This window comes from Zingiber officinale, chromosome 3B (assembly GCF_018446385.1).
Source record: "Zingiber officinale cultivar Zhangliang chromosome 3B, Zo_v1.1, whole genome shotgun sequence".
NCBI lineage: Eukaryota > Viridiplantae > Streptophyta > Magnoliopsida > Zingiberales > Zingiberaceae > Zingiber > Zingiber officinale.
In genome coordinates, this window is record NC_055991.1 from 80,302,533 (window position 1) to 80,374,621 (window position 72,089).

Consider the following 72,089-nt stretch of genomic DNA (forward strand, 5'->3'; position numbering starts at 1 on the left):
TCTCCACCTCGATCGGATTGAAGTATCTTAATACTCTTGTCAAGCTGGTTCTGTACTTCATTCTTGAATTCTTTGAACTTTTCAAAGGATTCAGACTTATGTGTCATCAAGTACACATAACCATATCTACTGAAGTCATCAGTAAATGTGATGAAGTATCTATAACCGCCTCTAGCAGCAACATTGAAAGGGCCACATACATCACTATGTATGAGTCCTAACAAATCAGTTGCTCTCTCGCTGTGCCCACTAAAGGGAGTCTTGGTCATCTTGCCTCGTAGGCATGACTCACATACCTCATATGATTCAAAATCAAATGAGTCCAGCATACCATCCTTATGGAGCTGGGATAAGCGCTTGTCATTTATATGACCTAAGCGACAATGACAGAGGTAGGTTTGGTTCATGTCGTTTGACTTGAACCTCTTGGTATTTATGTTATAGATAGGGCTCTCAAGGTCTAGAATATAGAGTCCGTTTATCAGAGGTGCACTACAATAGAACATATCGTTTAAATAGACGGAACAACATTTGTTTTTTATTGTAAACGAGAAACCTTTCTTGTCTAAACAAGAAACTGATATAATGTTCTTAGTTAATGTAGGCACATAACAACAATCGACTAACTCTAGTACAAGTCCAGAGGGCAGAGATAGAAAGTAAGTCCCTACAGCAATAGCAGCAACCCGTGCTCCATTGCCTACTCGTAGGTCCACCTCGCCCTTTGTCAATGCCCTGCTATTTCTCAGCGCCTGCACATCAGTACAAATGTACGAAGCACATCCGGTATCTAATACCCACGATGAAGAAATAGAGAGGTTGACTTCTATAACATGTATACCTGAAGTAGAAATCTTATTTCTCTTCTTCTTAAGATCTTCTAGGTATTCTTTGGAGTTCCTCTTCCAGTGCCTTGCTTGTCCTTGATATAGGTGACAAAGATGTTCAACCATATCGTAAGCACCCATCAACTCATGTTGCTTCTGAAGCTCAGAGTTCATGGTCGCGAGCATAAGACAGGATACATCTAATGCATCATCTTGATGCTTCTTGTATGCATCTCGGTCTGCTCGCGTGGTAGTGGCAGGAGGAGCCTCCGGAATGGGCTGCTCCAGAACGTACAGTTTACGTTCTTGGGTGAGAACTATTCTCAGGTTCCTGTACCAGTCCAGGAAATTCGCTCCGTTGAGCTTGTCCTTCTTAAGGACAGAATGCAGAGAGGTGTTCGTATTCGACGTCATGGTAATCTACAACAAAAATAAATGCAGAAATAAATATCATATTCTTAATCATTTAATTAGGCCTTTAACTAAATGATGCTCCCATTGAATTCTATAATTTATGTGGGACAAGATCCACATCATACTAACCCTTGAGTTAGCTTTGGCTAATATGCCCAAGACTTAGTATGATCGGTAGGTAACGATTACCAATTACATCTCTATGAAACTCTTGTTTATAGGATAAAATCCGCATTTATATTAAAACTCGAGTTAGCTTTGGCTAATACGCCCGAGAGTTAATATATATGTGATTTTGACCTATCTTTCCAACCGTTGGAAGAATGCCTATAGTTATACTCGATCCAACCGAGTTAACTAGGAATACTCAATCTAATTGAGTTGTACTCACCCATGCGTTGATAGGCGGGACCAAGATTGTAACGACCCGGCCCTCTTGGCCCATTTGGCGACCTCTCATGTCGTCGACCGTCGGCCCTTATGTTGTCGGCCCATTTGGCGACCTCTAATGTCGTCGACCGACGACCCTTGGCCGTGTCGTTACTCACTAGGACTTTCCACCCCTGGCAGTGGATTTTTGCCTCCCCCAGGATTCGAACTCTAAACCTCCAGGCTTAAGTATTAGAGTTTATGAATCCTGGTAACCAAGTGAGATCAAATCACTTCTAAAGGAGGTAACATCGCTTAAAGAAGTGACTAACTTCGAATCCTTGACTGACCCAGTTTAGACTGGAACCTCAACTCAAGTCCAAAAGCTTGAGGAAGATAATTCTAGCCTGAAAACTCAAGTCAAAGATTTGAAGATAGCATTGGAACGGTTCACACTGGGTTCCAAGAATCTTGATTTGATTCTTGGAAAATAAAAAGTCGTATACAATCGATCCGGACTAGGGTTTAAAGCTAAAAGAAAATACTGGTCTTATTTATCACTTGTTAACAGACCGAATAGAAAGGTAGTCCAAGCATAGGTACCTAAGTCCAACTTGGTCAATCAAGTTGGACTTGGTCAATCAAGTTGGACTTGGTCAATCAAGTTGGACTTGGTCAATATTGGGTCCCCAAGGATCAAGTCCATTACCTTGATAGACCACATTGAGGCTATGATCCAGGGGGAGCCAATATAAAAATTATCTTAATAAATAGATAAATTTGCTTAATTGATTGTTTGTTTTCTTTCCTTATAATATGCATGTTTAGATTAGCATAGATTAAGGACCTAGGCATAATTTACACTTGTTAGTTAAACCTAGGGGTTTCAAAAAGAAAATTAAATATATAATTTCTTTGAAAGACTGTCTAGAAAGTGGTGGATGATCTCATACCCAAGAAAGTCTAGTGCCTCGCCACTGCCTGGGAGCCGATCTTTGAAATGTGTATTTAATTGACTGATTGGAAAACCTAAATTTAACTCAAATGTAAATTAATTCTTACACATAATCTAAATAAAAGATAACCATCTCACAAAACTGCTTAAGATTCCTTGATTGATAACTTAGAATTGGGTGAGATGGATCTAGGTTGAACTTAGTCAATTTGAACTAATTCAATTTCTAACCTAATTAAAAAAAACTTAATTAACTTAATAAATACACTTAATTAACTTAATTAACTTATAAATACACTTAATTAACTTAATAAATATACTTAATCAACTTAATTAATAAATAATCAATCTAAATCAATCAACTTAATAAAAATTAACTTAATCAATCTAAATTAATCAACTTAATAAATAAATCGACTTAATTAGTTTAACTTAATAATAAATCAATTTAATTAATCAACTTAATAAAAATTAGCTCAATTAACTTAATTAATCAAATAAATTAATCAATCTAATTAATTAACTTAACTATTTAATTAACTTAATCTAATTAATTAACTTAATCAAAATTAACACAAATTAAACTTATTTAATTTAATTAAATCTTATACTAATCTTAAACTCGGCAAGGCACCTCTTGAAGGCGTCGTAAAACACCTCTTGAAGGCGCCTCCAACGTAAAGAGGAGGCACCCTCGAGAGTGGCGGGAAACTTCCCGCCTAACCTGTTTAAGGCGCCTCCCACTGACTCTGAAGCACCTCCCACACCACATTCAGGGCACCTTCAAAGGCCTTGAAGGCGCCTTCAACCCAAAATTTTTCACCGATTAGAAACCCTTCTGTTCGCTATTTCCACGCCTTCCTCACCCAAAATCTCAGTGATCTCTCCCCATCAAGGCGCCTTCAACCCAAAGTCTCCTCTCTTTTAGCTTCAGAATGTCACCTAGGTATACCCCAATCCATCCTAAATAGTTTTATACATGTTTGGTGTGCTTGTTTTACTATTTTATGTGTATATGGTTAAAATTAGGAAATGACGCAATATTGCGTCCACTTCGGGCACTGCCCCCTCTGCCGATGCTAGATTCCCCACTGAGCAACATAGGCTTGATTTCATTGGGCATACATATTTTGTAATCAAATGTAGATATTTGAATAGACAATTTTTTTCTAGTTATTGTCAGCCTATGGTCCAAACAATTGAGCATTTTCAACTTGATAAGTTGGTTTACTGCAGTAATGCAGTAAACCAGACCTTATGTGCTCAATTCTATAACAACCTAGAAAGAGTTGATGACTTGACCTATTCCACTAGAGTTGGTGGAAAGGATTTTCAATTTACTCCCTCCTTATTACATACCAGTCCAGATCTTAGACCCTCTACATGTCCATTTTTGTGCTACCCTAGTAGGGATTTTCCATTTGATGAGCCCTACTCCCATATTACATTGGATACACTCCATATGTATTTTTTGGGGAGGAGAGACCACTTGGAGTTTTCGACTTCAGGTCACTCTCTCTTAGGGTTCAGGACTACATCATATATAGAGTCCTAACAACATGCATTTTGCCTATCTCATCTCGGGATGTCCCAAAGATGCATCCATCGCATTCCTTCTTTTTGTATGCATTGTGTCAGCACTTAGACATAGACATCGCATTACATTTTTTTTATAACATTATTCATGCGACCAGTCTCGTTATATCCCGAGTCGTCCATATGCCCTACTGCCATATCTTGACATACATCTTCTCAACTATAGATGGTATAGATATGACTCATTGGACGGTTACCCCCCTTACACCTTATGATGAGTTAGGTCAGTGTCATCTTAGATTAGCACATATAGATATCACTGCTCAGGGGGTTCTTGCTTGGAGAGGTAGGCCACCACTAGCCGATCTAGTTGGGGATGAGCCTGCTGCTCCAGCCGAGGAGTTCGACCTAGCCCTAGATGAGTACTTTCAGCTAGCCGAGGGACGGGAGGATTTATTCGAGTTCACTGATGCTCAGCTATTTGGGGAGCCTCTTGATCCATCACAACCTTCGACGTCAGCTCAGCCTTCCACCTCCTTATCCATTGAGGATAGACTCGCTCGTCTCAAGCGATCTTCCATGCAGACACAACAACTCGTCTCGAATGGTTTCCGTACCCTACGGTCCGAGATGATCACTTTCTGAGAGGAGGTTCTTCATGCACTACATGCACCCAAGCGATCACCTCCTCCAGCTTACTATCCTCCTAGTTGATCATACTTTGGACATGCAATGTATCTATTAGACATACACTTACTTCTTGTATTGATAACTTACTTTTAGATTGTTTAGTCTTGTGCTTAGTAGAATAGAATTTATTACTATACTTTTAATCAGCTTGTTTTTAAAATTGGTTTTAAAATCCTAGGAAAAATATTTTTCAAAATTCCAACTTTTGTTAGTTTTTCAAAAATTTGGTTTAGCCTAGGAATTGACTCCTAGAAATCATGTACCCTTAGTTTCAGCCAGAGCATCTTACAAGCACACTAGGATTAACTTGCATGTGTTTGAAAATACTTAGAATGGTGTGAGATGCATAGGGTACTGCCTGGACTTAAGAATACTTATGTTTGTGCATCGACATAAGTCTGGGCTATAAACACCTAACTTACATTAATCAAGTTAAGTTATCTTGTCTTAGTCAAATCTAACAGGATCACTAACTTAACTTGACTAACCAAGTGAAAACTGTTGCCCTCTAGGTAAACAACTAGTAGCTAATGGTTAGACATTTGGATAAGGAGGCTAAGTATTTTAGTTACTCATGCTTGGACTGTAGGACTTTTGAATTTTTTTAAGGGTGGCCTTAGCTAAAGATTATCAAGTTTTTCTTTAATTTAATTTTTAGCTAAATTTATTTTTTTTTATACCCTAAAAAGGTTCTTTTTAAAAAATTTTAAAATGTTTTATTCAAAAAATACTTTAAAGTGTTATCCATTTTTTTTCTAAAGTTTTTCTTAAAGTTTTATCATCTATTTTCTGTAAACTTTTAGCTAAGTTACTTTTCAAGTCAAAACTTTTCCTTAGCTAAAATTAATTTCTAACTTTACTCCCTTAAAACTTTTTAGCTAAAACTTTTTCTAAAACTAATTTTTAGCTATACGTTGAAAATTGAGATTGGAAAATTTTTAAAAGGTTTTCTCTTTTTCAAAAATAATTATAAAAGCTTAGCTAAATCTTTAATCTAAGGATCTTGAAATCAAAAAGTTAGCTAAGTTGTCAAAAGAGAGATTTAAAAATTTTATCAAAGTGTTTGCAATTTTAAAAGCTAAATCATTTCTCAAACAAAGTAATTCTTAACTAAGGCCAATAATAACTTTCTCAATTTTTCTTTACCCTCTTTTTGTTGATGATTTTGATATATTGCAAAGGGGGAGAGTATAAGAAAATTCAAAGGAACAGAAGAAATTCAAAATTCAAATTTTTTTAAGAAGAGCTTTTATTAAGGGGGAGTCTTTATACTTAGATTTTTCACTAAAGGGGAGCTCTGCACCTAATTTTGTATTATCATTATATTATCATACTTATGCTTGTATTATCATGCTTATCCTTTTATGGCATTATTTTTTCTTAACTTTGAATTTTTATTGTCATAATCAAAAAGGGAGAGATTGTTGGTGCAGGAAGCATCCGACGATCGAACCTAAGTTTTGATAATGGCAAAGGGATTCAAAGTTAAGATTCTTTGTTGTCTAACGTGTGTGAATAAGTTTGTAGGAAAGTCCTAATTTCGGTTAGGTAGGTGAAACCCCCTAGGGGGTGGTAATCCTAGGTCCTAGGGGATGGTAATCCTAGGTCCTAGGGGGTGGTAACCATAGGTGGAGGAAAAATCTAAGGGATGGCAACCTTAGGTCCTAGGGGATGGTAAGCCTAGGTGGAGGAAAACTCTAAGGGGCGGCAACCTTAGGCTCTAGGGGGTGGAAACCCTAGGTGGAGGAAATCCTAGGGGGGGACCTTAGGTCCTAGAGGGAGGTAACCCTATGTGGTGGAAAAACCCTAGGGGGTGGTAACCCTAGGCAGAAAGTCCAGTCAGTCTGGAGGACCGAACTGGCATCAGGTATGCTCTCCTGAGTGGAGTAGGTAAGGACGCGTTCTCCGCGGAGGGAACAATAGGCGTCGGTTCGACCTAGGGTTTCTGGTCGGAAATTCAAAGTCAGAACCGGACAGCCCGGAGATTGTCAAAATATTTCTGTTGCTATATTTATTATGTGCTAACTTTGTTTTGCAGGATATATTATTGTCTTATGGACTAACCTATCTTGCAGGGACAAAATAGCACTTTATGCCTCGGATGAATAGTACTCGAGGCGCCCTCATGGAGCTTGGAGGTGCCTCGGGTGCAAAAGATGGAGTGTGCGCGTTACGGAGCTGGAGGCGCCCTCATAGAGGCTTGAGGCACCTCGGATAGCCTTGAAGGCGCCCTTAAGGAGCATGGAGGCGCCTTCAACTGGATGAGCAACGACGGGGTCTAGGATTATCCGTGCAGCTGACTCGGTTGTGATGGAGGCGCCCTCAAGGGGCTTTGAGGCGCCTTCAACAGCTCTTTTATAGAGGTCTCGACTAGCAACTCAAAACAACGACTTCTAAATGATCCTTCTTCCGTGTGTTGCAAACGAGACGATCCAAAACAGCTATAGTAACACCCCGATGACCAGGAGCTTTAAACTTAATATTTCTGTTGTCGATATAACTTATTTATTGCATTACTTGTACTTCATCATTGTATATTTGCAAACTTATAGTGATTTCCCAAAATAACACTCAAGGAGTGTGGGCCTTGGAGTAGGAGTCACCCAAGGCTCCGAACCAAGTAAAAATACTTGGGTCTTTCTGTGTGTTTGCTTTATTTATTTCCACTGCATTACTCGAACATTTTCGATTATGATAAGTGAAAGCCACGAGCGCTATTCCCCCCCCCCCCCCCCCCCCCCTCTAGCGCATCTCGATCCAATAGACTGTAGCGTAAGGAGTGGCACGGAGTGATACTTATAGATTGATGATTTGCAGTTGGTGATCATATTATAAACTTGTTGCCAATGATATTACGCTCAAGTGTACCTGAGTGCGAATTTGATGAACTTTGGATAGAATATCTTCAATACATGCTTATGTTATTTACTCTAGTTGATCGGATGATTGACTCTATGTACTGTGTTGGATTAAGAGAAGAAGAAGGATGCATGGTTGAAATGGTCTAGCAGGTCCAGATGACTTAATACAAAGACCATCGAGAGTAAATATCCCTAGTGATAATAGAGGATTTATCCTTTCCAGTGTCACTCGTTGGGGAGCTTCGATCTTCTTTGTTGAGAAGAAGGATGAATTGTTGATAATGTCTAGCAAGTTGAGACGACTTAGTATAAAGACCATCTAGAGGATTGTTTGATCAACTCAAGGGCACATAGGTATACTCTAAGATTACATTAAGATTTGGCTGACATCAGCGTAGAGTAAAAGCTGTAGACATATAGAAGATGATGTTCCGCATTCATTTTAGTGAGGTTGTTTGGGCTTACCAATTCTCTAGCCACTTTTATGGATTTGATGAATATGGTGTCCTTAGGATATTTGGATTGACTTATTTTCATTTATAAGGGAGAGTTGGTATGTGAAGTCCAGCAAATACGCATTTTGGTTATCCTTCATAGAGTTTTACATTCCTTATATCTCAAATGTAGGGTGCTAGCAAATATATTTTCGTGTATCCTCAAAATGGTAGAAGACCATTACCAACTAGAAAGTTAGATCACTTATGGATGCCTAAGGTTGTTTAGCCACCTTTTTGTTGCACGCAACAAGGAAGCCCAAGTTGGTAAACAACATCTCATGTTCTAAAATGATGAACGGTATTCAGGACAGTGGATAGATTTTCACACGATAAAAAGGAGACTCTCAATTTTGAGGAAGATGGTGTATTCCTGAGACAGATATGATTATAGAAGACCTACATCGAGATACACGTCGATCATGATTTATGGGTCTTTGGGGTATACTCTTGTGTATCGTGAACTAGTGGAATGGTAGGAAGGAAGATATTGTGGACTTTGAAGTCCCATGCCGGTGTGTCAACAAATAAAAGTAGAGTATCAGAGTGGTGTAGTGGAAGCATGGTGGACCCATAACCCACGAGGCGTCAAAGACTAGCAAGCTTACTTTAGAAGACTTTTGTACCTAAATAGAAAAGAGAGCATAGTACAATGATCTTTGGAGGATGTATGATTCGATTTGGGTGATCATTGATCAATTAACCAAGTTCATCCATTTTTCTACTGACATGTTAGATAACTCTTTGGATCACTGGGCAGAGTTTCCAATGAGTGATGTGTACAGAATTTTATTTTATGTAGGATGTTAGACAGATAGATAAACGGAGCATACCATTCACTAACTGGAGGACTTACTTCGAACACGCAAGATGGACATCGAAGGATGCAAAAAGATTATTCATACCTAGTGGATTTTAATTTATCCACAATGGTTAGCTTGACGGTAATGTGAGTTAGCTACAGCAGATGTGCTCATAACCCATAAAGTAGTGACTTCCACCTAGGAGAAGATCATCTACTAGTTATAAGGAACCCTTATTCTCTAATAGTTAAGACCTCCCATGCTATTAGAATGAACAAGTATAAGGGTGTATTGCATAGTTATCACCTTAGGTGAGAGTATCGTTGGATTACAATCTAAGTGATAAATTTGGAGAGGGTTGGAGCGGTAGCTTACCGTCTGGCGCTACCACCGGCTTTGGCAGGCATTCACGATGTATTTCATGTGTCCATGATGAGGAGATACGTACCTGACCCAGCACATGTTCTGTCAGATATATCAGTTCCTATTCAGCCTGACGTTACATACGAGGAGGTTCCGATACGGATTCTAGACCACAGAGAGCGTCAATTGCGAAATAAAATTATCCGGCTGGTTAAAGTCAGATGGCAGTATCATTCTGACGAGAAGGCTATCTAAGAGTTCAAGGATATGATCCAAGCTCGATACACCTACCTTTTCACTTGAGGTATGTGTGTCAGATTTGCGTTCAACATTTATACTATTTATCTATTGTTACAATTTGCTGATGGTAATAACGAAATTTAAAAACCAAATTTTTATTAGTGAGGGAGAATGTAAAATACGATACCCAAATAATCACTAAATAATAGGACTATTTTAGAAAGAATCTTATTGGAATTTTTAGGATTTTTCTGAGAATTTTTCGGAGCTCGTATGACGTAGGTTAAGGGGATCAATAATTTGGCTACGGGAAAGCCTGTTTAAGTTACCCTATTTGAACAAGGAAATGTTTATTTATTTTATTTCTTTTCTTTATTTTCCCCTTCCAAGTCGTCGTGCCCTAGCTTCCTCGCGTTGAATTCCTCCTCTTCCTTTCCTCCCTCTCTCTCTCGCGACACCGGTCGATTCACCCTTGCTCCCGACGCCGCTCTCTCATCTCTTCTCCTCAGCCGACGGCGCCTCACAACCTTGAAGTCGCACCGCCATCTCTCTACCCTAGCGTCGGCAGCCAACCACTCCTCCTCCTCCTCTTCATTACTGGCACAAATCCACAGCCTCCCCTTCGCATGGGATCAAATCGGCAACACTGACGCAGCCTTCACCCGATCCCTCGCCCCGCCTTTCTCTCTTTGCGTCGTCTCTACCCAACATCGTCGACGTCGCCCGATCGCCAGCGAGCTCACTGCCGACAACGCACCCCCTCATTGAGCAGCACCGTCGTCTCCCTGTACGAGGGCCACTCGATGATGTGGCAGATCGGTCATTGACATTTCATCACCTTCTGTACTAGATCTTGGCTTGATGCCGCCACTCGATCGAGCCAACGCCACTCGATCGCCGGCGTGGATGTGCATTCAGAGTTTGAGGGTAAGATCTCTAGTTCAAGAGGTTATTAATCAGCAATTAGGTTTGACTTTGGATTGAGCGTATTCATTGAGGAATTGGGTATAATACTAAATTGTGGCTGTGATGATTGTGATGTAGGGCATTTGATTTGGTTGGATAGCAACTCCACCTTGCTTCGACCACGGTTTCCGGATGCAACCTCCTCCAGAATCAAGTGGTTGTGCTACATATTTAGGTGAGTTTGGAGTTGATTCATGATGATTATTTAGTGATTGATCGATATTGATGGAAGCATGATCATTATTAAAATTATTGGGTTGATATTGTAAATGGTTAGGGATGGAGTATTATACAATTGTAAATGGTTAGGGTTGATATTGTAAATAGATGATTGTCTATCAATCCTAGAAGGTTACCATGATTAAATTGATTAACTCATAAGTAGGGTTTATGTGGAAGAATCATGTATTGAGTTAAACTTACTTAGATTAACGAATTAGGTTAATTATATCGATTAGGATTTTCCTTAACTAGTTTTGAGGATTTTATTTAGCCATTTAATTCATAGGAAATTAGCTAAATAAAATACTTTGATGCAGGGCTCTGTTGAGACTGCATCATGACGTGGGATTTGTTTCGATACAAACTACTGATTGAGGCGGGTACCTCTGACTTATCTCCTTGATATGGTCATTTTTTATATGCATAGTAGTTTATAGCTAGTAGTAATGATTGTGTTTACTTTTACTTTGGTATCTCACTTCTTGGTTATTGTAGTCTGTCTATATTCCTATCTGTTATGCATTCATACTTATATTCTCTTGTTTGTTGCCATGTTTACTCCTGTTCATAGAAATAGAGATATACATTTCCCTACTGTGTAGTAGTCTAGTTATTTGACATGTCTGACTTGTGTACTTAGTTTATTGTTACCTAGATCATTGTATGGATTTATTTATTTTTTGGTACATTTTATACGGAGGTGTATACTGTCAGTATCTACATGTTTAGTGTCATGCACCATCTTGCATGATTGCATGCTGATCGATTGTTGGCTCGATTGTTGTTAAGCACATCGCCAGTTATATGGATCTGCACACATAACCACTCATGGATTAGTGGTATATCAGGCAGGGTGTGTTGTAGCAGGTTGCTCTGTCAAGGGCTCTATTGGCCCGCTCATGGGTAGTGGTGATGCAGCGTGGTAGCAGGATAAGAATCCCTCCTCTGGACCGTCTCAGGGAGATGAGAGCATTGAGCTCCCCCACTTATGATTTGGGGTAGGAGGATAGGTGTATTCCGACAGCATCTTATACACTCGGTGACTCAGGAGTAGTGATGCCAGAGTGCATAGTCTTCATAGCCTTACATACTCTGTCTCACCATCGTGTGTGAGATGGCTGACTGGCATCAGAGGTGACCATGTCATTTTTGCATCATATGCATGGATTGCATTTATTGTTTGTGCTTGCTGCATTATGTATGTTACATTTTGGTGGTTGCATATGATTGACATGCATACAGCTGTCATTTTGGACCTGGTCTGACGACCCTTATTTTCGGATAAGAGGTTCTGGTAAGTACAGTTTCTTCAGCCTTTTCAGTCTACATTTCCTACTTTTGTTCAAGAAATTATACCGCATGATTATTATTGTTAGTTATATCTTATTATGCATGTCTATCCAGTATCCGCTGAGTTGTTGAACTCACACCATTGATTTATTCCTATTTCAGGTTGAGGTCGTTTGGAGTATCCTGTCTGTCGGTCCTACGTCACATCTAAGAATGATTTTGGGTTCTACGTCATACCTTACTTGGTGTTGAATAAGTTCGACTTTGTTTTTGGTATTTACTATGTGGAGTTGTATTTTTTTTTTTTTTTGGTTGTGTAAGCCTAACTGGTTAACCGTCTTCGTCTTTGGTTATATGGGCTTTCCTTTTATTTTCCGTTGTGTGTTTTTAGTACAACCGAGTGAGCTGTTTAATATATATATATAACTGCGTGATTGTTATATTTTGTTCCAACCGAGTAGGCTGTGTATATAATTGTGTGGTTGTGTATATTCCAGCCGTGTGGGCTGATGTATTTCTTGTGGATGTATGTATATTTCAGATTGTCACCAGTACAGGGGAGATGTTGTCGGATTTTCGTCTGGCAGAGACTCCTTTGGGGCGTGACACATTCGTGTAGGTTTGGATGTACTGTATGTACTCCCGACTTGTTATTAATTATACTTTGGTTAGCTGAGAGTTATGTTGGGACACCTATATTGGTTAGTAAGTATTTTACCTAAGACTATATCTTTGATCTCCTGTCAGTATATTATTCATGCTCTATATTTTTTTTATCCACTGAGTATATTTTTATTATATACTCACTACCCGTTCTTCTTTGATCCTCCAGATTAGCAGATAGAGGATGTGTGTTGCTCAGAGGTCTTGGCTGCCAGTCCCACTCAAGTTGGATTTCTACATAAGTTGTTGGGTTTTCTTTCCGTTACTTATAGTTTTGGTTTCATTATGTATCGAATGTTTATGTCGTTGATTATGTTTTTGGTTAAATTAATATGTTCACATGTGCATGCACATATACGCATATGCCATTATGAGTTGTAATTTTATATTGCATCGATGCTTGTGTTTGTTTTATTGGTTTAATATCAGTTATATCATATATTGTCATTAGGGGGTACCGTCCACTTTCGAGGACAAGTATACCCTCGAGGCGTGACAGTAGCACTCAACATTTCATGAAATTGGAGATATGATTCATTATTCCCATTTTCATCAATATCTAGTAGCGTTACTTCCTCCAACGGTGATGCATAACTAATAAATATTTGTTCAAATGTTGGAGGAAAATTAGAACTTGCAACGCTCGGTTCGGGAATAAAATTTTCACCCCCCCCACATCAATTATCATTGTCTGATATAGAGATTTAATTGATCATAGTAACTCTGATCCCCACTAATTAAGACTTATATATTTCGTTGATAATCCTCATCAAATATGAATGATTCATCATATATCTAATTATAGTTATTTGGGATAAAATCAAATCTACAAAATGTTCTCCAACTTTATGAGACTATTTTTTTTATTATTATTATGACACTTCCTGCACATACCTTAACTTATTCATAGAAGCAAAATTTAAAAATTATTCCAACTCAATAATAAACTTATCAGTTAAATCCTGATTTTTAAGTTCTTTTTATACATCCAACTCTTTTTATTTTATATTTTTCTTTTTTTCCAAATTTAAATTATTAAAATATTAACTTTGATCTATTACAAATAAAAGCTAGTATCTCATCAAAAAAGTAACATAATTAATTGTTTCTAAATTAGTATAACAGCAACAAATATTAAAGTAGCCACGGTTGTAAATAAATTACATCCACTATCAATAACTATTATTATAGATATACCTAAAATAGGTAAATAAAGATGAGTATCTTCAGCTACTTGGAGTCACGCCAAATAGAAATATGCACAAATAATATTACGAAATCAATAATCGAATATAAAGGTGCACAAATTGAATTGAATTTCTTGGATCACAAGACTAGGGTCGTCCCCACAAGGTTGGTGAGACCTATCAAGTCAACTCAACATATTGATGTCACTAAATTGAATTGTCCATTAAGAATCAAATTGGTGGACTAATTGCTAAGTATAATGGAGCACATCATCTTGTACAACCTAAAAAAAAACAACTAATTAAGCATTACTAAATCTTCTCATCCTCATCAATCCTCCAATTTCCATATTCTTAAACCTAAAAAAATAGAGCAAGATCTACAAACACATCATCTTGTAATAGCCACTGTCATAGTCGTCATTGACATCATCTTGCACAACCGAGCAAGAAAGTCCAAACACGAGACAAATTCCACATTTCAAATATCAGAGGCATGAGTTCATATAACAAAAACTAAGGTGCGACCTTCTAGAGAGAATATTTAACAGTAAAAGAAACAACATTTATCTTATAGGATGCTAAATCCGAGCATCCGTTTAGCTAAAGCATCCCTACAGAGGTGCCGTAAAAAATGGAAACAAATGAGAGAATGGAAAATAGAATATGAATTTAGCGAAGGAAATAAAATTTATTACTAAATTTATGCATCAGGACCGATCCAAAATTTATTTTTTAATGAATCTAAATTTTTTCTTACAATTCTTCGCTAATTTATGATGAATTAAAAATTTGTTGCTAATTTGACAATAAATTTTTACCCACAAAATTTGGGACGATTTTTTTTACTAATTTTACGACAAAATTTTTTAATTTTGTTGTTGTTTTATGACGAATCTTTTTTCGTCGCTAAGTTTATTGTTGATTTGTGATAAATTATTTTTTCCACTAAAATTCATCCCGAAATCTATATTTTTTTTTCTGATCCTAGCAATAAGTTATCTAAAGTAAGCCCACCTTAGCAACAAATTAGTCTTCACCTTCCATTGTGTGAAGCACACGTCTTCATACTCTTCATTTACTTATTCATCAGTTCACCCCCGTTTGATTTGTCTTAACTATTAATTATATTAGACAAATATCATGCCTGGTTAATATGAAATTCTGACTGGAGAAGTGCCGTGTGGGAATCATTAATATATTGCACATAAGTCAACTGTAAATAATTATCTAATTTATTAATGACAAAGTAAAATAATCTATCAATTATACTCCTAAAATGTTTAAGATCTACTTGTTTACCCTCAGATACACAGCCATTAGAGGTAATAGCTCTTGGCCCTAGTCATTCCAAACCTCTTAATGATTTTCCTTAATATACTTAATTTGCTAACGTGGATTAGTTTATTTAGTTTAAAGCCCTAGAAAGAAATTTAATTTACCCATGAAACTCATTTCAGGCTCTATGAGAGGTATATCAGCACGTCCAAAAATTGATATAAAAAATATGAATATTTTTACCCTAGGTGCTTACTTTCAAAGGTAAATTATCCTAAATTCTCCGTACAAAATTTTAATTTTAACATCGGTCTCTATATCAGAAAATATTTATTTCAACTTTCTAAATCATACCAATTCACCTAATTGATTATCTGTGCACATATTTCAAGGAACTATTATAAAATATAAGTCTAAAAAGTCTAAAAATGAGGTATTATTCATTAAAAAAAAAGTATAATTCCTCCTAAATTTAGTATCATTTTAATTCAAATCTAGTACATTATCAATACACACAATTTTTAGGTACATGATAAAATATAGGTATAAGAAGTTCATAATGAGGTATAATTTCTTCTAAATTTAGCATCATTCTTGTGCACATATTTCTTAAGTATATGGAAAAAATATATGTACAAAAGTCTATAATGAGATATAACTCCTCTTAAATTTAACATCATTTAAATTAAAATCTAATATATTCTTTATTAAATTAAGCATTATTTATAATAGATTGATCAACATCATCTATGTAGGTACATAATCCACTTTATTAGATACAAAATATTTAAAATCAAATATATATGTACTTTAATTAAGTATAATTGTATAAGATTATGCATAGATAGTGAATTAGTATGGATTAGAAAGTTAAAATAAATATTTTCTGACATGAGGACTAATGGCAAAGTTAAAACTTTGCACAAAGATTTTAAGACAATTAACCATACTTTTTTCAGCCATATAAAATTTTCCTAAGCTTAAATACATTTTGAAAATTCAATTATTTAATCTCAGGTAATTATCCTAAAAAAAAAAAAAGTATGAAATCATTTAAAATCATCAGACATAACATCCATGTAATAATGTATAAAACACTTTTAGTCCTTTCAGATAGATAGTTGACTACTATATAATATTATTATCATTTTAAGGTCTAAGAATTAAATCTTGACTAGTAATCTCGATACTTATCTTCCTCCATATATTATTCAACTGTCCAAAATTAATAATTATTATGATTTATTTTTCCCGTATTGACTTCCGTTAGAAACAAGCCCATCATCTTTACCACTATATATAATAAAACACTTGTAAACCCTAAAAGCATCCGAATTAACTACATAGATCTCATCATAATTTAATCCTATAGCGTCTTCAACCTACTAATCTAATTTTGTTTTTAGTAACGGTTCTTTTTATTTAATTTATTCCTAAAAATCTAATGTTGTAAAACTAGAATATCTTTTGAATCTCCTAATTTAAATCTGGATCATAACCATAGAAAAAAAAAAACACAGTAGAAAAGGTTAAATAGAGCTAAAGCAGAAGCTTAGAAATTATAATCTAATGCAAGCATCATAAACTAAAGGAAAACATATCTACTTAACGTAAACTAAATAAAAACACTATAAAAACACCTACGTAAATTAAATAATGTTTAAATTATAAACTAATTAAAGCACTTCTATTAAAACACCGTATTAAACTAAATCAAGACACCTCTTCAGAATAGGTAGACACATAATTTCAGGAATTATACACCAAAATAAGAACACATTCAAACTAAACTACTAACACATAAAAGGGGATCGTTCTATCCAAAAACTAGGCCAAAGCTTCTGTTTACGCTTAGCTCACAGGTGGCGTCAATGACCATGCACTAAGGACTACATATTCAGCTTTAAACTTGGTAGAGCTAGGGCTCAACAGCATGCATGCTTTCCAACAAAATATCGTTGGCTCCAGTTATCCGTTTTTGAGAAAAATTTAAAAAAAAAAAAATCAGTAAGATGAATGAAATTAGTTCAGGAAAAACTAGAACAGACTGCACAGTAGTAGGAACAATAACTTAAGGGAACCAAAAGTACATTTAATATGTAAACTTCACGGCTGAGAAACCCATCAAGAACTTTTGCAAGTTGTGGGAACCAGAACAAAATATAAATTCCTAAAACATCACATTCTATTTCATTTGCACAATTCCAGCGCTAACAAGCTTTTGTATCTTGTGTGTCACCTGGGGATTCTTAAGGTGATCTTGTACTGCCTTTGGATTCTCCTGGAAGTCAATTAAGACCTACAAGGAATTCCAGAAGTCGATTGAAAAGCATCCTAACAGAAATGATTCAACATGGAATAAAAAATACAAATGGCTAGTTAAAGAAGGAAACTAAATGGAGGCATTCAAAAATTCCATATGAAAAGCATCCCAACAGAAATGATTCAACATGGAATAAGAAATACAAATGGTGAGTTCAAGAAGGGAAATAAATGGTACCTGTCGCATAAGAGGATCTGTAAAAATGCTTTGTATTTCTGGGTCCTGCATAGCCTTTGCCTGCAAAAAGATTCAAGTAAAGAGCATATACGAAAGTGATATATTTATGACTACAGATGGCGCACTAGCCTGTCTCTCTTTCAATTCCTCTGGACTAATTTCGCCTTTGTTGGTCTTATTGATATGCTCAACACACCTGAAACCAGATAACAGATGTTGCTAGTGTCAAACAGACCAAAGAAGTCATACTATAGAAACCATACAAATTTTCTTTTTTTATTAATGTATTTGCAAAAAATGCTACCTACCTCCTCACACCATCCATCAATTCCTGATTGTTTGGGTCATGTTTCAAGCCCTCCTGATATGTCTCTAAGGCTCTGTCATACTCTTTCATAAAGAATTGAATTGCACCTTTTCTTGTGTATCTTTTAGAAAATGATGGATCAAGCTCAATGCACTTCTCGGCATCTTTAAGAGCTTTAGGCAAAGCGCCCAACTTTGTATAACAAGCAGCCCGATTGCTATAAACCTTTGGAGCGCAAGTTATGAAAGGTCAAATTCCAAGAAAAAAATTGCATGGAATTAGAATCACTGATTGAATTCGTCATTTCTGATTGTACAAATCAGAATTTCCTGCGTATCTTTTAAGAAGCAAGTTGAGTAGGAAAAGTACCATTGGGTCCTTTGGGCCTCTTCTAGTGTAATGTTTCATAGCCTTTGGATTCTTTTGCTGCTTGAAAAGTTCATTGCCTAAACAGTAAAAATATCACACACTGTCACTCATGCAAATAAAAGTGACTTCAATGCAAAATGGTATGCAAGTCCATCAAAAATATGTTAGATAATTCTTGATTGAGCCCACATTATTTGTGAGCATTTTCTAAACACGGGTTAGACCTAAGTCTAGATGACATAAACATGGTAAGCCCAATAAAGTTGTGATCTATTATACATGGGCTAGTGTGCACCTATTAACAATGTGGGTTGACGGTAATTAGTGTGGGCCTAATTAGCCAATTGAGCCTTTTATGGAAGGGCCCAATGTGGCTAGGGTTTTCCTATATATAGAGGTTAGGCCCCCTCTTCCCATGATCATTAGATAGTTTTCCATAGAAAAACTGTCATAAAGTAGTGGGTGCAGAGAGGAAGACCAACCTTCAAGAAATCTTGTTCGAAATCAATCGCCGCCCCAAAGAGAGATTCGTGAAACCATGGAACAAACAGGTAAGTTTTTACATTTAGTTTTGTCTCCTGTTAAGTTCCTATTTTCGCATATAATCTAGGTCAATATTATGATCTATTTTTAAAATTACATTTGGTATCAGAGCCTAATATATGTGGATTAGGAACTTATTGTGTGATTTGAACTTGTTAAACTCGATTATGAGTTGTTAAAGCCGAATCTTAATCCGAACAAGAGATGACTTCTTTCAGAAAATTAATAAAGGGCTTTTGTTCCTCTCTGAACAATTAACGTTTTGATATAAAGATCGTCACATAACTCTAGTTGTAGAGAAAGTTGTGTTTTTTGAAATTTCTTGTAAATTTGAATATGTTGTTTTTCATGCATTTCCTTGTGATATATTACATATTCTTGTTACTGTATGGCATACGAATCTATTGGTAGTGTGTACTCTCCATAGTTAGGTCCTTAAAAATTATACTATTTCCCATAAGTCCTTTTAGGAGCCTAAAATTGTCATTTATATTGAAAATTGCAAAATATGATTTTATTACATGGCTTCAACAATACATATATGCTTGGACGTGATATATTATTTATTATTATTATTTTTTTTAACAAACAATATTGTCATGACAAGACATTTGGATTGAATTGGGTGCTACTGCCCAAAGGGGTACACTCATTAAATCTAATTTTCTTGCATATGGTGTATGACGGTGTCCATTGTGCTATTGCATACAATCACCTGCTCAAAGGGGGTTATTGTGTGCTTAATGACAGGGATGTGATTTAACAGTTGATCCGAGAGTGCCTAACTTTTGAAATACATGTCTGCCCAAAGGGGACTATTTTCAAGTGCTTGGGCAATCTCATATGGTGGCTGGCTGGGAGGGACCTCATAGCATGTTGCAGTCTCTGCCCAAAGGGGAGACAACAATGATGCACCGAGGCATCCCTAATATTTGTACTTGATATAATTCCTGCCCTTATTTTATTGATATGTTGCCTCTTTTGTTGCCAAACAGTTTCCTTTGCAATTAACAACAATAACACTACCATTGTGCTGTTGAATGGTTCAAACTTTAAGAAGTGGAAGCAGGATATAGAGTTTGCCTTGGGTATTGTTGATTTGGATTTGGCCTTGAGGGAACCTGAACCTGCTGCAATCACTGATACTAGTTCTGTTTTCGAGAAGGAGTTACATGCAAAATGGGATAGATCAAATCGACTCAGTCTCATAGCGATTAAGAGATCCATTCCTGAGCATCTATTAACTGGTCTGCCTGAGACCAACAATGCCAAAGTACTGTTTGAGGCTATAGGACAGAGATATCAAGTATCCAGTAAGGCTGAGACTGGAGCCTTGATGAATGAACTCATGAGTTTAAGGTATGACAGCCAGAGTGGGGTAAGGGAATATGTCTTGAAACTTATTTTTCTCCAATCCAAGCTTAGAGGTCTGAATGTTACTCTCCCTGTTGATTTCATTGTCCGTCATGCTCTTAATAGCCTTCCACCAGAATTTAGCCAGATAAAGACCGCATATAACACCCAGAGTGAGTCTTGGACCGTGAATGACCTCATTGCCAAATGTGTCTTAGAGGAGGATAAGCTTAAGAGAGAGAAAATTGAGTCTGCCTTGCTTGTTTCTCATTCCAAAGTCACTCCTGGGCAGGGTCATGGGAGCCGAAAGAACTATAAGAAACATAGTGTCAATCCTCCAATCCTTTATGTGGCCTGCTCAGGAAGGTCATCAAGTCTGGGGTTGTTCGGCAGAGGTTAGGATATATAACCCTTTTGGAAAAAAAAACGATCCTAAAACCACTCGTTGTTTCTTCATTGGGTATCCAGATCATTCTAAGGGATACAGGTTCTACTGTCCTACGCCTTGTCCTAGGATTGTTGAGTCTCAAAAAGCTAAGTTCTTAGAGCATGATACTGCTGATTTGGAGACCCCACAACAGCTTGATATTGATAAGCAAAGTGAGGTGGTGCCTATTGCCTTGCCTAATGTTCAGACTTTTGTTTTGCCTACACCTGTGAATGGAATTGATCAGGAGCAGTTGGGGATTAATGCACCCATTGTTGCTAATGCTCCTGATCCTGTTGATCCTATTCCAGAGGTACCTGTGAGGAGATCAGTGAGACAACGAAGACCTGCCATATCTGATGAGTTTATTGTTTATCTTGGTGAGAGTGACTATGATGTAGGTCCTGTGGTTGATCCAGTGACTTATGCTGGTGCAATTTCGAGTCCTCAGTCTGACATGTGGGTGGATGCTATGACGGATGAGATGCGTTCCATGACACATAATGGAGTTTGGGAGCTCATTGATCTTCCAGTTGGCCGTAAGGCTATTGGTTGCAAGTGGGTGTTTAAGACAAAGAAAGACTCTAAAGGGCAAGTTGAGCGTTTTAAAGCTAGACTGGTTGCAAAGGGGTTTACTCAGAGAGAAGAAATTGATTATAATGATACATTCTCTCCAGTTTCATCTAAGGATTCATTCAGGATTGTCATGGCTTTGGTGGCTCATTATGATTTAGAGCTTTATCAAATGGATGTCAAGACTGCTTTTTTGAATGGTAGCCTAAGTGAGGAGATTTATATGATGCAACCTAAAGGTTTCAAGGAAGAAGGCAGGGAGCACATGGTATGTAAGTTGAAGAAATCTATTAATGGTTTGAAGCAAGCCTCGCGTCAATGGTATTTGAAGTTTGATGAGATTGTCACTTCCTTGGGTTTTGTTGAAAACAAGGTTGATCAGTGTATATATCTCAAGGTCAGTGGGAGGAAATTTATTTTCCTTATTCTTTATGTTGATGATATTCTACTTGCTAGCAGTGACTTAAGTCTTTTGAATGAGACTAAGATTTTGTTGTCTAATTCTTTTGATATGAAAGATCTTGGAGAGGCCTCCTTTGTTTTGGGTATTGAAATCATTCGTGATAGATCTCGTGGTATGATGGGGCTTTCTCAGAAGGGGTACATCAATCGAGTACTTGAGAGGTTTAGTATGCAGAACTGTAGACCCGGTGATGTTCCTATTACCAAGGGTGACAAGTTCAGTAAGAGTCAATGCCCTAAGAATGATTTGGAAATAAAATCTATGCAGAACATTCCTTATTCTAGTGCAATTGGTAGTCTTATGTATGCTCAGGTTTGCACTAGGCCAGATATTGCTTTTGCTATAGGAGTTCTTGGAAGATATCTTTCTAACCCTGGCTTGGATCATTAGGTGGCTGCAAAGAAAGTAATGAGGTATTTGCAGAGAACGAAAGATTATATGCTGGTATACAGAAAAGTAGACAATCTTGAGGTAGTTGATTATTCATATTCAGATTTTGCTGGATGTGTGGATGACATGAAATCTACCTCTGGATATGTTTTTATGTTAGCTGGAGGAGCTATTTCATAGAAGAGTGTTAAGTAGACTCTTACAGCTTCTTCCACTATGCATGCTGAGTTTGTGGCTTGTTTTGGTGCTGCAACCCAAGCTGTTTGGCTATGAAATTTTATTACAAAACTTAAGGTGATTGATTCCATTGCTAGACCACTGAAGATCTTTTGTGATAATAGTGTAGCTGTATTCTTTTCTAAGAATAATAAGACTTCTAGTGGATCTAAGCATATTGAGATTAAGTATCTGTCTGTTAAGGATTTGGTAAGGAAAGGTGACATCATCATTGAGCACGTGGATACATAACAAATGATGGCAGATCCTTTGACCAAGGGACTCCGGCCTATTACTTTTAGGAGACATGTTTCCAACATGAGTGTAATTGGATCATTTGATGTGCTTGGTTAGTGGAAATTGTTTTCTTTACATTTTTTGGCAGATCTTATGTATTGAGACTTTTTATCCTTATGGTTGTGTTTGATGCCATTTATGCATGAATATATTTCTGATACTTGCATATCATATGGATTAATGTATTTATAATTCAGCTTTTTGATGGTTTTAAGTTTGGTGTGACTTAAGCAATTCAGGATATGTCTTGTGTTTGCACCATAAAGTTGTCTCGAGACAGTTTTGCAAGACATGGGTTTCATTAGAAACCATTGGAATTCTCTTGCTTGTTGAATGAGCATACAGTTAAGAGAATGTGCGAACTGATTGAGGATTAGCACTATTATTTGATCACATATGGAGTGCTTTTTCCCACCACACTGCCACATTTGATCCATGTTGATAGAGTTATTAGTATTTGTAATCATGAGTGGTCTTGCATAGACTAATAATGTAATGACTGCCTTGGTTCGATATTGATAATTTTGTTGGACCGGATTGTTTTAGGTGTTGTTTCTCATCCTTGTGGCCACATACAGTTATTTTTCATGTTCTAACCCGAGAGTTTCAAATTGTTTCTACAATTAATGTTGGCTCAAGTGGGAGAATGTTAGATAATTCTTGATTGAGCCCACATTATTTGTGAGCATTTTCTAAACACGGGTTAGACCTAAGTCTGGATGAGATAAACATGGTAAGCCCAATAAAGTTGTGATCTGTTATACATGGGCTAGTGTGCACCTATTAACAATGTGGGTTGACGGTAATTAGTGTGGGCCTAATTAGCCAATTGAGAATTTTATGGAAGGGCCCAATGTGGCTAGGGTTTTCCTATATATAAAGGCTAGGTCCCCTCTCTTCCCATGATCATCAGATAGTTTTCCATAGAAAAACTATCATAAAGTAGTGGGTGCAGAGAGGAAGACCAACCTTCAAGAAATCTTGTTCGAAATCAATCGCCGCCCCAAAGAGAGATTCGTGAAACCATGGAACAAACAGGTAAGTTTTTACATTTAGTTTTGTTTCATGTTAAGTTCCTATTTTCGCATATAATCTAGGTCAATATTATGATCTGTTTTTAAAATTACAAAATATTCAAATCAAACAGTAATTAAGTGCTCATAGAAGTGACAACTCAATGAAAGCCATCCTCATCTATATGTAACAAAATGAGACAATACAAAAAATCATGTGATACAACAATATATTGAACAACCAATGAATACAATTCATAAGCAATACAACAACTGTGTGATTGAGGCAACTGAGTTTAACTGGTGATGCATTTAAATAAGACAAGTGCATGGAACAAGATAAATGACAACAAATGGACCAAATATGCTGCAGAAGTTACTTTGAGTATCGTTTGTCAAAAAACCAATGATCATGTTAAGTCAAGATCTATCAAAATTTGTAGTGTTCCATAAGAGGTGGGAAAGATGATGGAATCTGTGAATGAAGTTATAAGATAACAATGCAACAGTCAACTAAAAGAAAAATGCACCTTAAGCTAACCAGGAAATTCATTAATGGAAGTGCACAAAAAAAAGGGATCAAAAAATAAAAAACAGTACCTTTCTCCCATTCCTCATCTGCTAATTTAGGATCAAAATATTCTTGTTGTTCTAATTCTTTCTTTGCCCTCTCAGCATCATTTAGTTTTTTTAAAGTGTCTGGATTTCGGTGTTCAGTTAGAGCTTTCTGGAAAGCTTCAATTGCAAATTCATAGTCTTTGGAGGTTTTGGCAAGTTTTGTGAGTGCAGTTCCCTTCCTAGTCAATGCATCAGAATGAAGTTCTCTTCCACGTTCAACAGCTTTATCACAATCTTTTATACATTCTTCATACTGCAGAAAAAAAAATTGAAATCCATTGAATCTTAAGCCAGCAACTTGATCTAGCAGGCTATTGAGCAAAACCAAAAATAAAAATTGCATAAATTCCTCCTCTTAATTGGGGGACAAAAAGCATGCAGGTTGTGTGGATAACACTATTTCCGAGTATGCACAAGTATTGCAAACACGATATTAAGACTGGCAATCAGTTCCAACAGACAATAAGGTGATTTGGTGGTGATTAAGAATGTCCAAAAAGAGGGCAGACATATTGAGATTATATATATATACTTAACAAGCAAAAAAAAAACACCAATTATAAGAAACGTATTAAGAATTATAGCTCTGTAGGCCCAGGGTATGTATTTGCAATGAAAACTAAAAGCAATATATATTTGTTGCATTCAGCGTTCACAAAAGGTACAGATTGTTATTTTAAATGCCAATAAGAGAGCAATTTGCAGCCTTGCCTTCACACACTATTTGATTAGAGATAATGAGGCAACAGAAGCTACTAACTGAAGCAGCTCCACTATGTAGAAAATAACTGAGCTTCGTACTTAAAATGAAAATTGATCAACTTGCACAACCAACTAGAAAGCCTAATTGTTCACAAGGATAAAATGTCCATTAGCAAGTTTTGGTAATCAAAAGCTGGAAAGCAAGGAAGCTCCTAGATCATTTGCAGCCTTGCTATGTTTACCCAGGCCCGGCTCAAGGCATAGGCCATTAAGGCCTATGCCTAGGGCTCCAATATTACTGGGGCCCATTGATTAAATAATTAAATAGACATTAAAAAAATTAAATTGGATCATTAATATTAATTAATGATAGCATACACATTAATAAATATCATGCTAACTCATTAATTGCATCTTATCAATTAATTCATTATTCCTATTTATACCTTACACATATCCTTATTTCCTCATCATTACAATTGGCTAACATTTTATTTTATTTAATCTTATTTCCTCATAATTGCACTTAGCCAAGATTTTATTCTATTTAATTATATATCTTATAAAACTAATAAACTCTTTCCTTCTCAATATCTCTAAAAAATCTTAATTATTCTCTCATCTTCATGCCTATTTCTTTTCTGATCATTAATTTTATACGTTTATGCTCTCGTCGGTATCTTTTTTCTTTTCTCATCAGTAATTCTGTAAGTTTATGCTCTCTCACTGGTGATACTCTCAGAGAACGCTCTTCTCCTCCCTCGTCGATAATATTTCTTTCTCACTCTTTCTTTTTCTTCCTCAATAATTACATGAATCAGAGATTTTTTATCCAGACAACGTAAAGTAAAATGTTTCATAAGAAAAAAAAATTCAAAATTAAAATTAATAAAGTTTTATTTATGTTCAAGAATGTCTCAAAAAGATTAAATAATTTAACAATGTAAAAAAAATTATCTAAATATTAGCTAGAAAACTAAATTTTATATAAAAATAATATTTTATTTTTTAAAAAATAAATCAATTTTTTTTAAAATTGGTCATTCTTAATCCCAAACTCAAATGAAAAAAACTCGAGCAAAAAAATTAAAAATATATTAAAGGGTTTTTATTATTATTATTATTGCCTAGAGCCTCGGGGAATCTTGAGACGACCCTGTGTTTACCCCAGGAGACTAACAAAAGAAAGGATTGATTACATAAGGGTCAAAATTATTTCCTTCATTTGCTTGATGTAAAATTAAAGGAAATCCTATATGAATTTTGATCCATTTTCTCATCTAGGTAAAATGGACTTTCCTTCCTCTCGATGCCAAATCTTGTTAGTCAACAATCACCTTCTTCCTTCTGTCTTCCTCTCTAGCCAAACAATTTCCTCCCATGCCTTCTTCCTTCTATGCCAAATCCAACCACCTAGCTTCCTCTCCTGCCCAATTCGGCCAACTAGCTTCCTACCATGCTAGCCAACCAACAACCTGATGACCAACTTGCTTGCCAAGCGGGCTTGCTGTAGCCTAGCCGTGAGTTGCAATCGCGGCCGCGCCATAGTGAGATCGCGGCCAAACTACTGCAAGTCCTTCTCCCTTTTCCTTCCCCTTCTTCCCTCTCCCTCTCCTCCTCCTCCTCCTCCTCCTCCTGATCTCTCCAATTTTAAAATTTAGTATTTACATTATAACAATCACCCGGGCACCATCAATGTTGTGAACATATCATTGCTTAGACAATATATCTCTTCTTCCCATTGTGATAAAATTTATTTTAAAATCTTTATTAATGCATTAATTTTATTGAAAAGTATTTTTTATCATTAAAATAATTATTAATACTTAAAATTTATTAATAATTATTTAGCCAAAAAATAGTGGTCATGGTTCTTGTGTGGAACAACTTTACACCCTCTAACTCTAGGAGGACCTCAACTTGTTTGATATTTGTACCTTAACATATCCAACAAACTATACTCACTTCATATGTCTAATGGGATATGACCAAAGCAGTGTGCTAAAAACACGTTTCGTAAACATGCACAGCGAAAGACTTAACGATAAATAAACTAATTTATATCATACACACCACACGCATGCAAGATCGAAGAAAACACGACGATGAATAACAATTCCTTGATTGATGAGGATCTAATGAAGAGGCATGATCCTGCTGACCAATCTAGAGAAGGAGGACAATTCCTTTCTTCTCCGTAAGATGAAGCTAAGGCATATGAATTATAGCCGGAGAAGGATCGAAGAAGAAGAAGCAAAATTCCTTCTGATGGCTCACGAAGATGAAGAGGATGGTCACGGCTTCGGAGAGAGAGGGAGAGGGAGAGAGGTATTGGGTTTAGGTTTCCAAAACAAAATCAAGTCAATAATGAATTGTGTGTTAATTCTTTCTTAACCATATCAATATATAGTCATTTTGAATGAGTTGAATTAGAAATCCCAAATCCAACCCATTATGCCTTAACAAAAAATTAGCCGATTAACCCCTTTGTTTAGTTCACAACTAAATCAAGTTGGTTCATGACTAAACCAAATTAGTTCATGGTTAAACCAAATAAGGTCCAACTCTCTCATAAGAGATGTGGCTCATCCGTTCTTCCGTTAAGACAAATACTTCCATATTTGTCTTATGTATGGTCCAACCAAACATTTATCTCTTGATCTGAGAATTCTATTCTCTAACTTATTTTATGTCTTTTAAGACTCGTAGTGCATGTGACCCAATAGATTTCCGATTTATCTTGGTCATCCATAATTAACTACTTAATTATGGAACGATCATGAGTGACACCTAGTAGTACATGATAATCTCCAATTAAACGGAAAATCACAATTGATCTTAGAATTAATTCTGAACCCTTCAACAGCTACATTGAGTCATGTCTCGTTCCTTAGTTTAGGACATGGACTATGTGTCTGCCCCCACTAGGCTGACTACGTCACATCTAGCCCAAGTAATATTTCCTCGTTATGCGGATTCAAATTACTCGTACATGTGTACAAGAATCACATACTCTTAACATGTGATGCTTTGGCAAAAACTTTGAGTAATAATCCTAACGAGTTGTCATCGGATATACGTCTCCTCGTAAAGAGTAATGAATCATCTATGGGCTATCCAAACACCTTTGGGCACTTCAACTTATATCCAATCATCTCGGGTCCATACCTCCAAGGAGAAAAGTATAAGTCTCCATGACCAAGGAGAGTTGTATATCTCAAGTCTAAGGAAACTTGCACTTGAGCTGCAGTAAGAACTTCATAGAGTATAACTAGTTATCATAACTAGCATCCACGTTTAACTCTCGATATCCCAATGTTTTCAGCTAGTGAGAAACAACTGCTTGGTCGAACCAAGGAGTATAACCCATGCTAGTTTTACAAAATTGATGTTGTCCAAATGCACCAATTCGACGACTGAGGAAATTCTAATACGTTCATAATTGCACATGTAGAGATAATCATAAGTTGTGATCCAATCACAAATTCTCTCATGCTATGAATTAGATTGCGGATATTCAGTAAATGAATTTAATACTATTCAAACATATAATATGCACTCAATTAGTGAATCTATATTTATTAAATAAATAGTAAAATCATAAGACGATTGTCTTAGGACATCCCTCAAAATCTAACACTCCCACTTGGCCTAATGTCAATCGTCGTGACTCTCAAACTTGTTTTGTAGTAGAGCCTTTGTCAAAGGATCTGCTAAGTTCCTTTCCGTCGGAATTTTCTCAAATTATATTTCTTTCCTACTAATGATCTCCCTGATCAAATGATAGTGGCGAAGCACGTGTTTGGATCGCTGATAAGACCTAGGTTCCTTTGCTTGCACAATGGCTCTGAGTTGTAGCAGTAAACAGGTACTGCTTCAATGGATGGAACCATACGAAGTTCGGTAATGAACTTCTTGATCCAAACTGCTTCCTTTGCTGCTTCCGAAGCTGTAATGTATTTTGCCTCACAGGTAGAATCTGCAACAGTGTCTTGCTTGGAATTCTTCCAACTAACTGTGCCTCCATTTATTATGGATACGAATCCAAACTGGGACTTGAAGTCACCCTTGTTCGTCTGGAAACTGGCATCTGTGTACCCACGTATAATCATATCACCATCTTTATATACTAAGAACTATCCTTAGTTCTTTTCAAGTACTTAAGGATTGTCTTGATAGTCGCCCAATGATCCATTCCTGGATCTGGCTGGTATATACTTGTAACACTCAGAGCATACGATACATCGGGCCTTGTACATAATATACATGATAGATCCTATTACAGACGTATAAAGTATCTTATCCATACAAATCCTCTTATCTTTTGTGCGTGGGCACATAGACTTCGAAAGGTGAATATCATGCCTCATAGGTATGAAACCTTTCTTGGATTCAGATATACTAAACCATTTTAGTACTCTGTCTATATATATCAACTGTGAAAAACCAAACAACATTTTCGGTCTTTCCCTATATATCTTCATTCCTAGGATGTAAGTAACATTTCCTATATTTTTCGTGGAGAATGTCGTGGACAACCAAACTTTAACAGACTGTAGAACTGACGCATTATTTCCTATAAGTAATATGTATCAATATATAATATTAGGAATACGACCACACTCCCACTAACCTTTTGATACACACAAGATTCATATAGATTTTATGAGAAATCAAACTCTTTGATCGTCTCATCAAAATGGATATTCCAACTCCTGGATACTTGCTTTAGTCCATAAATGGACCGTTGAAGTTTGCATACTTTATTCTTGTTAACAGATATGAAACATTCAAGTTGTATCATATAGACGTCCTCGAGTAGGTTTCAATTAAGAAAAGTTGCTTTCACATCTATTTGTCATATCTCATAATCATGATGAGCTGATATGGCCAAGAGTATCCGAATGGATTTAAGCATGGCTACAGGTGAGAAAGTATCGTCATAATCAATGTCTTGCCTTTGACGATAGTCTTTCGCCACCAATCTTGCCTTGTAGGTAATTATATTACCATCCATGTAAATTTTCTTCTTAAAAATCTACTTACACCCTATAGGTATAATGCCTTCAGATGGGTCCACCAAATTCCAAACTTGGTTTTCATACATAGAATTCATTTCTAACTTCATGGCTGTAAGTCACCTGTCCTTCTCTGAACTATTCAAAACTTCTTCGTAATCAGTAGGTTCCTCATCCTCAATGAGTAACACGAGGAATATTGCGTGTCTTACCTGATCTACGAGGAGATTGTGTCATAATTGGTTACGGTTCTTGACTAGGCATCTTATTAGTGTATATTAGAGTCTCTTAAACTTCAACAAGTTCAGATATACTTTCACTTGCTTCCTGCAAGAGAAACTCTTTCTCTAGGAATGCAGCATACCTTAAAACAAACACCTTTTGTTCCAAATGATGATAAAATTGGTAACCCTTAGTTTCCTTAGAATATCCAATAAATAAACACTTATTAGAATTAGCGTTCAACTTATTTGATACAATCTTCTTCAATATCCTCATATATTCAAATAAGATATAAGGGGTTTCTTACTAGTCCATACCTCATATGGAGTAGTTGAGATTATCTTTGTCGAGACTCTGTTTAGCAAGTAAACAACTGCTATTGACCTAACTATGTCCAACAGAATTCGATTATGTCTTTCTGATATACCATTATATTGTGGCGTAAAAGACGAAGTCCATTGAGATAATATACCATTATCTCTTAGATAATCTTGAAACTCTTGGCTTAAATACTCACCACCTTGATCAGATCAAAGTATCTTAATATTTTTACCAATTTGTTTCCCTACTTCATTTTTGAATTCTCTAAACTGTTTAATAGCTTCAAACTTGGGTTTCATTAAATACACATACTCATAACGAAAGTGATCAACAATGAAAGTAATGAAATAGTTATAACCTCCTAGTGTGTGATTTAACATTGGTCCACATACATCGGTATGTATGAGACCAAGTAACTCATCAACTCGTTCATCCTTTCCAAAAAAAGGTAGCTTTGTTATCTTGCCTTTTAAACATGAATCATATCAAATGTATCTAATTCAAATGATTCGAGAATTGCAATCTTTTGTAATTCGGACATGGGTTTCTTGATTATATGGCCAATGTAACAATGCCACGAGTAAGAGGTTAATTGATTATCTACTCGAGCGCGTTTATTGCTCGTTTCGATATTGAATTTGTCACCAGATATATTTAACGCGTAGATGTCATTGCATAAAGTTCCAGAGACATAAAAAACGTCATTCAAAGTTATATAACAACAATTGTTACTAAAAGTAAAATGGAAACCTTTTCTATTTAAGTAAGAAATAGAAACAATATTCTTTATTAATACAGGAACAAAATAATAATTATCCAGTTCTAAGACAAGTCCATTAGGAAGCTTTAACAAGTATGTTTCGATGACAACTGCAGTAACCTTTGCTCTATCACCAACTCACAAACTTGATTCTCCCTTGACGAGTCTTCTGTTATTCCTTAGCCCTTGTATGTCATTCATTATATATATGTGAGTCACACCTAGTATCCAATATCCAAGTGTATGAGAAAATATCATGACAATCAATAACGAAAATACCTGAAGAGGATGGGGCATCGGATGCCTTATTCTTCTTCACGGACTCAAGATAAATCTTGCAGTCTCTTCACTAGTGTCTCATCTTGCCACAATGATATGTGCACGTTTGTGTTGGTTGTACTGTCTTGGCTTTTTTGCTCTTCCCCTTAGCCTGATGTTTTAGCTTTGTCTTAGAACATTTCTTGGAGGAGTCTACCAATATCACAGTTTTCTATTCACCTTTAACAGAAGGCTCCACAATCTTGAGCATATTAATCACCTCGGGGATGGTCAATTCCAAATTGTTCATTCGATAGTTTATAACAAATTGTGAATGATTTTTCAGCAAACTACGTAGAATTAAGTCAATATTTAACTTATGATCCATCGCAAAATCGAGTGATGCTAAACGCTCTATGTAGTCGTTCATTTTTAGTACAAATTGTACTGCAGACGAAACCTCCTGCATCTTTGAGCAAAAGAGAAGCCTGGAGACCTCGAACCTTTCAGATCTAGCTTGCTCATCAAATAGCTCACGAAAGATGATAGACAATATCATAAGCATCCAAATGCTCATGCTATTTTTGTAGTTCAGGAGTCATAGCGACTAGCATGGTGCAACTTGTATGTACAGAATCATCCTTATGTTTCTGATGGGCCAACAATTGGCCCGCACTTGCATCGGCATTAAGACTTGTGGAAAGAGACTCATCAAGGACATAAGCTAGCTTCTCAGCTTTGAGAACAATTTTCAAACTTCTGAACCAATCCAAGAAGTTCGGCCAGTCAATTTGTTTGAGTCCAAAATCAAACATAGATTAACAGAAGCCATAATTAAATGATTAATCTAAAAATACAAAAAATAAGAATGTATTAGAGACATGATTTTATTTATATAAATAATTTACATGTAATAAAAGTCCACTTATTTATCAAATTCAAATACCCTTATTTTAAATTCGGGAAATGGTAGGTTTTCTCCAAGTGGATTGGTATCCATTATAGATAAGAACAAACTTGACTTTGGCCAACAAGTCATTCTTAACTATAACAGTAGGTAACAAGTTTACCGATTGCATATTACTTATATGCAACTATCACATTATGCTAGCAACTAATTGATTTTCGTATAAACATCGAGTTGTTAATACATTAACAAGTATACATTAAATGCATATCACCCAACTTCCTCCTCATCCACATTGATCATGGCTTTGGCACAACAAATCAACACTTCAAGTTTAAAACCAACCCCTTAATCATGAAATTACATCTCCATAGTTTGAACATATTTAATTTCAAATTAAGCTTGCCTTTGGCCAACAACTCAAACAAGAACTTAAACTCTGGTTCTTACTATATTAACGGAAGGTGTAGGTTTTAATATTGTGTAAGGGATTTGATCTCATATACATCTTACAAATATTCTATCTACATGACATTATACGCATGACATAAATGATGACATTAAGGGTGTAAACGAATCGAGCCAATAATATTTGACTCATATTCGAACTTATTGAATTCGAGTCGAACTCAAACATATTCAAACTTTTTTCGAGCCAAACTCAAGCCCAAATTATTTAATTCAATAGTTTGCGAGTCGCTCGCAAGTTGCTCGCGAGCCTTAATATTTTATTAATATAATATAATTATATATTTTTTAATTAATATATTAAATAAATAAATTTTGAGTCTTTCGAGTACTTATTTTTTAGCAATAGTTCGAATAGTTCACGAACATGTTCGAATCTTTCGAGACGAACTCGAACCCAAGCTCTGATTTTTAAACTTTTCGAGTTTCGAATCAAGCTCGAACTCGAATATAACTAATTCGAGCCGAATTTGAGCTATAGATTTTTCTTCATATTCGACTCGATTCGATTCGTTTACACCCCTAGATAACATGACACATCACATATATGGCAAAATCTAATCATATCACACATATGACAAAATTTAATCATGTCATAATTAATGCATCTATATGACATACAATATAGTATGAACATGACATAAATTTAAACATGTTATAATTTTGTTTTGGAAATAAAAAACTATTATAAATCTGATTTTAATAAATCAAAATTTATCTAATCAAATTAGGAAATCAATTTTCAAATTTAATTAACATATCTCATCTAGAATTTTTCTATCAATCAAGAATCTTTAATAATTTTAGAAACAAATTTTCAAATTAATTTTTTAACAATTTAGGAAATTAAATAATTAATATTTCTTAATTTATTACATAATAATTCAAATCTATATTTTTTTATGATTTTCTAAATCTTTCTAAATTTGGTATTTCCTAACAATTTAGGAAATTTTCCAAAAAAATAGAATATTTTTAATAAACCCGAAAATTTGAAAAATGACTATTTCTATAATTTAATTCAGAATATCTCAAATATGAATTTTTAAAGAATTTCGTAATCTTTCCAAATTTGGTATTACCTAACAAATTAGAAAAAATTTCAAAAATGGAATATTTTTAAAATTCCAGAAATGATAATTTCTAAATTAACAAAATATTTCTAAATTTAATTTTCTAAAATTATTTTAGAAATTTTCCAAAAGTGGAATTTCCTAACAATTTAGGAAACTTCCAAAAATGAAAAATTCTTAATAATTCCAGAAAAAATCTCAAAAATTAATTACAACACTAATACGAACCGTAAAATAATTTTACGATCATGTTGAAGTACGATCGGGCTCTAATACCACTGTTAGGATATGGTCAATGTGGTATGTGCTAAAAACATATTTCGTAAACATGTACAACGAAAAACTTAACGATAAATAAACTAATTTATTATATCACACACAGCACATGGATGCAAGATACAATCGTGCAGACAAAATCATAAAACAAAATGAAATTGAATAACAATTATTCTAGTATACCTTACGGATTACCTGTAATGAGAAGGGATCAACCTTTTGCAATGTTATCGAACCTCGTCTTTATTCGTATCCACACCGAGCTCTTCAAGACAACTCTAAGAGAACAAGTTTCGTCTTAGGAAGATAACAAAAGGAAGACCTACTAACCCACTAGCGAAGGAGAAGGATCAAGAAGAAAAAGAAACAAAAGGAAGACCTTCTTCCTTTGGATGGCTCACGGCAACAAGAGGAGACCCTCTTATTATGGTTGGTGACAAGAGAGAGGGAGAGGGAGAGAGGTATTGGGTTTAGGTTTCCAAAAACTAATTAAACTAATAATGAATTATGTGTTAATTCTCTCTTAACAATATCAATATATAATCCTCTTTAATAAGTTGGATTAAAAAGCCCAAATCTAACCCATTATGCCTTGACCAAAAATTAATCCATTAACCCCTTGGCTTGGTTCACAACTAAATCAAGTTGGTTCATGGCTAAACCAAATTGGTTCACGATTAAACCAAATAGGACTCAACTCTTTCAAAAGTGATGTAGCCCATCCGCGCTTTCATTCCGACAAATATTTTCATATTTGTCTTATGTATGGTTCAACAAAACATTTATCTCTTGATCTGAGAACCCTATTCTTTAATTTGTTTTACGTCTTTTAGAGACTCGTAGTATATGTGACTCAATAGGTTCCTGGTTTAACTTGGTCGTCTATAATTAACTACTTAATTATAGAACGACCATGTATGGTACCTAGTAGTAGTACATCATGATCTCCAATTAACTGAAAAATCATGATTGATTTCAGAACTAATTCTGAACCCTTCAACAGTTACAGTGAGTCGTGTCTTGTTTCTTTCACTCGTCTTATATCTGCTTAGTTTAGGATATGGTTTATGTGTCTGCCCCACTAGGCTGACTACGTCACACCTAGCCCAAGTAATATTTCCTCGTTCTGCGGATTCAAATTACTTGTACATGTGTACAAGAGTCTCATACTCTTAACATCTGATGTTTTGGGTAAATACTCTGAGTAATAATCTTAACGAGTGACCATAGAGTATACATCTCCTCACAAGGAGTGGTAAATCCTCTGTATGCTATCCAAACACCTTCGGGTACTTCAACTTATACCCAATCATCTTGGATCCACACCTCCAAGGAAATGTTTGCTTAAGATATCAAAGTATAAGCTTCCATGACCAAGGTGACTTGTATACCTCAAGTCTAAGGAAACTTGCACTTGAGCTGGAGTAAGAACTTCATAGACATATCTATATATGTAGAGAACCATATGAAGTCTTACAGCAGGTCACTCCAATGAACTAATTATCATAACTAGTATCCACGTTTAATTCTCGACATCCCAATGTCTCCAGCTAGTAAGAAACAATTGCTTGGTCAAACCAAGGAGTATAACCCATGCTAGTTTTACAGAATTGATGATCCCCAAATGCACCAATTCGACAACTAGAGAAATTATAATACGTTCATAAATGCACATGTCTTACATCTGCTTGGTTTAGGACATGGTTTATGTATCTACCCCCACTAGGCTGACTACGTCACACCTAGCACAAGTAATATTTCCTCGTTCTGCGGATTCAAATTACTCGTATATGTGTACCAGAGTCTCATACTCTTAACATGTGATGTTTTGGCCAAATACTCTGAGTAATAATCCTAACGAGTGACCATAGAGTATACATCTCCTCACAAGGAGCGGTGAATCCTCTGTATGCTATCCAAACACCTTCGGGCACTTCAACTTATACTCAATCATCTTAGATCCACACCTCCAAGGAAATGTTTGCTTAAGATGTCAAAGTATAAGCCTCCATGACCAAAGTGACTTGTATACCTCAAGTCTAAAGAAACTTGCACTTGAGCTGCAGTAAGAACTTTATAGACATATCTATATATGTAGAGAACCATATGAAGTCTTACAGCAGGTCACTCTAATGAACTAGTTATCATAACTAGTATCCACATTTAACTCTCGACATCTCAATATCTCCAGCTAGTGAGAAACAATTGCTTAGCCAAACCAAGAAGTATAACCCATGCTAGTTTTACAGAATTGATGATGCCCAAATACACCAATTCGACGACTAGAGAAATTCCAATACGTTCATAATTGTACATGTAAAGATAATCACAAATTGTAATCCAATCACTAATTCTCCCATGTTATGAATTGTATTGCGGACATTTAATAAATGAGTTTAAGATTATCCAAACATATAATATCCACTCAATTAGTAAATATATATTTATCAAATAAATTGTAAAACCATAATATGATTGCTTTAGGACATCCCTTAAAATCTAATGAAGTTGTTGTCCCTTAATGCACAAAGTTGTTACTCAAGTTAACATTAGGAGCAAGATAGAAGGCTGCTATTAACAACAGGGCCAACAAAACCAGCCTTACCCTTAAACTTCCCCTATCGATGTATTAAAGAAGTGGTAGCAAGTGGCAAAGTCAAAAATGTGCTTAAGGCTACTCGCACAGGAGACATAGATGAGAGTGACATCAATCAACAATAATCATAGTCATAAACGACAATTGAGTCCAAGATAATTCCATTAGCATCCCTAAAGAGGTGAAAAAAAACTTAGTGCAAGAGTTGCAAGAAGATTTTTACTTGCAAATCTTTCAATGGAACTTGCCATCTTATTCACTGCATAAAATCACATAGCATAATACTAGGATAGTTGTTGCTCAAGCAACATTATCCATTTTTTATAGTGAGTTTGCAATCATTGTTTCTTCAAATAAAGAGTCAAGAAAAGGTTCCATAAAATTTATTGTGAACTTGAGTCAATTTCATTACTTTAAATATTTTGTGGAACTTGATTTAGGAAAGTATCTAGGAATGCAATATGATAAAAGCTAGTGCAATAAAAATATTCCTCAAGGCATAACAAAATTTGATTAATATTTTGCATCATGCCATAAATATAGAATGACTTAACCTCTAAAGTTTAGAGAGGTAGTCTCACCATACATAGGATAAAATAACAATTAGATCATCCAAACAAAGAATAATTAGTTTTAAAGTTTTTGAATTTTCTCATATTTGGATGTTTTTGTACCTCTCTTCGTATCATTCATTGTTATGGTATAAATGGAAAAGAATCACTAACTTTTAATAATCCACCAAATAATGATTTTAATGTAACTTTGAAAATCTTGATTTACTTATATAGGTATGTTTTTTTTCACATTTGTTGTGTTTGTCACATCTTGTACCTTTGTATTCGAAATGGGTTTAGTAATTAATAAAAATCTTGGACAAATTAGAGTCGTAGTTAAGTTTCTCTAATCATCACTCTCTAAGACAATTTTAAAAAGCATTATCAATGTTAAATATAATAAATAATGTACCACATAGATAGAACTCAATGAACCTTATACTTAAATCAATCATACTAAGTAAAATCCAATTAAGAATATTCATGGTGGAAAGTTTATTGCTAGTCAATTAACAAACAAATTCATTACATGCTGAAAATGTACGTAACCTTTTAGAAAGTTTTAATTATTGTATAAATAAATTTTCGACTATATACAACCCAACTTCACACCTAATGTTTCATGCATTATGTGTAATAAATAATTATTTAAAATTTATAAATGTGACACATTTTATGAGGTTATCAAAGTTAAAAAAAAATTACTCTAATGTCTCAGAAATTATTTGTATAGTTATTATTTTAGACTAAGATTCAATATGTATGATTTTATAACCTTATAATATTATGAAAATTTAGAAGTAAAGAAATGACAAAAAAAATTAAAACTTAAAGTAGACTAAATAAAATATTTCATTTTACTGTGAGAGGTATGGTGATAGACCAATGTCATAGCCTCTAGTACCATCTTCTCACATATATCGAAGCAAAAGCTTTAGTTATACTAATGCTTGTACAAGTTAACTAAGTGGAGTATGAAGTACTAATCTTCACATTGAGCTAAACAAGCTTAATTTCCATCTATGTTTTTTGCAAGTTTAAAAAATTATGAAAACTTAGACGTGTTAGATTGGTGGGAAAATATCATACATCAATAGCCTCTGATTTAGTTGTTATTGCTCGTAGTGTTGACAATTCAGAGCATTTGAGTATTGTTTTAGTCCATATAAGAAATTATTAGACAAGAAGGGTAAACACTTGGAGGAAGATCCACATAAATGTGTGTATGCTTTAAGGATTGACAAGATGAAGAGCAACACTTACAAAATCAATGTGGGATCTCAACATCAACCTTAGGACATGTTTGGTTGAAGGTTATTGTTGATAACCTTGGTTATCTATCAAAATTATGTTATTTAATCTTGTTTGGTTCAAGTAATGAGTGATTCCTAGGTATTTGAGCATGTTCGTCACGTCAACAAATGGGAGATATAACTTAGAATGTGATTACCTTAGAAGTGTGAGATTTTATGTGATTCCAGGGTTTAACAAAAAAAAAATCCCAAAACTTTTTTCTCAATTTTTTCCCCAAAATGAGTATTCTAAAAATTGAATCAAACAACATTAGGTTATGTTTTATTTCCCATAACTTTAGTTATGTGATTACCTGGTAATCACATAACTAAAATTATGTATGATAACTTGAACCAAACGCACCCTAAATAAATGTTGATAAAGGTTATCCAATTGATACAACAAAACCAAACCATGTATGACCCACTTCCACCTCATCCTCATCATCTTACATGTAGTAAGTAGAATTACATTAATTATATCTTTATTTCAAAATAAGATACATAGACTATCTACATGGGAGATCAAAGGTAAATTTGGATCATAACCATAAATATTCTTTTATACAAACTCGAGTCTTGCGATACAATGAGACATAATATTCAAATTATATTATATGATACAATGAGACATAATATTCAAATTATATTATATTATATTATTTTATTAAAGTAAGAATGTCATATTATTAACATATAACAATGTATATATCAAAAAATTAATCAATAAAGTTATGATATGAAAGCAAAGTAGTCAAAACATATCATTCCAATAAATTAACGAAACTCAATACTACTTGACACTGATATAATGTCTCTTGTGTGATTGTATAATAAATCATGTCAATGAGTATCATTTGATGTTAACACTCAACACCCTTTGAAATGTTAAAATTGGAATAATATTGTTATTTTTTTAATAATTTGTCTTAATATACAGAATAAAAAGGATCCATATAATCAACCCCAACTAGTGGGATAAGGCTTGATTGTTGTTGTATTTGTCTCCATATAAAATAATGTCTAAATTGTAGCATTCCAAATGTAAAACAAATATTGAACTTAACTATATAGTTGACAATCTTTTTTTTCTTCTTCATTTTTTTCCTTCGGTCCCCTCCAATTAATGTTGTAAATGGCAATAGGCGGTGGCGGGGCAGTTAGTGATTGTAATTGCTTCAGCCACTTAGGAGGTTGAAATTTTTTTACTATATACATAATCAAATAATATATTAACTAGCGGATCAAAAATTAAATAAAGGATAAAAAATTACAAGAAAAAATACTATAAAACATATTAACTAAAAATAAAAAAGTTAATCTAAATATTTTTTTAAAAAAAATAATAATTCTTTAAATATACATATATATTAAATTTAAGAATAATTTTATTAGATTTTGATTAAGCTTATTTAAATTATTCCAATCATAGCTAAGAGTTGATTAAAATTATTAATCTAAAGTTTCAACTAAATCCTAAGTAAAAAAAATAACCTGACGTTACGATGTCGGAAGCGTCCTCAAACCCGGTTCAGGCGGACAAGCAACAAGTTTGGACCCGTTGCCTGGCAGCGACCAATCCAAACCCATCGCGCAAGCCCAAACGCGTTGCCTGAGCCCGACGACGGGCCCGAACGCATTGTCTGGGTCCGACGGACCTAGATGCATCACCCAGGTCCGACGGACCTAGATGCATCACCCAGGTCCGACGGACCTAGATGCATCACCCAGGTCCGACGGACCTAGATGCATCACCCAGGTCCGACGGACCTAGATGCATCACCCAGGTCCGACGAAGTGTGAATTTGAAATGCAAAAAATGAGAGTTGGGTTTTTGCAATGGTTGTGGCATTGATACCAGGAAAGAGGGCGCAGAACGGAAGGTGGAAAATGAAGGAGAAAAACACTTGATTAAAACCGAAAGAGTACAAGGAAGCTAAAGCTTAGAAACCCTCAAGTACAGCTCAAGTGGATGCTTGATGCCTTGCAAGAGGAGATCACCTTCTTTCTTATAGCAAACGTCGAGTGCTCTTTGGGCCCCATCGACACGTTTGGTGATAAGAAGATAAGAAGGAATCTTGTTTTACAGCACACCTATGCTACTTTACAGCACACTTGATAGCACGCCTATGCTACTTTACAGCACACTTGATTCTGCTTTATACAAAGTTGCCAGAATCTTCTTTATTAAAGCTGAGTAGTCGGTTCATGGGTCCATCATGCTTGCTGCTTTAGACTTTAAAATTCTTCATCCTGGATACGCAATCTTGAAGGAGATATGTTGCATGTGATAATTGTTCGTCGTTTTCATTCCACCAATTGTCCTTTCCTCTTCTTTTATTGCACTCTTGCTTCTTTAATGAGTGTATGATTCGAAGCTGCTGTAGTGCGTTGACGGTTTGGATTGCGGCTCTTTGTTCAAGCATGTGTAACTCTTCTGAGAATTGATTGTATTTGTCCAGTGAGATTGGATAGGAGCTATGTATTTCACTAAGCTTCCATTGATACTGCTCAGCGAGGTTGAGAGGATCTGCAGCATCCTGCTCAACGTTGCTTGTGCTTCTGGGTTGGGTTGATTCTCCACCTCCTTGAGTGCTGATACCACCAAGGCTAGTTGGCCTAGCTCCTGTTCCGGCCATTCTGCCAAAATTAACATAGATATTAATCAAGATAAAGAATCCGCTACCTGATTATTTTTTCCGTCAATATGTTCAAATTGAACTGATGGGCCGGCTCTAGTGATATAATCAGTAAAAGAAATCCACCGTACTCTAGAGGGCTTGTGATTAGCGGTTTTGCCGAAAAAGCTGATAATGACCTGACAATCGGTTTTAATGAGTAGTTCCAATTTATCAAGGAAATAGATTTTGAGAGCTTCCATTGTATTCACTACCCCATAAATTTCAACATCAATTGTTGATTTCGGAGGATTAAACTTTCCGCTAGAATAGGCGCATATTTTTTCAGAGGAAACTGGGTCAAATTTCCTTTTCTTCCACTTACATACGCCTCCCCATCCATCCATACACCCATCAACTTCTAGAATTATATAGCAATCTGGAGGGAGTATTTCTAGGTCTGGGAGCTGCTTTACCTTCTCTTTGACTTGATGAATTAAATCTCAATCTTGCTGATTTAGTCTTTTTTCTCCGTTAGGAGATGTTTTCGCATAAAGGGGGCCTAGGAGTTTTCCCAAGTTCGGGATGTAATTTCTTACATAATTCAATAATCCCAGCCATGATCGCATACCAAACCTTTGGTAGTCTTGAGATCATTATCTTTGAAGTCTGCGATTTTGGATATAACATAAGGTTGTAGTTTGATTCTGCAGCTTCCTATAATGGCTCCAAGAAATTCAATCTCTGGTACAGCAATTTTCATTTTAGTTGGGCTCAGAACTAGCCCATTTGCTTAGCAGATTTAGAGCATTCTCTAAAGGTGTTGTTCATGGCTCTTTTCATCCGGTGAAAATACCAATATATCATCGATGTATACAGCTATGAAGTCTTCTGTTCCCTTAAAGCATAAGTCCATTTTTCTCTGGAATACCGCGGGTGCATTTTTTAACCCAAATGGCATTACCAGTCATTCATATAATCCGTCAGGAACCAGAAAGTCATCCACTCAATAGAGTCAGGATGCATTGCAACCTGATGAAACTCACTCTTTAAGTCGAATTTTGAAAAAATGCAGCTATTACTAACCTTCTTGAGGATAGTATTGATGCCAAGCAGACTATATTGATCCTTGTGAGTTATATCATTAAGGCGTTTGTAATTGAATACCAGCCTTTCTTTGCCTTTCTTTTCTTTCTTGGTAATTGGATCAACTGTTGTCCCGGAATTTACTATAATTGCAGTTGTCCGGTGTCTGCTCTTGCTGGGTCTAATAATTCCTAAATCCAATAATGCTTTCATATGCTTCGTAAAGGCTTCCTTTTGGGCTGGAGTAAGGTGCTTTAAAGGCCTATCTTCAATAGTGAATTCTAGATTTTTGATGTCCAGCTGACAAACGATTTTATTCTTATGCCAGTGCTGCAAGGGATTTTCTCCCATAACTCTTTGTTCCTGGAGTTTTTGTAAGAGTGGTTTGAACTTTTGCTCAAAAGTCTGACTTATTTTTCCCACGGAAATGTGAACCATTTCCTTAATCTGGATATACTCTTCTTCTTCTAATTCCAGCTCTTCTATTGCTGCATGGACAGATGATAACGTATTAATAGTAGTTAGATTCTTGTAGAATGTTATTGTATTTCCTTCAATTCTGAGTTCTCCATGCATATCTCTTATAAAATTACATCCAATAATAAATTGGATGTTGTCGCCTAACACCATTGGAAAGCTGTAAGTGTAGGGAATCCGGAAGATATTATCTCCGATCATCACTCTTCCATTCCTTAGCTTCATATTAGCGGTTTGTTGTGAATTTATACCGCTGAAATTGACCACAAAACTGTTTTGCTCCAATGCTTCTTTCGGGATTGATCTTTGGTCCACACAACAAGTGGTTGCTCCCGTATCAAGAATTGCCTTTAGTTTGAATCTTGGGATTCCTGGAATTTCAATTTCTACTGTTAAGTTATATAACATATTTTTCACTAACCTCGGGCTCTGCGTAGCAGTTACTGTTTCTTCAATAAGCATGTGGGTTGCTTCTTCATCTTCTAAATTCTCAAAGTCTTTTTGCAAATCTCTTTCTAATTGTAGAGCTTCATAGTGAGATTTATAATAATCGACTTCCTCTTTTAACCTTTTGATCTCTTCTTCACACCATATAATATAATTTCTCTGCTCCTGTATCAAATTCATTGGATAAAATGGTGTTGATGGAGCAGGAGTAACAGGTACCTCTTTGTTGAAATAATATGGCCCGCATAAGTTGCAAACGGTCAGGAAGCAGTCAGGGCAGTGCATTCTTGCTCGTTGTATGGTTGCCCTTTTACAACAGGTGCAGATATGTGATTGGGGAGCAAAAATTCGTTCATTATGCTTCCATTTATGAAGACAGCTAGATTGGGCTTCAGTTAATCTTACTTGCTATCTGTAACCTCCATCTTCTAATCCAAGCATGTATATTGTATTTAACTGTAATGTTTGGATGGATTTTTGTACCTCATATATCTTCCTCTCCTTCTGATATACTAAAAATAGCGTCACTTTGGGCTTCTCCTTCTTAGACGGAGAGAATGTCGCAGTCTTCTGGTAGTTCTAGTTGCTCAAAAATAGCAACTCTTTTTATATTTCTTCTTTCGTTGGGGCAATCTTTGGCAAAATGTCCTTCTTGACCACAAAGATAACATTTGCATTTTTTGTTACGAAGTAATGTTTTCTTTTCTCGATTCAAGCATGTGAATCATAAGGTTTACCTTTGTAAGTCTTTGATTGTCTTACCCTAATTTTCCTTGATCCAAATTTTTGTTAATATCCTGGTATGGGAATTTGGCTACAAAAAAATAAATCCTTTAGCGATCGCTTAAAGGCTGCATCTTTGCATTCTTGTTCAAGGAATTTATGGGCAAAGATGATTCTTGGAAATACTCCCACTGTTAATCCTGGGAATCTTGCTTCAAATGCTGCTTTTATCCGGTTTCCAAGATCCCCGGGCATTTTAAGCCAGAACTTTTCGGATAATTCTGGTCCTGCATAGAGTCGTCCTGTTTTTGCTGTAGCCTCATATAATCATTGATATATTGGATAATATCCTTCACATTATCACAGGATAACTTTTCCAGATCTCTATATGCAGCATTTTGTATATCTGTAGAGCCTTGAGTGGGATCTTCTGCTGAGAAAACCCGCTCATTTGTGATAAAATGTTTTAGGTTCCTTCCCTTCCTTCACTGATAGATATAAGAACATCGTATTCAGTGGCATAGGTCATCCTCCATTGAACCCATGTTATCTTTTCAATTTTCCCCAATAAATTTTCTATGAACTCAATTTTCTCTTTGGAATCTGTAAATGCTTGTGATGCCACAAAATTCTTAATTATAGATTCCCACCGAGAAAATACGTCATCAAAGAGATTTAATTGTTCTGGTATCACAAATAATACCCCACTTTGTTGTTGTGCAGAGGGTAAAGTCCATAGTTCATTATTCATTCCTCCCTTAAACTTTGCTTTTAGAGGTTGTTGCTCATAGATTGGTTGGAAGGCTGGAGGAGCCGCCTTAAACTAGGGTATTCCATTTCACAATTTGCTGCGATAAGCTCACTTTCCCCACCACCTTTGCTGGCGAACAGGTTTATCCATTCAGTGTCTGATTCAGGATAATCATCCCAAATTAGTTTGTTAGAAGTTGAAAGGGATGCCAAGTATGCAATATAGTCCAAATAAGAATCATCAGTATCCTCATAATTAGGAGTAGGGTCCAGGGACCGCGGTATAGTCACAGAGGCCCATGGGCTTGTAGTCGCTGCCTAGTCTTGCTCGGAATTATTATGGATTGAGTCATCTTGTACTAGGACTGCAGCTGTCTCTCGAGGCATTAGGAGAGAGAAAATGTCATTGGCTGTAAAATGACGAGGTTGCTGTGAGGTAGAGGCTTTATCTTGAGCTGGTTCAGGAATAGTGTTTGGTTTATCAGTAGAACCAAACCCTTTATCACCTCGTTCAGAGTAACTGAGATGAGGTACTTCATAAACTTCTGGAAGAACTTCAACTTCACCTCGATAATCAGAGTCAATAACTCCGGCCCCGACTTCAATTCCACTTTTTCATGCTAAACCTGAGCGTGAGGATAATCGTCCATAATAGCCATAGGGAATTTCAATTCGTAGCCCTGTATGAACTAAATCCCGCCCATATGGTAGCAGCATGACTTGCAAAAATATCAAGTCCTGTTGATCCCTCCGTTTGTTTTTGTGGTAAAGTTGCATGCTGAGAAATTTTATTAACAAGAATATGAGGTTCAGGTGTCGAAGAGTACCTTTCATCTTGATCAATAATCTGCTTTCCTTTTTCAATATAGTCGTCAATATCACCATATTCCTCATAATATTCATCAGCTGTTCCTTCAAAGTTTGTAAAGACTCCTGGCTTTACTTCTATAAGAACTGCCAGAATTTCTTGAACTTCTTCGTCTTTGTTGTTATATACTGGTTGTTCTGATGGTTGTGCAGCAGCATAATTGCTAAAGCTGAGTGAGATTCGTCCATCCATCATTGTTTGACTGTTAACTTCTGATGGTTGTACTGGGATTGATATTTGGGTAGGATTAATTACACAATTAAGACCTTGTAGGCTTCTTGTTGAGAAACTTCGTCCAGATAAGGCATTAACCCCATGGGAGGTTAAATAATCTACCACTCCCTGTATTTCATAAGCAAAGCCTATATTAGGAGTGTTAGAAAGCCTACCGACAAGTCCTCTTGTGATTAAGAGGTTGGCTTCACTGTTTTGCCATGCTTCATATCCTCTTGTAAGAATGGAGATCTGAATGTTTCGGTAGAAGTCCCCGATGGTCATCATGATTTCTGGGATGACATAAATCATTTGGCTTCTAGATGTTAAATCTACTTCCATGGTTGCCAATATTGCTTGGTCACCTTGCCATCGGTTGTCCTTAAACACAATAAGAGTCATTGTTCCTTCTCGTTGTCGATGTAATATTTGGACACGTACCTGGAGAACGCCCAGATGAATGTATTGCATTCGGCTTCTTCTTAATTGATTAAAGCTTTCTTCTTGAATAAAGCTTCTATCAACTTGATGGTTGTCAGTAACTAGCATAGCTTCTTCAGATCTGTGCACATAGACTCTGTGATGTGCATCATCTCGTCTTGAATGATAAAGTACCTCAGCTGGTACTATGGAAGCACGTTCTTGCATTGATAGTTGTAATTGAGCTTCGGGTTCAATTTGTTATTCCAGCGTATATCCGTAGCTGCTCCTCCAGTGAGTTGCTGCCCAATTCTTCGTGCTACTTGTTGAGCGTTGTGGAGTCTTCGTTGAGTTCTTCGATAGCTTCTTATTTGATCTTCAAATAATGGAGTGATGGCTACTTGCTGCTCTGTTCTGGTGGTGGCCATACTCCCTTTAGCTTTTCTTGTTCCTCCTTCAGAATTTTGTAAGGGTCTTTGAATACCCGGAGTTTTCCTACTTTCCCCTTTGGTTTAGGGGGACCAAAAGATAGATTTTGTAATTTGGATATAAGGTCTTGTGGAAAAGGAGGCGAATGTTGATTTCGAAGATCAGACTGGATTTCTTTTAAGTCCTCAGCTATTTGGACTAGCAATTGGATTTGGGTGTTATTTTGTTTGATGATTACAACGATTCTAGGTGTAATACCTTGGTAATCGCATGGTTTAGCAAAACCAATAGAAGGGGTTTCTATAGGATCAGTTGAAGAAATTGCTTCTCTGTAAGAGGTAATATTTCTTGTAGTAATAAAAGTGCTCATAAAACTTATCAGGACTTACAGGGACTCTTGGAGTTCAGGCGAGGGCAGTTCCTTCCCGAAGAATCTCATATAGATGTGCCCTTGGACTTTCTTAGGCCTCCTGCCTTTCTTGCCAAGTTAGGATCTCTCCGTTCTGTTCTGCGCTCTCTTTCCTGATATCAGAGCTTGTCATACTCTTCTTGTTTGGGCTTGTTGGTATTATGCAACTCGAAGAAGCAAAAGGAAACTTGGCAAGAAAGGCAGGAGGCCTAAGAAAGTCCAAAGGCATATCTATATGAGATTCTCCGGGAAGGAACTGCCCTCGCCTGAACTCCAAGAGTCCCTGTAAGTCCTGATAAGTTTTATGAGCACTTTTATTACTTCAAGAAATACTACCTCTTACAGTGAAGTAATTTCTTCAACTGATCCTATAGAAACCCCTTCTATTGGTTTTGCTAAACCAAGCGATTACCAAAGTATTACACCTGGAATCGCTACAATCATCAAACAAAATAACACCCAAATCCAATTGCAAGTCCAAATAGCTGAGACCTTAAAAGAAATCCAGTCTGATCTTCGAAAACAACATTCGCCTCCTTTTCCACAAGACCTTATTTCCAAATTACAAAATCTATCTCTTGGTCCCCCTAAACCAAAGGGGAAAGTAGGAAAACTCCGAGTATTCAAAGACCCTTACAAAATTCTAAAGGAGGAACAAGAAAAGCCAAAGAGAGTATGGCCACCACCAGAACAGAACAGCAAGTAGCCACCACTCCATTATTTGAAGATCAAATAAGAAGCTACCGAAGAACTCAATGAAGACTCCACAACGCTCAACAAGCAGCACGAAGAATTGGGCGGCAACTCACTGGAGGACAACTATGGGATATACGTTGGAACAACAAATTGAACCCGAAGCTCAATTACAACTATCAATGCAAGAACGTGTTTCCATAGTACCAGCTGAGGTACTTTATCATTCAAGACGAGATGATGCACATCACAGAGTCTATGTGCACAGATCTGAAGAAACTATGCTAGTTACTGACAACCATCAAGTTGATAGAAGCTTTATTCAAGAAGAAAGCTTTAATCAATTAAGAAGAAGCCGAATGCAATACATTCATCTAGGCGTTCTCCAGGTACGTGTCCAAATATTACATCGACAACGAGAAAGAACAATGGCTCTTATTGTATTTAGGGACAACCGATGGCAAGGTGACCAAGCAATATTGGCAACCATGGAAGTAGATTTAACATCTGAAAGCCAAATGATTTATGTCATCCCAGAAATCATGATGACCATCGGGGACTTCTACCGAAACATTCAGATCTCCATTCTTACAAGAGGATATGAAGTCTGGCAAAACAGTGAAGCCAACCTCTTAATCACAAGAGGACTTGTAGGTAGGCTTTCTAACACTCCTAATGTCGGCTTTGCTTATGAAATACAGGGAGTGGTAGATTATTTAACCTCCCATGGGGTTAATGCCTTACCTGGACGAAGTTTCTCAACAAGAAGCCTTCAAGGTCTTAATTGGATAATTAATCCTACCCAAATATCAATCTCAGTACAGACATCAGAAGTCAACAGTCAAACAATGATGGATGGACGAATCTCACTCAGCTTTAGCAATTATGCTGCTGCACAACCATCAGAACAACCAGTATATAACAACAAAGACGAAGTTTAAGAAATTCTGGCAATTCTTATAGAAGTAAAGCCAAGAGTCTTTATAAACTTTGAAGGAACAGCTGATGAATATTATGAGGAATATGGTGATATTGACGACTATATTGAAAAAGGAAAGCAGATTATTGATCAAGATGAAAGGTACTCTTCGACACCTGAACCTCATATTCCTGTAATAAAATTTCTCAGCATACAACTTTACCACAAAGACAAACGGAGGGATCAGCAGGACTTGATATTTCTGCAAGTCATGGTGCTATAATTGAACCATATGGGCGGGATTTAGTTCATACAGGGCTACGAATTGAAATTCCCTATGGCTATTATGGACGATTAGCCTCACGCTCAGGTTTAGCATGGAAAAGTGGAGTTGAAGTCGGGGTCGGAGTTATTGACTCTGATTATCGAGGTGAAGTTAAAGTTCTTCTATGTAATAGAACTAATATTCCAATTTATATTTCTCCACAGCAAAAAATTGCACAATTAATACCGGAGAAAATAGCTCTTCCAGAAGTTTATGAAGTACCTCACCTCAGTTACTCTGAACGAGGTGATAAAGGGCTTGGTTCTACTGATAAACCAAACACTATTCCTTAACCAGCTCAAGATAAAGCCTCTACCTCACAGCAACCTCGTCATTTTACAGCCAATGACATTTTCTCTCTCCTAATGCCTCAAGAGACAGTTGCAGTCCTAGTACAAGATGACTCAATCCAAAATAATTCCGAGCAAGACCAGGCAGCGACTACAAGCCCATGGGCCTCTGTACCGCGGTCCCTGGACCCTACTCCTAATTATGAGGATACTGATGATTCTTATTTGGACTATATTGCATACTTGGCATCCCTTTCAACTTCTAACAAACCAATTTGGGATGATTATCTTGAATCAGACACTGAATGGATAAACCTGTTCGCCAGCAAAGGTGGTGGGGAAAGTGAGCTTATCGCAGCAAATTGTGAAATGGAATACCCAAGTTTAAGGCAGTTAGTTGATGAAGTAACACCAGCATCAGAACAAATTTATTCCACAAGTACGGTGATATCTCCATACCGACCCCCTACAGACACTGCAATGGGACCGCCAGGGTATCCGCCAGCAAATAATACGACAAACCCTCCCGCCTTCCAACCAATCTATGAGCAGCAACCTCTAAAAGCAAAGTTTAAGGGAGGAATGAATAATGAACTATGGACTTTACCCTCTGCAGCAGTGGCGACAGACAGTCGCAGCGATGGCGGCAGCAACTGTTCAAGGTGGAAGGAGGTCTACGTTGACTTTGACCGCAGCCTAAACCATCGTCTTTCACAAATGCAATGCGGTTGAGGTCCGCCTCTCACCTAGGCGCCCCTAGGCGATCGTCACAATCGCCATTTAGAACATTGCCTTCAATTTATCATGAGTATCGAAACATTAACACTATATGAAACAACATTATTCCAATCAAAGAAGGAAGCACCGACATGGCATAAGATTTTGAACCCTATATAAAGTTTTAGGGGGCAAAGATCATGCTAGGAACAAAAGCCACTTTTAGCATGGTTTGTGACATCCCAGAGCAGAACCCGACATCTTTATACAAACCATGTGAGTCAACTTGAGTTTCATTTTTTTCCATGCATTACACATTTCCTTTTTAATACTCAAATTGTTCGACATCCCTAATTACATAGTCAACTTCTTTAGCACTTCTACTTAACTTGTTCTCATATGACACTTTTCACCACCACAAATTTATAACTTCCAAGTTTTACCACGAGAACATACAAAGTTTAAAATCTTGAGTCATGCTAAAGTTTTAATTTTTGACTGAAAATATACTTATTTTAATATCATGTTGACACTCCAATGTATAGAGATAGTAAATTAGAGGTAGAAGGAGAGAAGAGATGAAAAAGAAAAAGAAAATAAGTCAACTATATATTTAAGTTTAGACTTTGTGTTCTATCTACAATGATAGGGTTTTAACATTATCTTGCATGAACACAAACTATAAAAAATAACAATATTATCTTAATTTATCTAGATATGTCAAATGTTGATATGACGCAATACTAATTGACATGATACATGAGAAATTTCTTGCTGAATAGTATCAAGTTGTGATAATTTATTAGATTGATCGTGAAATTTCAACCATGTTGCCTTGTACAAGATCTCAAACCATGGAGTCATACTTTTGAATTATTAACTATTTTTGGAAAACTTTTAGAAGTTTGATGTTTGGTGATGGGTTGATGGTAAAGGAGTTAAAATTGATGTCACAAAATGTTGACATTTGGAATATTAAACTTTAGAACTTCAAGTAAAACGTGTGTTACTTTGTTTATGAGTTGGTATTTGAAATATGAACTTAAGTGTTTGGTTTAATGATGTTGAACTTGTTTTAAAAATATGAACATGTGATAATGCATTTATTTGAACTCATCAAAATTTTCATTATACCAATCAATAAGTAATAATATAAAATCTCATTAAATAGTAGATTTATTGTTCTACTATTCCAGTCTACAACCTAAATCCATGCACTCTCTTCAAAGTTTACAAATAAAAATCGTTACTTGTGATCTAGGCTTTACTAGCTAGGCCATGTTACCAATCTTGCATAAACTATGCTATCATAACAAAACCAATGTAAGTCTGCTAAATATATGTCCTCCTATCTGACCACCTAACCCTCATGGCAGCTGATGTAATCACACTCCCCAGATTAGTCTGAGTTAGCAAGCGACAGGCGACAGAGGCCAATCTGCATCCTTTTTCTGCCTCTTCAATCAATCAACTATCTTTTGCTCTTCCTTGGGTAGTGAAGCAGGAGAGTAGAGGAGGCACCACACAGAAAGAAAGTGGATCAATCTCATCTTAAGTAAAACGTTAGGTTAGCTTTCCATCTACCAAATGCTTTCCATAACCATGGTTTGTGGGGTCAAAGCCGTAACTTCCATAAGGCCAGAGAGGCAACCGCCTCAGGGCCCAGCCCAATGAAGGGCCCATTTTTTTAATTATACCTAAAATAAAATGAGAGACATGGACCCTAAATGGCCGCTAAACCTATTCTCACGGCTTCAAGGCACATACCGATACACGACTCTTCTTTGAATGTAATTTCTTCTCTGATGTTGCTCTTCTTTGAACGTGATTTCTTCTCCAGCATTCTTTTCTACTAATACATGGATTCACTGAACAAGAGGTAATCTTAATTTTCTTCTTTGACCGTCTTCTTCGTCTTGCAACACGCGGCACCAACTGTATCCTAATCGTGCAACAACGATTGTTTGTGCGACCTAATCACGTCGATTCTCACAGCTATCTCATGCAATACGGGCTGGTGGTTGGTCTTTGCTCGTGTGACATAATTGCATGGCGCGGTGACTGTCGCAATACGGACCTGGACCCTAAATGGCCGCTAAACCTATTCTCACGGCTTCAAGGCACATACCGATACACGACTCTTCTTTAAATGTAATTTCTTCTCTGATGTTGCTCTTCTTTGAACGTGATTTCTTCTCCAGCGTTCTTTTCTACTAATACATGGATTCACTGAACAAGAGGTAATCTTAATTTTCTTCTTTGACCGTCTTCTTCGTCTTGCAACACGCGGCACCAACTGTATCCTAATCGTGCAACAACGATTGTTTGTGCGACCTAATCACGTCGATTCTCACAGCTATCTCATGCAATACGGGCTGGTGGTTGGTCTTTGCTCGTGTGACCTAATTGCATGGCGCGGTGACTGTCGCACGCTACCCCGGTCGCTTGTGCGAACGACAATCTAATTGTGTAGTGGTTACTGCTTGTCGTCTTGCTACTACCTGCACCCACCGCATTGGTCTCAATGTTACAGGATATACTAAATAAGCTATCAATGTTATAGATTGAGAAAGAAATAGTCCGACAATTGGATTATTCAGATTTTATAAATTTTTTATCTCTAAAATAGCTAGACAAGTAGTGTTTATAATAATATATTATTTTTGATTTATTTATGTATTTAGTATATATATATTATTTGTAAATTAAACTTTATCATTATTTAGCAGAGTAAAAGGGTTATTTTTTAATATGCACTTCAGGCCCCGTCGAATACAGGTACAGCAGTGGGGTAAGAAAAAGTTTTGGTCCTATTGTGTAATGTGAATTTAATTTATGATGACGACTAGTAGTCTAACTCAAATCTACCAATTGAGCAACTAAGGTGTTAGAGGTATCACCTTTCCCTTCTCCAAGTAGACTGCAGCTCTATTAGTGAGGTAGGAAATGTCCCCATCATCAAGCTCCATAGCTAGAGTATAATGCTGAATCGCAGTCTCAAAGTCATTTTTCTTGCAAGCAGCATTCCCTGCTTCTTTCTCCTTCTGGGCCTCCGCCTTTGTCTGCTTAGCTTCCTTTGCCTCCTCCGGCAACTCCATGGGCTCCGGCTGTGGCTCAGGTTCTGCTGGTTCTGGCTGAGACCTCGCTTGCGGAGGCTCAGGAGACTCAGTCACCATCTCATCCGTAGGTCCCTTCATCTTCACATTAAGAAGAACACCTACCGCTTGCATCATCCTCGGATCAGAGAGATACATGTTGAGATTGTTAGGGTTTTTCTGGATATCCATGATCATCCTGAGAAAATCAGGTTGGTGAAGGTAACCTCTGGTTGTCGGATCCGCTGGCAGCTTCGTCCAAATCTCAGTACCCTGAAAAATCTTGGCAAAGAGGGAGGCCCCTTGCGGCGACGGGCCCCTGGACCTAGCCGCCGAGGTGCGGGCATCGGCAAGACCGGACTTCAGGGCCTCACTGGAAGGATCAATCGCAAGGCCCTTCTCGTAGGCTGCGACTGCCTGTTCGGCGTCGCCGAGCCCGAGGTATGCAGCGCCGAGGCGGCTGTAGCCCTTTGGCCAGTCGGACTTGAGCTGGACCGTCTTTTGGGCGTCTTTGAGCGCGGCGTGGTAGTTCTGGAGAGAGGCGTATGCAGCCGAGCGATTGGAGTAGAGGACGTGGTTGCCAGGAGCGAGGTCGATGGCCTCGGAAAAGTGACGGATGGCGTCGTCGAAGCGGCCATCGGCGAAGGCCTTGTTGCCCTTTGCTTTGGCGTCGTCTGCCATGGTGAGGGGGAGAAGAGTCGGGCAGTTCCCGATACGATTTTACGACTTTTGATTCGCACAGCGAGCGAAGCAAATGGGAGGGACGGAGGGCTTATGAAGCTACAACTTGGTAAAAACGATTCTTTAGAAGTTCCTGATTCCGCACGAGAAAAGGCCGACCGTTGTTGTCGGAGCTGTCTCGATGGCCTTAGCCCGATTAGAAAAATGGGCCCTGCTATTTCTTTTAAGTGAATTGCGGTATACCTCCAAAGAATCCAAACTCAAGTCGTATAGTTCATACGCCTGGTGGATAATGATCTTCCCTCCATCTCGGATCATTCTAGATGGTCCAGCAGGGTAATAGTACAACGGTTAGGTTCTTCAAACGATATATAACTGTGATATATTGTATTAATTTTTTTTGTCAATGGAATGACAATTTTAAGAAATCTCTTGGATATGCCTACGTGAGTATTTACCGATTAACATTAATAGTCGGTGAAAAATTATTGTAGAACCGAGTCAATCATCTTTAAGATTAATCAGTTCAAAAAATTAGATACTTAAATAACAAAAAAAAAAATTAAATGGTCCAACTTCATGTTAGTCAATGCAACACATATTGTATTAGGGCATCCACAGTCGTGTAACCTCTCCATTGGCTCCTTCGTTACTACATCTGTACCACGTCAAAAGTAAAAAATCTCACACATTTCTCCACTATCAAAAAATCTCTCAAGAACTCCTTCATGAATCTCACACTTTTTATTATATATTTTCCATCTTTCCATTATATTTTACATTAGATATAATTAGATTTTTATAAAATTTAAATTCACAAACTTTTATAATAGTCTCTCCTTCCTATCTCTCATCTTTTTTTTAATATTTTATTATTAATATTTTTAAACAAAAATTTTAAAAAAATTAATAATAAAAAAATAAAGACATGGCTCCGTGACCACGGAGCCGCTTCCTTGAAATCAACAAAGGAACTCTCTCCCACTATGGGAGAGAGCTTCTTCGTGGCATCCACATCACAGCAGGAGCTCCCATTATGGATGCTCTTAGCACTCCTATTAGCTTGGCCTGACCTTGGCACCTCTTGCACGAAGTGATCTCATTATTTGGTGGCCTGATCTCTTCTACTTGGCATCCTCAGTTTCGGATAGCCCGTGCATCTTCCTTCATCTCCAAAGTGCTCCACAACCCGAGTACCCAATCTCTCAAGTATCTTGTCTAACTCGGCAACACTTGTCCCTAATACAACTCGACATCCCCAGCGCTCCCTCTGTTTAACACCCCAATTTGATCTCAAGCGACTTAGGCTATGTTTGGTGAGGGATAATCAATATTGTAATATAATCAAGATTACATTACAATGTTAATTACGTTATTTAGTACAGTTTTAAAGTTGTAATGTAATATAATTTGGATTATAAAAGATAAAAAAGTTTTGTAATTTGGATTATAAGGCCAATAACACGTAATCCATATTACATTCCAAATTCAATATTTAATTAAAATTTAAATGTCAAATATAACTCTAGTCTATTTCCTATACCAGCCAGTCGCTAACACCACAGTCGTCGCTGTCGACCATCGCCATCGCCGCCACTGTCGCTTGCCACCGCCAACCGTCGTTGTCGGCAAAAGTCGTAAGATATTTTTATCATTTTATAATAATATGAATCACATTCCTTATAAAAAATAATAGACACCAAATAAAAGATTACATACAAGTCTTTATCAAACGTAGCAATGTAATATTAATTACATTACATTACATTATATTACAAAATTTATTACATTACCCCTAATCAAACATAGACTTAGTTTCTTGAGTTCCTACACATAGCCTAGTTATTCGGATCACTTTGGCAGCTTAGCCATGTAGAGCACCTTAAGTGACTTGACGCCCAAACTACATATGTATCGTATCTCACCCTTCTGAGCATATATCTCTTGACCTTGACGTGACAATTTGATGTGATCTCCCATGGTAGCAAAAAGGTGGAATCTGTTACCCCAGCGGCCTCATATGGTAGCAAAAAGTATTGGAGCAATCAGTGTGACCTAGGTTTTGATATTTGAGCAAAGGTTTAAGTTAGGTTTATTGCTGTATTTGATATGTGTTTGTGAGTATGCAAGATGCAAGTAAAACAAGGAAAGTCCAAGTGGATCTTGACAAAGACAAAGTCCAAGGGTGAGTCTTGGTGGTATAAGTCTAAGTGTGTAGTCTTGTCAACATAAGTCCAAGTGTGGCTAGACAAGGATGAAGATCGAGGTCGAAGGAAGTTCTTAAAGGCAAGTCGTGAAGGATGAGTAAGCATCTAAGAGATGCAAGGCTTATGGAGAAGGCTAGAAGACCAGGTCATGAGAAGACTCAACAACAAGGACAAGGCCAAAGGAAATATCTTGAAGGTAAGACGTGAAGGGTGGGAAAGTATCTGAGGGACACAAGGCTGATGGAAGATGGCTAGAAGGCAAGGTCGAGGTTGTGTGGGAGAGGATGAGTACATGAGAGATTATACTCAGGGTAAAATCCTACGTTTAGAGTTTTACCAGTCGACTAACATCTGGACCTGTCGACTGGGATAAGGCACAGAATGTTTCTTTGGCTAACGATTGTAAAAACCAGCTGACTGGTACTATAGCCAACTGACTAGTATTGTAGTCAGCTAACTGATACTATAGCCAGTCAACTAGTACACTCTAGTCAATCGATAGGTACTGTAGTCAGTCGACTGGTACATTGTAGCAGTCGACTGGTACATTGTAGCAGTCGACTGGTAGAGAGTCATTAGCAAAATTACGGATTTATGTGGAGTGTCATTGATCATCACCAGTCTACTAGTGCAAGGATGACTAGTAATGGTAAAATTAGCTTGCTGATTTCTCTAAGCTCTATATAATGGAATTTGGGGTGGCTGACCTTTGTTACGACAATAGGAATGGTTAACCCCTATTAGAGTTTCCAAAGCTCTCTTGGTGATCAAAAATGTGTTAAAGTGTTTGTGGTGAGGTTTCTCCACCGACAAGGAACTTGAGCTAGCCGGAGCTTTCCGGGGAATTATTCACCAACGGATTGAGATCGTCCATCGTACAGATAATCGTGGAGTAGAAACCCTAATCTTCAAACCACGTAAATCAATGTGTTAGGTTTGTTTTATTGTTTTAGTTTAACTTTTGTATTTGTATTTTCACGGTGTGTTAACGAGTCTAGGAAGCAAACGAACAATTTGAGGTGGACCATATTCACCCTCCTCTATTCGGTGTCAAAGGTTCTGACAAAAAATGAGGTAAATCGAGAAGTTGTAGTTGGCAAGAGCGGGGAGGACTTTTTTTTTCCTTGCGTTTGTGGAGATTCAAACTTTTACCCTATAGTAATAACTCTGTCCTATACTAACCAACTCAATCCTACCCCGAGGATTTGATATGACCTCCCATGAAATTTTGAGTTGACTACTCTCCGTGAGTTGATAATTGTTCATTTAACCTTTCTTACTTGGTCCCCCATCTCGTCTGCTCCTAGTAGTATTATACTATGATCCCTACATCATCCTAAGTCGTACTTAGGCATGATCCATTATAAGAACATGCCCTATTTTGACATGACTGCTTTCTTATCTACCCTCATCATAAGGCTTACGAGTATGATCTCCCACCTACCTTCATAGGTAAGTATAAGGTATGTCCACTAGGTATAAGGACTTCTTCTACCCTATACGCTCCATAGATAAGAAGTCCACTAGGTATGCCCACCTACCTACACAAGCATTTTTGTTTTTCCTACCCTCCAACCCTCTCACTTTTCGCTTTTTAGTTCTTAATTTCATTTTCTTTCTCGAGCTCTTACATACGCGTGGGAGGGGCATTGTCGAGATAACTCCTAATGCATTTTAACGCGTGTTGATCCATTTAGGTATAACCATATCATAAGAGAGTTTTGTCAATGTGACAGATTTACAACATCATTGATTTTAAAAGATTTTTCATAAATAAAATAAGAGAACGTTCTTATATTAAGAAATATGAAATTTGAGATATTAAGATGATATTTTTTGGCTAAGCCTCAAGATATTTGTTATAATGTATTATGATCCTGTCCGACGCTGAGTCGATGGACACTGGGGATGTGGCGCTCTCCTCTGTCTTCGACTGGTGATGTGGATCTCCCGCGAACCTGCAAAGAAGCCGAGCCGGGAGGGGTTTCCCGACGACGACCCTCCGACGCTCAAGTTAGGCAGTGAAGAAGGAGAGGAGCAAAGTAACGCTATTGTGGCTACAGTGATGAGAATCGCATACCTCCGTCGAAGTCTAGGGGTCCTTATATAGGGCCCCGAGGAGGCGTGAGCACGCTTCTCGATGTGTGCACGCTTCCCCAAACATACCTCAGTAGGGTTGTGTCAGAAAAGCATGTCTGACGTCATTCCGCAATCGTCCGAGCATATCCCGGATGTGACAGTGGAAACTTCTACCGTACGATACTCTGTCCGCTCTGGCCGCCGACCATGCTGTTTGTCGGCGGCAGGTGTCTCGAGGATGAAGTTACTAGCTGTCCTTTTTGTCTCCTTGCGCTCTTACCTGTTCCCGGGCCGAGCGGACCATCCGCTCGGCGCTCATGGCCTCCGGGAATGCGCATACCTCAGCTCAAGCGGGGAAGCCCTGCCCATGTGCTCAGATGGAATTGCGCCTTATTGTCCTTTGGCTTGGCCGAACGGCCTGTCCGCCTGGCCCATAGACTCTTTTACCTTGAGCATCGGAAACCCGACCCCTGGTCGGGCTGTCTTTCGTCCGGCCTGAGAGTCTCCCAGCCGGATGTTCGGTCAGCCGGATGCTCGGTCGGCCCGCCACTCCGCTCGGCACGACCTTGGGGTTGACCCTCTTGACCATTGACCTCCACATGCCGTTGACCTCCCGCCAACGAGGATCTCCCGTCCTTACCACCGGATCACATGCCTCCCCCTCAAGTCTAGTCGAAGGAGGTGCTAAGTCCGACTGACTAGACTATGAGTTTGGCCGAGCGATAGCCATCCTGCCACTTTCGAAAGTGTACCTCCGCTCGGCCACTATGGGGTAGAATAGCGCCGATCGGCTAATTGCCGAGGGCTGCCCAACTGGCCTGTGATGATGTCCACAGGATCTTCTCGGAATACGTGTAAATCTCCGTCATTATGGTTGAGCACGCGGGTTCTGCCTCGTGATGGGGCTCATTAAATGCCTTCCTCTGACTGAGTGCCACGTGGCGCTGTTGATGTCATCGCACGGCCGCCGCCTTACGCCCGATGCGACATTCACCGGTTTGAAATGGACGGTTGGATGCGGGCCTCGGGTTATGTGACCTGCATCCGACGGCTCGGGCGGCTCGAGCCCATCCTTATAAAGCTCTCATCACCTTCTTCCTCCGCATTTTCGCCTTCGCGTGCTCAGCAGCTTTCCCTACGCTCCTTGCTCCGGTGACCCCATCCTTCGGCACTCCGCCGACCCTTTGCCCTGTTCTTTCGATCCTCATCTTTTTTGTAAGGTTCTTTGCCTTTCTCTCTTCGGTTGTGTTTTCTTTGCGTTCTTTGTCGCGTTCTCGTCTTTTGGTTACTGTTCCGTTCATCTCCCTTAAGCCCTTGTGTTTTCTCCCGATTTCTGCCTCCTCTACTTTTCCGGCGATGGCTAGCTCTTCCCAACCTGCGGACCTCGCTCTCGGCCCCTGATATAATACCATGGAGTCGTGGTTCGATCGGCGGGATGCCGAGAGCCTGATAAACGCCTTTGACATCCCCTCTGATTTCGAACTGATTTTACCCTCTCCTTCCGCTCGGCCACACAACCCTCCGCGCGACACTATCTGTTTTTTCCGCGAACAATTTACAATCGGTCTGCGGTTTCCTCTCCACCCCTTCATCGTTGAAATTTGCAATTTCTTTGGCATTCCGCTCGCCCAGTTGGTTCCCAACACTTTTCGCCTTCTGTGCGGAGTTGTGGTATTATTTAAGATACACAACATTCCCCTCCGCCCGGAAGTCTTCTATTATTTCTACTATTCCAAGCAGTCCGAGCCGGACACTTATTTGTTTCAGGCTCGGCCTGGTTTGGTCTTTTTTGATAAACTGCCCTCTTCCAACAAACATTGGAAAGAGAACTTATTTTTTCTTCGTATTCTCGGGTGGCTCCCTTTCCGCACTAAATGGCAAGTCGGACCGCCTATCTCCCCCGAACTGAAGAAGTATAAAACCCGACCGGACTACCTCCAAGCAGCGAATATGCTAGCCGGTCTGAAGCTCGATATCAACAAGCTCCTACCTGAAGGAGTGATGTATATATTCGGTTTGAGTCCGAGCCGGACCCCCCTCCCGAGCAGCTTCAGTAAGAAATTTACTTGTGCATTTGCCTTGGGTTCTAACTGATTTTCTTCTCTTTTCCTTGCAGCGAACGTCATAATGGAGTCTGTGTTGCTCAGGATCTTGAAGAAAAAAGCGGTTACGCTCGAGGCGGCAGCGGCTAAGGAAATGGAGCAGTTGACATTGCTCCGGTCGGCTCTCATGAGGATGAGAGCGAGACAAATGCAGGGGAGCAGACCGCTCGAGCTTCACCTGCGGAAGCGATTGGCGGTGCAACTTCCAACAAGGGCCCTTCCGTTCGGGAGGATGACTCTGAGCCGGACGACGAGCTCCCCCTCAACCAGAAGAGACGGCGTGTTGAGATGTCACTCCGTTCGGCAACCTCCGTAGTGCAAGCGTCCAAGCGGACGGGCACCGCATCTCCCCACGGCAAGGCGCCATTGGTCGAGGCGCTATCCTCCGACCGGACCCCCTCTCAACTGGATCCGCCTGCGGCCCCCATCGAAGCGGTGCCCGTCAGCTCCCTTCCTCCTGTACCCCGCCGAGTCCGCCGCTCGGGCATTCTATTCTCGATGTCCAGCCCGCCCTCCGATCCCTGGGCGTCCGCTCACACGACTCCGGGCCGACGCCGTACTATTAAGGCCACCCTACACCTCCCCATTGAGGCGTTTATGGCCGAGTCCGATCAGCCGACGGCTCCCAAACACATGATCACTATCAAGGGGCCCCTTGCTGAGATGTGGGCGGACGCCCGGGCCCGTGTTGCCATGATCCCGCTCAACAAACTGGCGGACAACCACATGCTGCAGTCCACAGGGGTAAGCTTCATTTCTGCTCTTTTATGTAGTCTTTCCGGTCGGCATTTTAACACTCCTGTGTACATCAGAGATAGGTGGAAGAGATTGCTGTCGCCAACCGCTTGGCTATGGTGGAGGAGGAGCTGAAGAGACTGAAGAGTCCGGGCGGCCCGTCTTCTTCTCAGGGCCCTTCATATGCCGAGCTGCAGAAGGAGCTCGCAAAGACCAAGGGCCTGCTGGAGGCCGAGCGGAAGAAGACGACCGACCAGGCCTACATGCTGGCCCAATATGAGAAGCAGGTCAAGACCTTTGACCGGAAGATAGAACTCGCCACCACTCGGAAAAATACCGCTATCGCCGACCTGGAAGCGAAGAACGTGGAGGCCCGCGCCCTGGAACAGCGGGTAAAAGAGTTGGCGGATTTGTTGGACCACGAGAAGAAGGGTCGTTCGGTCAAGGCGGCGGCTCTCAGGGATGATTTAAAGGCCCTGCAAGAAGCTCTTGACGCTTCCTGCGCCGCCTTCAAGGAGTACCAGGAGGCGGAGCCAGGCCATGTCGCTACCTTGAGGCAGAAGTACATCCGCTCGGTGGAATTTGCTGAAAAGGTTTGCGACCGGATGGTTATTGCCTTCGAGTTGGCCATCACCGCCACGACGGACTATCTGAAGTCCAAGGGTCAGCTCCCCGAGTCCATGGCCATCCCTGCTACGGAGCATGCGACACTTCTCACCACCATCCCGAAGCATGTTTTCAATTATCTAGAATGAAGTGTTTTCTGTAATCCTCCCGATCGGCGAACTTATAACTGTAATTTTGAAATGCCAATTTTTGCTCTGTTATCTTGAATGAAGTGTTTCTTGTAACTGCTCCGCTCAGTCGAATGACTTTCATTCCGCATGGAACTTCTATTAATTTTTCGTTGAAGTGTTTTTCTAAACTGCGCTGCTCGGTCGAACGACCTTTCATTCCGTTAGCTTTTGCTGGTCGACGCTAGTAGTCGCACGCCATTGTTTTATTCTTGTCCTTAGGATCAAGGCTCGCTGATCATCGGCCCTAGAAGCTAGGCCTTAGTATATCTGCGTGACGCTGTCCCGTCCGGGGGGTTTATAGTCGCTGGTCCGACTCTAGAGTTTAACGTCGCCGCTCGACGGTCTTCCGACCGGGGGGTTTATAGTCGCCGGTTCGACTCTAGAGTTTAACGTCGCCGCTCGACGGTCTTCCAATCGGGGGGTTTATAGTCGTCGGTTCGACTCTGGAGTTTAACGTCGTCGCTCGACGGTCTTCAGGCCAAGAGGTTTATAGTCGCCGGTCTGACTCTAGAGTTTAACGTCGCCGCTCGACGGTCTTCGGGCCGGGGGGTTTATAATCGCCGATCCGACTCTAGAGTTTAACGTCGCCGCTCGACGGTCTTCCGACCGGGGGGTTTATAGTCGCCGGTTCGACTCTAGAGTTTAACGTCGCCGCTCGACGGTCTTCAAGCCGGGGGGTTTATAGTCGCCGGTCCGACTCTAGAGTTTAACGTCGCCGCTCGACGATCTTCAAGCCGGGGGGTTTATAGTCGCCGGTCCGACTCTAGAGTTTAACGTCGCCGCTCGACGGTCTTCAGGCCGGGGGTTTGTAGTCGCCGATCCGACTCTAGAGTTTAACGTCGCTGCTCGATGATCTTCATGTAGTTTGCCGTTTGGCAAATAATGTTCAGATCCTTCGTAATTTTTCTTATCTTCACTTATATAGGCAAAGGATACAAACGAACGGAACATACATGAAATGAATTACACTGGCGCACCTTTCATCCAGCACAGTACGGCTGGAGGTGGTTTGCACTCCATGGTTGATCTAGCCGCCGTCCGTCCTCGTCTTCCAGGTAGTATGCTCCCGACCGGAGCTTCTTGACGACTCTGAAGGGCCCCACCCAGGGAGCTTCCATCTTGCTCACGTCGTCGACCGGCTTCACCTTCTTCCACACTAGGTCGCCGACCTGGAAGGCTCTGGGAATCACCCGCCTGTTGTAATTCTGCTTCATTCTCTGCCTGTACGCCATCAGCCGGACGGCTACTTTAGCTCGTGTTTGGTCCACCAAGTCCAACTCCAGTTGCCTCCGCTCGGCATTATCCCTATCGTAGCTCTGGATCCGATCGGACTCTACTCTGACCTCGACTGGGACGACCGCCTCGCCCCCGTATACCAAGTGGAACGGCGTTACCCCCGTCCCCTCCTTTGGGGTGGTGTGAATAGCCCATAGCACGCCGGACAGCTCGTCCACCCAGCTTCCTCCCATGTGATCGAGCTGAACCCGAAGCATTCGCAGAATCTCCCGGTTAGCTACTTCAGCTTGACCATTGCTTTGAGGATACGCCACGGAAGTGAAGTGTTGTTCGATGCCGTATCCCTTGCACCATTCTCCGAGCTGCTGACCAACAAACTGCTGCCCGTTATCCAAAATGAGCCGACGAGGAATGTCGAACCGACAAATTATATGCTGCCAGATGAAATTTTTGACCATATGCTCAGTTATTCTGGCCAGTAGTTCGGCTTCAACCCACTTGGAGAAATAGTCGACCGCCACTAATAAAAACTTCCTTTGCCCAGTCGCCATAGGGAAAGGCCCCACTATATTCATACCCCACTAGTTGAACGGGCAGGACACAGACGACGCCTTCATCTTCTCCGTTGGCGTATGGGAGAAGTTGTGGAACTTCTGACAGGAAAGGCAAGTAGCGATGGTCCGAGCGGCATCTTCCTGTAGAGTTGGCCAAAAGTATCCGGCCAGCAGGATCTTCCTTGTAACACCCCAAATTTCATGATTTGGAGTCCTAAAAGACCTTATTAAAATCTAGAAATGCTATAGAAAAATTCTAGAGATTTTTAGAGTATTTTTATATAATTTTTGGAGTTCGTTTGGTATTTTTACCAAGAGGAATAAGTTTAAAAAAAAAAATGTTGAAGCCGAGTTTAGAACCCAAGACCTCGGACTTAACCCGAGTCTTAACGAACTCAGCCCAACCATCTGGTCTACGGATGTTATGTTAATCATATATGGAGTGATATATATTTAACTAGTAGTTATTGGAAATAAAAGTGCGCGGCTGATGAATCGAAGCCGAGATCTGTGGCTTCGGTTAAAACCGGCTAACCAGCTATTCCGTGGCTGTTTTGTGAACAAATAGGGAACGAAATAAATTTAAGTAGTGGTTATAGATAATAGAAATAAAAGGTTGCAAAAAAAGGGCCGAGCCGAGGCTCGACCTGAAGACCTCCGACCGCAGCAAAGTTTTAAGCGGAACACAGCCAACCAACTGCGCCAGCGGACTTTGTTAATTTAGGAAGGAGCAAAATATATTTAAGTGATAGTTATTAACAGAATACCGGGTTATTAAAAGGAGAACTTAGGTTTTCCCTTTTGGCCCGAGAACCCCTAATTCCTCTCTTCTCCCTCACGCGTGCGCGGCGTCAGCGATTTCTCTCGGGAGGAAACGAAACCGAAGCTAGGTTTCGTCTCCGGTGGCCGGTCAAGGACCAAATCCGAGGGTCTTTCACATCGTCGTGATCATCTTGTCAAGGAGGACGCGTCGACACGAGGAGAACGCTGAGATCGTGGGCTCATCCGAACCCTAGAAGGGATTTTTGTCGGTTACGAGTTAAAGAACAGCAAGGTGAGTTGCTACTCACCTGCAGTAGGAGTAGTTCCGCGAGTTTTGATTCTCCTTTGTTTGCTTTTGGGCACGCTGTACAGAATTGGAATTTCTAGAGGTTTGAGAATAGTTTCGAGTTTTATTTTGGTGTTTCCTTCGAGTTTTGAGACGTGCTGTTGAGATTGTGAAGTTATGCTTGCTGCCGTGAGTTTTTGAGAAGGGATTGGAGGTTTAGGATTTATTTCGGTGTTGTCCTTATTTGCTTAAATAGTTTGCAACCTAAGAACAGATTTGTAGCATGCAGATCAGTTTCATGTTGGAGTATTTTGTTTCCTTTGGTTTCCTGTCGTGCCACTGAACAGGAGGGGTTGTTTCTTTGGTTTTCAGATTTTAGTTGTAGAGAATCATGATGTTTAGGGATTTTAGAATAGATTTAAGATTTTTGCTTGCCTTCTTGCTAATCAGTTGATAGCAATTTATCCTATAGCAGCACGTTGGTATCCTTTTAGTTGTCTGCAGTTTTTGCATCTCAGTTGTAGTATCTCGATTTTTGATATGCCTCATGAATTTCATATTAGCCTTGAGATCTTGTTGTTGGTTGCTTAGTAAGAATAGTTTTTTTTTTTAGCATTGGCAGATTTCTTTTCCATTGCTAATAGAAGTGTAGTTTTCCTTTTCTAGCTTTACCTTAGTACGAATTCTCAGTATTTCCTGACGAAGCATGATATTCTGTTAATTCCATGCAGCAACGATTCCTTTATTTTCTAGATTCTATTGCATGCCTAGTAGTTGAATTTGTTTTACTATCACAGCATGCTTAAGTTGTTCTAGTTTCCTATTTGCTATTGGAATAACATGAGCAGTCCTATTTTTATAGCATGCAGATTTTAGATAAGCTTAGTATGCAGATTTTGATAGGCTTAATATGCAGATTTTTTGTTAAGCTTTGTATGCAGATTTATGTTAAGCTTTGTATACAGATTTTTAGTACGTAGGGTGTGTTCTAGTGCACACCAAGTGCTTGATAAAATGCTTAGCTCAATATAATGCTACAGTAGGCATTTTAATAGCTCAGTTAATGCAGTAGAAGCATTTAAAATAACTTATTTAGTCTTGCTTCAGCTTATATGGGACTACGGTCCAATGGGTGGGCTCCCACAGTCGCCTCTAGGTTCAGATAACCTAGTAAAAGCAAGATAAGTTAATTAGTTTAAGATTCAGTATTTTACTTTTAGCAGTGGCACTGTACTGGATTAGATATCCATTGGGTTGGGCTCCCACAGTCGTCCCTAGGTTTAGATAACCTAGTAAACCCTACTAGACTCGGAACTTGCAATCCTGGGTTTAGTTAGGGATGCGCGCACAGCAAGTACAGTTGTCGGGCCCATCAGTAGCATGATTATTATTTTAATCTATTATGTAAATAGTTTTTCAAAACTTCACAAATTAGTTATGTGAATACAAGTTAGACTCAGTTTAGCATTAATTAGTTTAGCTTAGGTAGCAATTCAGTTTCTTATTGATACACATGATAGTTCTATAATTAGCTATACATGTTTAGTATTTCAGTTAGTATGATTCCTTTATTGGTTTATGAGCATGGTTAGCTATACATGTTTAGTATTTCAGTTAGTTGATTTCTTTGCTATTTATGAGCATGAGTAGCTATACATGTTAGTTTTTCAGTTAGTTCCTTCGCTATTTATGAGCATGATTAGCTATACATGTTTAGTATTTCAGTTAGTATGATTCCTTTATTGCTATTTATGAGCATGATTAGCTATACATGTTTAGTATTTCAGTTAGTATGATTCCTTTATTGCTATTTATGAGCATGATTAGCTATACATGTTTAGTATTTCAGTTAGTATGATTCCTTTATTGCTATTTATGAGCATGATTAGCTATACATGTTTAGTATTTCAGTTAGTATGATTCCTTTATTGGTTTATGCGCATGATTAGCTATACATGTTTAGTATTTCAGTTAGCATGATTCCTTTGCTATTTATGAGCATGAGTAGCTATACATGTTAGCTTTTCAGTTAGTTGATTTCTTTGCTATTTATGAGCATGAGTAGCTTTACATGTTAGCATTCAGTTTTAGCATGTTTTTATTTATATACACGCACATCGAGTTTTTGTGAGTAGGATAGCGCTCACTAAGCTTTTAGCTTATAGATACTATTTTCCTCCTACTGCAAATAAAGGAAAAGCTAAAGTATAAGGAAGAAGGCGACAAGGAGATGCTGTGACGGTGTGTGATGTGTGGACTATGGAGATCCTTGAGACTTAGCTAAAGAACTCACTTAGTTTAAGAATTTGTTTAGCTTAATTTCTTATTAAGTTGATAAGAAAATTTTGTAGTAGGAAGTTATGTTTCCACTTTTCATTACTTGCATGATTTGATTTATTAAACTGCGTGGTTGTGAAAATATATGTTCCAGCCGCCTGTGGCTGAGTATACTCTGTATGTATTTACGGATATGGTCACCGGTACAGGGGAGACTCTGCCGAAATTTTTTGATAGGGTTTCCATGTGATTTTTTATCATACCGGTTAAGTAGAGTTAGTAGTCAAGTAACGGTCATCCTTAGAGTGTAGTAGTAGTAAGAAGGGTGGGTCGTTACATTCCTAGCAAACGATCGTCCGCCCGGATAACCTCCGCAGGATCCTTGATGTACTTCCTGAAGAATATATTCTGCGTCTTCCGAGCAGGCACATTTTAGCAGCGGGCGGGAGAACGCCTTCTTGTAAAGCTGGTCCCCAATGAGCGTGAACCGGCCGGCTCTCCTCCTCAGTAGCTAGGCTTCCTCCCGATCGGACGGCGTGGCTTCCGAGCGTAAAAATTCTATTATGGCCGTTCTCCAATTATTTGGGAACGTGAGGCCTTCCATCCGGTCGATGTGCGCCACCAAGGATACCTGCTCAATCGGCTGCTGGATGACGATCAGTGATATTGAGCTAGCAAGCTTGGCTAGTTCGTCTACTGACTGATTCTCGGCTCGAGGAATCTTCTGTATGACAACCTCGACGAAGTTATTTTTGAGCTTTTCAAAGGCCTCCGCGTAGAGCCAGAGCCTTGCGCTGTTTATCTCGAAGGACCCCGAGAGTTGCTGAGCGGCCAATTGGGAGTCAGAGTACAGTATCACCCGGTGGGCTCCCACATGCCGAGCGGTCTGTAGGCCGGCTATGAGGGCCTCATATTCCGCCTCGTTATTTGTTGCCCGGTAATCCAGCCGGACTGACAGACGCATCCGTTCTTCTTGAGGAGAGAGCAGCAAAATGTCGATCCCACTCCCGAGCCGACTGGACGACCCGTCCATAAATACTTTCCACAAAGCTTTGGGTTCAGGATTTTGTACGTCTGTTACGAAATCCGCCAAGGACTGCGCCTTGATCGTCGAGCGAGGTTGATATTGGATGTCGAATTCACTGAGCTCTGTTGTCCACTTAATGAGCCGCCCGAACGCTTCAGGGTTTAGGAGTACTCTTCCTAGCGACCTGTTTGTCATAACGATGATAGTATGCGCTAAGAAATAAGGACGGAGCCTCTGCGCAGCCAGGACTAAGGCGAACGCGAGCTTCTTGAGACCAGTATAGCGGGACTCAGCATCCTTTAAGATATGACTCAAGAAATACACTGGCTGCTCTTCTCCGCCTCCCTTTACCAGTGCCGAGCTGACAACATGCTCGGTTGATGACAGGTATATATAGAGCGGCTCGCCCACATTTGGTTTAGCCAGTACAAGTAGTGAGTTGAGATAGGCTTTTAGCTCTTCGAACGCCCGGTTGCACTCCTGATCCCACTGGAACTTGGTGGCTCGGCGAAGGATCTTGAAAAATGGCAAGCTCCAGTCGGCTGTCTTAGAAATGAATCTCGACAATGCCGTTATCCGGCCGGTGAGGCGTTGCACTTCCCTCAGATTCCTGGGACGCGGCATGTCTTGCAGTGCTTTCACCTTGCTAGGGTTCGCCTCTATGCCCCGCTTGGTCACGATATATCCCAAGAAGCGCCCGCTTTTTGCTCCGAACAGACATTTTGGGGGTTCAGCTTGACTCCATACCTTCTCAGTGTTCGGAAGGTTTCCTCTATGTCTGTACAAAGATCGGCGGCTCGGAGTGACTTGATTAGGATATCATCCACGTAGACTTCCAGGTTGCGCCCGATCTCCTTCCGGAATACTTTGTTCATCAGTCGTTGGTAGGTAGCCCCAGCGTTCTTGAGTCCGAACGACATCACGTTGTAGCAGTAGGTGTCGTCCGCAGTAACGAAGCTCACTTTGTCCTGATCCTCCCGAGCGAGCGACACTTGGTGGTATCCCTGGTATGCATCCAGCATGCATATCAGCTCGCACCCTGAGGTAGAGTCTACCAGCTGATCGATCCGGGGTAGAGGGTAAAAATCCTTCGAGCATGCCTTGTTTAGATCCCGGAAGTCGATGCAGACTCTCCATTTATTGCCCGGCTTGGAGACCAGCACCACATTGGCGAGCCAGCTCGGGAATTGCACCTCCCGTATGTGGCCGGCCTCCAGCAGTTTCTCAACTTCAGCTCGGATGATAATGTTCTGTTCAGCGCTGAAGTCCCTCTTCCTCTGCTTCACCGGCCGAGCGTCCGGTCGGACATGGAGTTCATGCTGCGCTACGCTCGGCGAGACCCCCGGCAGTTCATGACTTGACCAAGTGAAGACGTTGCAGTTTCGCTGGAGACATCCGATCAGCTCCTCCTTCTGGCCTGCCTCCAGGTCGGATGCTATAAAAGTCATGGCCTCCAGTCGGGTAGGGTGGATCTGTACCTCCTCTTTTTCTTCATAAACTAAAGAAGGTGGCTTTTCGGTTATAGCGTTTACCTCGACTCGTGGCACTTTCCGAGCGGATTTAGCCTCGGCTCGGACCATTTCTACGTAGCATCGTCGGGCGGCCAGTTGATCCCCTCGGACTTCTCCCACTTGGTCTTCCACAGGGAACTTGACTTTCTGGCAGAAGGTTGAGACGACTGCTCGGAACTCGTTGAGTGCCGGTCGCCCCAAGATCACATTATACGCGGAAGGAGCATCAACCACAATGAAGTTGGCGGTCCGCGTTCTTCTAAGTGGCTCCTCTCCCAGCGAGATAGCCAGCCAGACCTGTCCGACCGGCAAAACTGTTAGTTAGAGCCCTAGAGCCAATCATTTGATGATTGTATGGACTCATGTATATCATATTCATGTATAAATATTAAGGCATTTGGTTTTTGGTTATTATGCTTATTTGTATTAGTGCCAGATAAAATAAGTATAGTAACGTCCTAGAGTAGAAGGTTCATACCTATATCAATCGATTAGTTGAATCGATAGTAAGATGATATAAGGAACACTACTCTAAATCATTCCTAGTCGAGTATTAACATTCAGGGACAATGTTAATGCAATAAGACTAGCATGTAGGTCAGCTCGATGACTTGATCTCACAAGTCATGGATATAGAGATATCATGCTGACACATGGGTATACATTGGAGAATGTATACTGAATGACCCGCCATGAGAAAGTATCATGGATCGTTATATGAGTGTCATATACTTTCTCATGTGGCTATTAGTATGACTATTAGTCCTTAGACCTGAAGTCACCATGGATCCCTACATAAGGAGTTATGTACTTTGATTTCGTCAAACGTCACCCGTAACTAGGTGGACTATAAAGGCGATTACTGGGTATATAACGAATTATGTAGAGGGATGTGAGTGATGTAGATGGGATCTATCCCTCCCATATGACGGGAGCGACATCGGTATTCTTGATAGAGTGAGACCACTAAGTGCATGACCATGCCCAAATGAGTCAACACGAGATGTTGAGCTCATTTGATCGAGTGAGTCTACTTGGAGTTCAAGATTTAGATTGATTAGAGGATGACACGGTCTATGCCTCATATTGATCAATCTAGATGTCAAGGATAGAAGGACATTTGACATATTTTGTGAGGAGTCACAATTGGTAGTCACAAGGTGATGTCGGATCTCGACATTCTTGTAACTTGGGTAGTAATGATGTGTTGCTAGATACCGCTCATTACTTATGCTCCTAAATGGGTTTAGGGCATTGCCAACGTTACAAGAACCTATAGGGTCACACACTAAGGACAATTAGATGGAGATTTGGTTCATATGATGAACCAAGAGGATTAGATTCATTTGATGAATCATATTGGATTAAGAGTAATCCAAATTGGGCTAATTGAGTTAGACTCAAGTTGATTTATGTATTCAATGAGTCTAATTTAGATTATGACTCATTAAATCAACTTAATTTAATGAATTAGATTCATTATATTAAGTTGGCTTGAATCATATGGTTGGATTAGATCAACCATGAGAGAGATTTGATCAAGTTTGACTTAATTTGAGAGGAAGAGAAAAAGTCATGTTTGACTTGACTTTTTGCCACATCACTAGTGAGTTGGCAAGATGTGGACCAATAGGATTGCTCCACATCATCAATGTGTGCCACCTCATGGAGGTTACAAGCCTCCATAGCATTTAATGTGGCCGACCCACATTAAATGAGGAGGTTACACTTGTTGCCATGTCATTTAGTGAGGTGGCAAGATGTGAACCAATAGTGTTGATCCACATCATCATAGAGTGCCACCTCATGGGGGTTACAACTCTTAATGGTCTCCACATTAATTGGAATTAATGTGGGGGTTTTACACCTCCTAGAGTGGCCAGCCACTTAATGGCTAAGGGGGTTTTTGATTTTCCTCTCATTGATTCATTCACTCTTCTTCTCCCTTGGGTGCTCTCTCTTCTCCTTCTCCCATTCCTTGGCCGAACACTCCATTGGTGCTAGCACACCTTGTTGTTTGGTCATCTCCTTCTACTTGTGTCCGTGTGGATACATATAGAGGTTGTCTACTTTGACAACTAGAGATCCGGCGACATCTTGGACAAGCGGGAACGCGAAGGGCTTCGCTACAAGGGTAATGATCTTAACTTTAGTGTAGATCTAAAGTTTTTACAAACTCGTACAAGAAAAAGGTTTTTCGAAAATTTTGTTTACGAATCTTTGCACGAGATCCATGGCTTTGGGTGACTCGGGGTTTCCATGACGCGAAAAAGCGGTTTTCGGTGCCCGAAGAACCCAACAAAAACTTCATTACCGGTGAACCCGTAGAGGGGGGGGTTGTCATCGGCAGTAACTCGGCTCGGTCGATTTGCAACTGGTCGAAGGCCTTCCGGAAGATTATGTTGACCGAGCTGCCTGTATCAATAAAGATACGGTGAATAGTGTAGTTAGCTATAACCGCTCGGATGATAAGGGCGTCATCATGCGGGACTTCGACTCCCTCGAGGTCCCTAGGCCCAAAACTAATCTCGGGTCCGCTCGCCCGCTCCTAACTGCAGCCGACCGCGTGGATCCCGAGCTGCCTTGCATGTGCCTTCCTTGCCCTGTTGGAGTCACCTCCGGTCGGCCCTCCGACGATGATGTTGATTTCACTGTTGGTTGCTACTCGGAAAACCTAGAGGT

General features: G+C 38.8%; 1 protein-coding gene across 1 annotated transcript; it reads right to left on the reverse strand.

Moving 5' to 3' along the window:
* Nucleotides 1–17,213: 17,213 nt before the first annotated feature.
* On the reverse strand, nt 17,214–53,929 carry LOC122056644 (hsp70-Hsp90 organizing protein-like). Its single transcript, XM_042618699.1, has 7 exons — nt 52,959–53,929; nt 24,210–24,480; nt 18,335–18,411; nt 17,967–18,190; nt 17,788–17,854; nt 17,659–17,718; nt 17,214–17,457 (listed from the first exon to the last, which is right to left on the reverse strand). Exons 1-7 carry the CDS (start codon nt 53,832–53,834, stop codon nt 17,344–17,346), a joined length of 1,689 nt encoding a protein of 562 aa, XP_042474633.1. The 5' UTR covers nt 53,835–53,929; the 3' UTR covers nt 17,214–17,343.
* Between the last annotated feature and the right edge of the window lie 18,160 nt (nt 53,930–72,089).

Bases quoted from the DNA above. Each gene is read 5' to 3' on its own strand.
- LOC122056644 (XM_042618699.1), bottom strand. From the start codon at position 53,834: ATGGCAGACGACGCCAAAGCAAAGGGCAACAAGGCCTTCGCCGATGGC. The intron at 18,412-24,209 runs GTACTGTTTTTT...TTTACTGTTTAG, and splicing joins AGATGAGGAATGGGAGAAAG to GCAATGAACTTTTCAAGCAG. The intron at 17,719-17,787 runs GCTAGTGCGCCA...ATCTTTTTGCAG, and splicing joins AGGAATTGAAAGAGAGACAG to GCAAAGGCTATGCAGGACCC.